The sequence below is a fragment of the Silurus aristotelis genome (assembly GCF_946808225.1).
Source record: "Silurus aristotelis genome assembly, chromosome: 2".
Taxonomy (NCBI): domain Eukaryota; kingdom Metazoa; phylum Chordata; class Actinopteri; order Siluriformes; family Siluridae; genus Silurus; species Silurus aristotelis.
In genome coordinates, this window is record NC_139575.1 from 36,522,295 (window position 1) to 36,586,581 (window position 64,287).

The following is a 64,287-nucleotide window of genomic DNA, read 5'->3' on the forward strand; positions in this document are numbered from 1 at the left end:
CCTCCTTCCCCGACAGCATCTTTCGGTAACGAAAAAAAAAAAATAATAATAAAAAGACTTCGCGACACTTCGAGCTCGAGCGCGCGGGGAGGGGACAAAAAAAAAAAAAAACCGGGGACTGATGTAAGCAGGCGCACCGGAAAGGGTTAAATGGTGTCTAGGCGACAACGAAAACGTCTCTGGGCGTGCCTTCTTATACTGAGCAGCAGGAGGATGAGGATGAGGATGATGATGATGATGATGATGAGGGGGGAATGAGGGTGAGCATTAAAAATATCAAATGGGGAAAAATAAATGAAGAAAACAAACAAAAAAATGTCCCTGGGACCAATTGGTACCTGAACGATTTGGACAGGCGCATGCACTTTTTGGACTTTTCGGTATTCTTTCGGGTTTTTTCCCCTCTCTGCAGGCAAGAGTGGTGGGTGTGGAAGTGTGTGTGTGTGTGTGTGTGTGTGTGTGTGTGTGTGTGTGTGTGTGTGAGAGAGAGAGAGAGAGAGAGAGAGAGAGAGAGAGAGAGAGAGAGAGAGAGAGAGAAATATATGGAAGGAGGGGAAGAGGGGACGGGGGGACGGTCACCTTTCCGAATGACACTCCTCATCAATAAATCAGATTCAGGGCCTAGAAATTCTTATGTAATAACAAATCTCGATAATCAAATCCCAGCACAACCTACACACACACACACACACACACACACACACACACACACACACACACACACACACACACACACACACACACACCAGTCCGAACCCTCATTACACCCCCACCCTAAAAAAAAAAAAAACCAAAACATAGAAATCTGTTTGAAAAATGAGATCAGGAGTGATCAGATTTCATTAATTTAGAGCGTCTATGCATCAGACAATCCGATCCTTTGAAACCTCCATATAGCAAACAGCGCATAATTATAATAATAATAATAATAATAATAATAATAATAATAATAATAATAATAATAACAGTAAAATATAATCACTTATATACAATAATAAGAACAGATCCACCTGCAGTGAATACACGTATAACACAAACATAAACACTGCGATCTGAAGATACTCCTTAAAATCTGATCTGATTATTATTTATTTGTAATCGACCCCCATCCTTCCTGTTATTATGATTCAGATTTGAGGGCAAATCAAACCCCCCCAAACCTCTCATCCAAGACTCTTCGCAAATCCTGCCATTATCCCCGATTGCATTCTTCTTCATCCTTCTCTTCTTGTTTTGTTTTTTTCTAGATGTTTCACCACTGATACATGAAGCCAACACTCACCATGGCGAAGCCTCTCTGTGCGCCTGCAGATTCCCTTCCTCTTCTTTATTTGCTGGATATATTTATTACATTTTAGGATCCACTCGGCTCTGTTTTTCCTTTTCCCTTCAGTGGTCCAAAGCAAAAAGAAAAAAAATAAACCAGAGAAAAGAAATTCTTCTTTCCCCACGCGGTGTGATGGTTTTAATGGCGAGCGGGCGCGCGCCTCTCGTTGATTATCCGGTGAAAACAGCTCGTCGGTCGTCTTTGCCCATGTGTCGCCTATAGGCGCTTCCGGTTGTCGCACGGGCTGCTGTGTGCGCGTGCACCGGTGTACCTTTAAACCTCATCCTTCATCTCAACCCCCCCCCCCCCCCCACCACCACCAGCCTCCTCCTCTTCTTTCTTCTATCTCCCTGTCGACCCCACCCGCGCGCGCAACTCGGGGCAGATTCTGCGTGACATAACCAGGGACGTGGTCATGTTTATTATTATTACTATTACAATTTTGCACGATGGATGGATCTGTTTATACTCATAAAAACAATAGCAAATTATTATTATTATTATTTTGCAGTCAAGGTCTCAACACGGATCAAACTGGACTGTGTGCCAGAAGACGTACAAGGAAAAGGAAACTTCAGATGATCTTCAATGAGCTTTATCTTGTTATACATTTCAGATATTTTTCCATTATGTTAGTCTGTGCCCACTATTTCTTTCCCCAGAAGACTGTCTAACCACCTGCAGTGGGATTTATCGCTCTAATAAAGGGACATAATGCAGCAGCGCTTTAGTCATTTCCAGTTCTCACTGAGCTCAAACAGTTCGGTTTTAATCTTCACGCCAAAACCGCAGTCCTCCATTTGTCCGTTTGATGATTATTGATTCTGGTCTCCATATGTCACGATTGTGTTGCTGTTCAAGTGCTGAAACGGGGGCATTGTCGTTGTAGCACTGATACAACAAAAAAAAAGAAAAAAATGTAACAGCGAATAATGTTCAGGTTTTGCTTTTTGTTAAAAAAAAATGAAAAGTGTACTAATTTGACATTCATTCATTCATTCATTCATTCATTTCATTTATTTTCTCCCACTTATCCGCAATTCGGGTCGCGGGGGTCTAAGCAGGCCCCCGCCTTCGACTGCTGCCCAATCCTCACAGCAGGTGGTGAGCCCACGGGAAGGCGGCCCCACGTCACTTCGACGTCACGGACCTTGATATTTCCCTCGTAAGGGACCCCCGGAGCATAGAGGGTTAAGGGCCTTGCTCAAGGGCCCAAGAGTGGCAGCTTGGCGATACCGGGGCTTGAACCCCAGACCTTCCTCATTTGACATCATGTTAATTAATTATTCAGAACAATAATACGACATACATCAGGCATAACATTATGAGCGGTGAGTGAAGAACACTGATTGATCATCTCTTCATCATGGCTCCTGTTAGTGGGTGGATTTATTTATTAGGCAGCAAGTGAACATTTTGTCCTCACAGTTGATGTTAGAAGCAGGAAAAATGGGCGAGCGTTAAGGATTTGAGCGAGTTTGACAAATTGTGATATCTAGACGTCTGGTTTAGAGCATCTCCAAAACTGCAGCTCTTGTGGTGGTCTGCAGTGGTCAGTGTCTATCAAAAGTGCTCCAAGGAAGGAACAGTGGTGAACCAGCGACAGGGAAATGGGCGGCTGAGGCTCTTGATGCACGTGAGGAGCTACGGCTGGTTCGTGTGGTTCCGATCCAACAGACGAGCTCCTGTAGCTCAAATTGCTGAAGAAGTTAATGCTCTTGATGCTCGACAGGTCAAGAATGCTTTGGCAGCAAAAGGTCAGGAATGTTTTGTTGTGCCTGATTGGTGTTATGAGACCATTGAGAGAGCTGGATAAACTGAAGCACTAAAGACATCAGATTTGCATTTATTTCTCAAATGTGCACCATCTACAGTGAGATATTAAATGCTTCTTAAAAGCATCTGAAACAGCTTACAATCTCTTCACCCATGCATTAAAAATGCACAGTGGCTTTTGAGTATCTCAGGTTTCTAAATCAGTTCAGCAGCACAAGATTGAATCAAAATTGATTCTTGTTGGAGAGCCAAAACTAAAAACGCCATGTCATTGTTGATTGAAGAACAAAATTATGGATGTAGTAATGTAGATGTAGCCTCATGGATCTTTAATGCAGCTTATAACAAAATGTCTACCTTGGACACAAACTGCTAACTTTTCAAAGGATAAAATATATTGAATATACAGTAAAGAGAATTTAATAAGAATTTAGCACCAAACACATGACCAGATGCTTTCATTACAAAGCTTCATGTGTTTTTCTTCAAGTGTTTGTTGTATTTCTGACGAGGAACCTTTCGATCTAAGACCATAAACTTGCAATTTGAACCATTTTTTCCTTTATTGAAGAAATATAAGCATCTTTTGGTTGCCTTCACTAGTGGTGGATGATCTTGAAACTGTACTACATCATCATCACTTGCTAGCTTGGGATAAAATGGATCTGATTGCTCTAGCTGTGTCTAACTTATGCCAATAATCTGCATTATAATTGCAATGTTTCAGTAGCAAGAGACCCTTTTTTTTTTTTTTTTAAAGTGACCAATGTTCTTGTCTCTTTGTTCTCGTTCGGATTTCGACTCATCGTGAAGCCCTACCCCTGGATGGGGCTCTCTTCAATTGGAGAGCACTTTGTGCCGCTGGACTTGGCTGCACCTCAACAGTTTAAAAACTCAAGAAGTTACTAAGCAACTCAAGAACTTTGAGGATGGATTTGGACTGTAATTAATATCACCAGTCTGCTTCAATGTCTCAGGACTGCCGTTTGCATCAATAGCTCTTAATTTAAGCTCCCATCACTGCACACCTCAACAATAATGGACCTGTAATTAATGGACATTTGGTGCCACCCAGATGAGGAGGAAGTTCCCTTTTGAGTCTGGTATCTCTCAAGGTTTCGCGCTCTTTCAGCTCAGGGAGTTTTTCCTTGCCACAGTTGCTCATGTTGGCTCATTCATTAGGAATAAACTTATAAGGAACAAACTAATAGGCACTAAACATAAACATTAAAAATTTATGAGCTCTTTTTATTTCTGTATTGCTGCTTATTGCTCTTCACAATGTGACTTTTAACGTTCATGAGCAGGAACCCTGATTCACTCTGAATGAGCACCATGCTGTCACATAGCCGCACCAAATCACAGGCACAGGTTCACATCTTTGGTTCCTGATTCGAGAGAACTCCCAGGCCTGTAGTGTTTTCCATCTCTAGCACCCTGCAAATGATTAGCCTTACTGCATTAAAGCAAAATACATTGATGTGCAGGAAGTGAGGTTCTCCAGGGCCGGGGATGAGAACCTGCACCATGTTATAATCGCCTGAAGGACAGGAACGCCCTCTGCTGATCCAAAGCAGAAACTGCAGTTTTGAAGATGCTTTGACCCAGTCGTCTAGACGTCACAATTAGTCAAACTTAATGGGACAAAATGTTCACTTGCTGCCATGATGGAGATAATCAGTGTTATTCACTTCACCGCTCACAATGTTACACCTGAACGGTTAATGTCCATATAATATATAGAATTTATTCTAATCTTTCGAAGGATAATCTCAGGAATATAGTGTTTATATAGTGTATGGCAGCACAGCTTGACAAACATTTGTGGACACCTGACTATAAAATTCTTTCTGAACATCCCATTCCACATCTTGTCCCTATTTGCTTTTACAATAACCTCTACTCAACAGGAAGATGTTCCACTAGATTTTGGATTGTGCTGGAGGAGATTTGTGTGAGATTTATTCTGTATGTTAGTAAAGTCAGGTTCTGATGTAGGTGAGATGAGGAGCCCTGGGGTGCAGTCAGCATTCAAATTCATCCCAGAAGTGTTCATAGCAAGCCATTTAAGATCTTTAATTCCAAACCATGAAAAGCATATCTTCATGAAGCTGGCAATTCTTCTCCTGGAGGAAATTTGGGTCTCCTAGTTTGAAAGAAGGTAACATTTAATGCCAGTGCATCCAACGACAATTGTGTCCAACGTGGTGAACAGTCTAAGGAAAAACCTCATACGGCAGGAATAACCATGTGTCCGAATACTTTTGTCCATATAGTGTATAGTATTTTGGCCCTATTTTGTGCAGGCCTGGTTGTGAAATACCCAATCTGGCAACACACATGCACAGCCATGTTGTACTCAGCAGTCAAAAGGGCATAAAACCACTTAAATGTTTCTCAGGATATAAACTCTAAAATCTTTCTATGAGCTCTGTTCTTTTTTTTTCTTCTTCTTTTATTTATTTAAGAGATTTTTGATTTCATGTATCTGCACCTTGGTAGGCAATGACCTGACATTTGCAATTTTCCATTTTACTACTACTACTACAAAAAAAAAAAAATAAAGCCCACACACACACCAAAGTGAAGCTCATTACTGTGTTACAGAGATCATTTTGCCCAAAAGCTCATGCTGCCCCGAGTGTGTCTTGATGCATGACGCATAGACTCGGTTGTGACATCCTGCATGCACTGCTTAAGCGTGTTATCCGCCAGGCCCACACACTCACCGGGAATTCAGTGAACCGCACAGTGAGTGAAGCAGTGAGTCAAGTACAGATTACAAAATGATTCCCCTCACAAACCTAAGCAATTTCAATATTAGGAGTGGCCATTTATTTTTCTACATCCTCCCCTGCTACATTTATACACTCATCCCTGCGCCTGGAACGATTCGGCATAGAAAGATTTATCAGTGCGCCTGAACCCCAGGACAGCCTGCTTCACTTCATCATGACCGGGATGGTCTTCGACGGACGTACGGCATCTTTGAAGCGTTGAGCATCTCATCACTGTACTGTGCTTCTCTAAAAATGTGTGGCTTTTACGCCTTCGTTCACATGAAACTTCAGCACCACTCGCTGTTCCATTGATGCACCATCACTGTTGCCTGCCATCTTTGGACTGGCCCATGACATGTGCGCCACCTATCAGTAATAGCACACACGCCCATCGTATTATTATTAATATTATTATTAATATTAACTACCATTGAGTAAAAGACAGGAGGTGGAGCTGGAGGTAGCAGAGCTGAAGATGTTGAGGTGTTTGTTGGGAGTGATGACGATGGACAGAATAAGAAACTAGTTTATTAGAGGGACAGCGCATGTGGGACGTTTTGGAGACACGGTGAGGGAGGCGAGATTGAGATGGTTTGGACATGTGCAGAGGAGGGACATGCGGTATATCAGTAGGAGAATGCTGAGGATGGAGACACCAGGAAGGAGGAGGAGGTTTATGGATGTGGTGAGGGAAGAGATGCAGGAAGTTGGTTTGAAAGAGGCAGATGTAGAGGACAGGGGGGTATGGAGACGGATGATCCGCTGTGGCGCCCCCTAATGGGAGAAGCCGAAAGAAGAAGAAGAAGGAGAATATTATCTACCAGTGGCCATCCTCTCTTTCAATAGGGGCAGAGCTGAGACAATAAGTACCAACAGTATCACTGTGCCATTAGACGCATTATCAGAATTTCAGAATATGTTCTTAGTTCTTTGGCATCTTTTGTATGTTTAAATACATTTGTATATATAGAATATTTCATTTATTTTTTAATTATATTTCATCAATATTCATTTATTCTTGTAATCTGAAGCAGTCTCGGGAAAAAGAATTTCCTTCGGGATTAATAAATCTTCTCAATGTCAGAATTGAGAAATTGAATTTTTTTTTTAAATACCCTGAAATGTGACAAACTTGTAAGAAAATAAATAAATCTGACACTTGAATATCACATTCAAACATTGACATTTATTCTCATCACCGCTGAAATTGGATAAATCATGCAGCCTTTTTTTATTATGAGAAAATGTGTGAAAGAGCCAATTTTCCAATAACAGCAACGACCCTCAAGAGTTTCATTCCGCACATAGCAACATCCATTACAGCGCCAGTTTGTGGTAATTACAGCAGCTCGGTTGCCCATGAGACAAATGGCGAACAGTAAAAACACTAACTAATTAACTTTATTTTACCCCAAACAAACCCTTTCATGTGTTTAGGGACAAAAGCTAAACTGCAGCTGTGTAACAGATGGGGAGGAGCTTATTTCAGGGCCAGAAAAAATGTACCAAAAAGCAGATGGCGAACATCCTTTTGCCAACCTTTCATACACACACACACACACACACACACACACACACACACACACACATTTTCATTAGGCTTACTGTGCTAAACACCACCCTCAACTCCGTTCACACTTAAATGCACAAAGACACACCTTACACATGTATATAAATATGTTCACAATCTGATTCTCACACACTCACACACACACACACACACACACACTGTATATTTGCTATTTTGAGTTAGTTGGAGGACATAAAGTAAACACCCTACTGTGGAAGCAAAAACCCTGGAAAGACAGGAATTGAGGTCATAATACTGATTTGCACACAAATATGTGCAGCGGAATTTTATTTTCATTTCATTTCCTTTTTGATTCAATGTGTGTGTGTGTGTGTGTGTGTGTGTGTGTGTGTGTGTGTGTGTGTGTGTGTAAGTCTGCAGCAGCTTGATACCTGTATTTTTAAAAAGAGACACAATGGTAACCATTTCAATATCCTGAAGTGCAAAAGTTTACACCCCCCATTTTTTAAAGGGGAAAGGTCTCTGTATTCAATCATTTACCATTAAATGTAACTATAAATAGACAAAAAACAACCATGTGTAAGACTGGACATGATGCTGTGATGTAGGAGGAACATAACAGTTCATGACGTTTGAAAAAATTGACAACTTTGGAGTAATGTACTGTTTCCACACCATCATATTTTTTTGGGTTTTTGACACACACATGCATGTTCCTTTCATTTTTTCTATGCAACAAATGTGATAAAAGGCAGAAAAAAACAAAACAAAAAAACAAGAATTGGACAGTGAATGAGTGGTAGAAAGCCGGGTTTTGGAGCAGGGAAGTTTGGAGACTTAATCCGGAAAGTGAAAGAAATCCTGAACCAACATGGCTCCCATTCCATACTTTAACACCCCGCAATACCATCTGGACTGTTGCTCATCGAAACCTACTTTCCCGTAAGAGATGATGAGCCGAAGCGATGAATACGTGCGAGCTCATGAAACGACCTGCCCAATCACTGCACCGAAATCCTACTGACCTGCTCTGGGATGAACTGGATCACAAGAAAGAACTAATAAAGAACATCTTTCACAAGAGGCACAGGGAAGTATTTCAGCTGAAGGTTTGGAGGAACGAACTCTGTAAAGCTGTTCTTCATGCCAAGAACCATGTTCTTCAACATTGGACATTTATAGACAAGTTTGTTGCATAAAAAAATGCATGTGTCTGTCAAAATCCGCAAAAGACACTATTTTACCACACTTTTAGAGGTGCTGTAACATCAGTAGATATGACTGTCATATACATTATGTCATGGAACGCCTGCTCACACAACCACTGTGTGCACACACACACACACACACACACACACACACACACACACACACACACACGTCTGTGTGATAAGACAGTCAAATTAAGCTGTTCACTAATCTCTTGTGTGACTCGCTGCCACACTCCTGAAGCTTCCATCGTAATCTGGAGCTCGAGCTCAAGCCAGAAACACAGACGCATTACAGCAGCGACGATCAGGGATTCAACAGATGAATTGTGTTACAAACACTGTGTAAATGTGCAAACATCTCGAAAGTTAAACACAATGAATTTTAACAATAGAAGCAACAGCATCCTAACTAACTAACTAACTAACTAACACACCCACACACACACACATACACACTCTTTCCTGGTTATACCTAAATAGTGCTGTTTTTTTTTATTTTGTCACACGACTTGTGAATACACTACTTTGTTCTCTAAATTCAAGCTGTTGCCAAACACACACACACACACACACACACACACACACACACACACACACACACACACACACACACACACACACACACACACACACAGCACTAACCCACACCCACACCCACACACTAATACACTCACAGGAAAGAAAGCTGTTGTTGTCACAGGACTGGGCAGGTCTATAAGGTGCTGTCAGCAAAGCAGATTACCCACCATGCCATTAGCACTCTGTCTCTTCTCTCAAACCCACCCACACCCACACACACTCACTCACTCTTACTTGACTGGAGAAGTCTGAAAGGACAACACACTGAGCAGAGAGGTGAGTGTACAAGCATGCAGCAAACACAGCTTGGGTTTAATGTGTTGTGTGTGTTATAGTTATAATCATGTACTTTAATACAACTAACCTGATTGCAAGTTGGATCTGACTTGTGCGTGGAAACTTTAAGAATTTACGTTATTCCGTATTATTATTATTATTATTATTATTATTATTATTATTATTAATAACTGAATAAATGCTCTTAGACTGTAAACTGATTATACACACCATCCTGTGTGCTCATTGCGTTTATTCAAACAAACAAACAAACAAACAGGTAAACTCATTTACACACCAAGTCTTGATTAATTAGCGCGCGCGCTCAGATTGGCACCAGGTGTTTTGGGGTTGTTGTTTTTTTTCCCCTCACCTCGTGCGCTGTCACCGGTTGAGCGCGTGCGGGGCGTGTGTGTGCGCGCGCGCGCGCGCGGTGGTGTGTGACTGTGGCCGCAAAATAAATGCGCAGCTGTGACATCGCTGACCCACACACACACACACACACACACACACACACACACACACACACACACACACACACACACACACACACACACACACACACACACACACACACACACACACACACACACACACACACACACACACACACACAGAGGCGTGAACTGTTTCTTGCTTTACTACCCTATCACCGTTTTCTCGTGACTTCCTCGGGGGAATTACTGTGACGTCACTTCCGTAGACCGTGGATCACCGCGAGCCGCACCCAGAGCTATTAATAATATTCTCTTTTGATTTGACAGGAAAACCCGAATACACGTTTTGTGTGTGTGTGTGTGTGTGTGTGTGTGTGTGTGTGTGTGTGTGTGTGTGTGTGTGTGTGTGTGTGTGTGCGTGTGCGCGCGCGCGCGCGCGCTTTTAAATAAACAATTACAAATGTATTTGTTTAAATATTTTAATTGTTTTTTTGTTAGATTTTTAAATGAACGTTTTAATACAAATATACGCGTTTGATTTATTGAGAGAGATCATATCCACCCTGTAGCCTTGTTTATATGTAGAATTATTAATTAATTAATATTCCTTATTTTATTATATCAGTGCCCTGAAATCTCTATCAGTATACATACACTGATCAGGTAGAACATTACGAAATCATCATAACATTATGAGCGATGAAGTGACGAACACTGATGATCTCTCCATCATGGCTCCTGTTAGTGTGTGGATGCATTTATTATTCAGCAGGTGAACAATTTGTCCTCAAAGTTGATGTTAGAAGCAGGAAAAATGGGCGAGCGTAAGGATTTGACAAATTGGGACGTCTAGACGTCTGGGTCAGAGCATCTCCAAAACTGCAGCTCTTGTGAGATGTTCCTGGTCTGCAGTGGTGCATCAAAAGTGCTCCAAGGAAGGAACAGTGGTGAAGCGGTGACAGGGTCACGTGCGACCGAGGTACACCGATGTACGTGAGGAGCAAAGGCTGGTCCGTGTGGTTCCGATCCAACAGACGAGCTCCTGTAGCTCAAACTGCTGAAGAAGTTCATGCTGTTCATGCTCCGAAGGGTCACGTCCTGAGGTCTTTATTGTGTCTCACTTGAACCGTAGCATTTACATTCACTGTTGTGTTTTTACTGGGATATTAGGAGGAATGCCTAAATGTACTACATCACGTGCGAAAAATGGGGTCTGCAGCATCTGCTGTGCATAAGGGGGCCACAGGGGTGGGACATTGCTTGTGTGCATTTATTCTTATATTTACCCCTAATTTTTTGGGACGAGGTCACCAACCATGATCTTTCAGACCTCTCAGTGAAAGTACAGTCGTGCCCCTGTAATTCACCCCCCAGTGCTCAGTTCTGTTTGACCCGTGTGAAGGGTCTGAGTCAGACTCAAGATAACTCACATTCCACTGTGTAGTGCTAAAAGATTTCCAGTGAGTCATGCAGCGCTGCCCTGCACTGAAAAATCACCCTTATATAGAGCACTAATGCTGTATTAGAGCTTCAATACCGGCCCTGTGCTTTACGTGTCCCTGTGTCCCAGTCATGTGTGGGAATGAATCCACAAATCTACAGAAACTACATGGACAAAAAAACTGAATATAAGAGAAAGAGTGTGTGTGTGAGCGAGCAACAGAGGCCAGCAAAAGAGAATAAGCGTGTGTGCGCGTGTGAGAAAGAGAGCGAGAGAGATAGAAAGTGAGAAAGAGAATGTGTGTGTGTGTGTGTGTGTGTGTGTGTGTGTGTGTGTGTGTGTGTGTGTGCGCGAGAGAGAGGGAGAAGGTGTGTGTATGCGAGAGAGAAAAAATGTGTTTGTGGGAGAGAGAGATGCAGTGTGTGAGTGTGTGTGTGTGTGTGTGTGTGTGTGTGTGTGAGAGAGAGAGAGAGAGAGAGAGAGAGAGAGAGAGAGAGCGCAAAAAAGCAAAAATTATTGTCAAAGATTGTATGTGTAAGAGAGTGTTTTTGTGTGTAAGTGGGGGGGGGGAGAGAGAGAGAGAGAGAGCGAGCGAGCAACAGTGACAGAGAGTGAGAAAGTGTGTGTGAGAGAGAGAGAGAGAGAGAGGGAGAGGGAGTGTGTGTGGGAGAGCGAGAGAATGTGAGTGAGTTTGTGAATGTGTGCGAGCGAGCGAGTGTTTGAGATGAAGCAGTTTTAGAGGAAACACTCAGTACTGCAGTGGATAAATGAACAAACTCACAAAACAAACTCCAGATGTTCTCAGTGCTGTGATTTTCACTACAGCAGCAGTTCTGTGTTTGTTATCAGCAAATCAGATTTCTGTGAATGTAAATCATTACCATGTTACTCTATTATATAAGAAGAATGTTTATTTTACTTCAGTAGGACGCTGTGGACATTTCAGGACACGTGTCTCCAAACACTGACCCCATTATGGAGCAGGTAGATCTGATAGAAAGGAACCTGACCCTGACCGTCCTGCTGCCTGAGGGACACGAGAGAACAGTTACACTGCATGGCAGGTGAGAATTTGTTCATGAATTCAATAATTAACTAATGTGGAATGCAGATACCATGTGTGTGTGTGTGTGTGTGTGTGTGTGTGTGTGTGTGTGTGTTCCTACAGTAAACCAGTGATGGACGTGCTGGTGATTCTGTGCGCTCGCTACCACCTGAACCCCTCAGATCACGTGTTGGAACTTTTTTCCACGAATCACAACAAGCTGAAATTCAAACCCAGCTCTCTGATTGGCTCGCTGGAAGCCGAGCTCATTATGCTGAAACCTAAACGAAGCGACAGCAAGAAAGTCCCTCACGTTCCTGTGGTAAGCCGAGATTAAACGAAACGTACCGTACGTCTTTTCGTCACGCTTTTTCGTCCGTTCTTTTCATTTCTACCACTCTGCCGACGAATCCTCAATTCTGATTGGCCGACACATTTCATGGAACAATACCAAATGTTTATTTTACATATGCTGCTTGAAATAGCTTATTGTTTCTATAGCAACAACCATTTCACAGAAAATGTCTGTCAGAGTTTCGATGAAAGTGCTTTCTGAGGCGTATTAAACCATTTTCGGAGAAGTCTTTTTTTTAATACGGTTTTTAAGAGAACGTTTAGAGCTGCTTGAAAATAGATCTTGTTCCATAGACGTTCCAAAACATCAGATTAATGGTAGGATTTGTAAAATTCAAAGATTCATCAGTGCATCAAGAAAAAAGTTAATAAATTTGCATATTATTATTATTATTATTATTATTATTATAAAATTATTCATAGATGCGCTATGCTTTTTTTTTGTCCAATAATTGATATCTAGATTGATTTGTCTTCGCTGAACTGTTTCGCGTGTCCTGAGAGTCACATAGAATACAAATAAAGATGGCAGACGTTTGTGAAAGAGGTTAGAACTCAGAAGTCACTTAAGTAAATTGATGATTTGCTCTGTTTCTGAACCGAAGAAATATGGGAACTATCAACACCACATTAAAATTCAGAGCATCGTATTTTTCAATCGAATCGCATTGTGTTGAATCAAATCGAAATTGTATCGTAATAAGGGTGAATCGTATCGCGTTGCGTCGGTAGCTGCTTCACATGTATCTTTAATGTATCGTATCGTTGGCTGAGCTTTAAGATGCGAATCGAATCGGGCTCCGTTATACAGATCCACGTTCCTGATAAGTGCATAAAAAGCCTGGCATTTTGTTTATACTCACTATAAGTACTCTGTTCACTGGACAAATCGCTGTGGAATAACTTTATTTTCTAGTACAGCATGCCCCGTTTGTGTTCGAATTCTCAGCTTATTGTTTGTGAGCTGAACTTGTTCTATTCTAACACCTCGAAACCTGCAGGCCACAGTGCGTCTGATGATTAACTACAGGAAGTCCCACAAGGCCGTGGTGCGAGTCAGTCCACAGGTTCCCCTGGCCGAGTTAATGCCTGCTGTGTGTGAAAAGTGCGAGATGGATCCGAAAAGCACCGTGTTGTTAAGAGACGGCCAATCAGAAGAGCCGCTGGACCTGACTAAAACTCTCAATGACTACGCCATCCGAGACCTGTATGCCAAAGGTAGATGTTTTCCATGGAAATGTTTTAAATGTTCAGAGAGGTAGTCGCTTCGTGGTTAAGGCATTGGACTTTTGGATCCAAAACAGGTCATGAGTTCAAACCCCAGCCACACCAAGCTGCCACTCCAGAGCCCCTGAGCAAAGCCCTTCACCCTCAACCTGCTGAAAGTAGAGAAAATGTGAAGCGGTTTTGGAACTCGGTGAAGGAACTGTTCCCCAACATGCATTGCTAGCTTGAGGTATCGGATGTTAGTAAAGCATTGTTCTGAAGACAGTCATACTGTGAAGCTAGCGTTTATATGCATTTATATTAGTGATTCAGTCACGGATCACTGACAGCGTCAGAGACCTGTATGCGAAAAGGAAGATGTTTCTTGTGAAAAATGTTTGAGAAGTTCTAGATCCAGTGAAGGAACTGTAAGCAAACACTGTTTTAAAGACAATTACTGTGATGCTAGCATTTAAATGCATAACTGTGATTCCGAAAGGCAGATGTTTGTCATGGAAAATGTAGAACATTACTGGAACGTTCTACATTTTCCATGATACATTGCTGCATGCTCCGAGAACCTGTGAAGGAACTGCATATGCATTGCTTGCTTGAAGTATCAAATGCTAGCAAAACATTGATTTGAAGACAGTTAGCTATACAGTGCAGCTTATACGCCTTATTCAAGAGAAACAACTCAGTCCTGGTTTTTCATTCGGAAATGTGCTTCAGGTTTTCTAGTTCCTGTCATTTCAGCTGTGAAAATCAAGATCTTATTGCTAAATCATCTTGTAAATAATTTTTTTCTTTCTCTTTTCACAGCCATTTCAAATTCTCCACCTGACCCAGCAACTCTGACTCATAAAGGTACTGAAGGTACACCATTTAGAACACCCCTGACTTAAACATGACCATCTTCATGTCTGTGTAGAGTTAATGTTAATATCTCTGTAGAGCAGGAGATCTACACCATAGGGACAGAAGTTTGTGGGAATAATGAAAAGGTTTGCTGTTTATAATAAGCTCCACTCTTCTGGGAAGACGTTCCAGTAGATTTTGTGAAAATTCATGTAGCTACAAGGGTTTCAGCAAAGTCAGATACTGATGGAGATAAGATGAGGAGGCGTCTTTAAAGATGAGTTTAAATCTCACCACTACTACGGTGATTTGTTCTTTTTTAGTTGAAGGAAGGCGAAGGGAAAACTGGATCCTACACAATGGTGAGCCTCCATCTTTGTGGTAAAAGTTTGCAAAATAACTTTTTACCACCAAAAAATAAAAATCAGGTGTCCCAATACTTTTGTCTGCATATCGTATTTCTAAAATTTTGTAAAAAAAATTCCCATCATTGCTGCATAAAGGTTTTGAGAGTTCATGCTTTTATACACTGCATGACGGAAACTAAATGTATAATTGTTTATTGACCTGCACGTTTTACTTTCATGCTTTTGTTTCTCTGTCCAGATTGCAAGAAGGAGAAATCGGTTTCACAGGAGAAGGTCCAGGGCGAGAAAGAGAACAGGGGATTACTCGGCTTGTTCAGGAGAAGCAGGAAATCACTGGAAGAGGTCCGAGAGCTTGCTGTCTCAAATTAAAGCTGAACTCGAATGGCGTGAGCTGTAATGAATTACTAATCAGTAATCGGAGTGTCTACAGGAGTCGTGTGTTTTGTCCAGAGCAGATATTTGGTCTGGCAGTTTTCCTGTGTTTTTATGAACCATGAGTTCTATAATCGACTCATTTCAGCAGAATTCGGGGCGTTCCTCCAGGCGCTTCTGTATCTGCTTCAGACATCTAATTAGCCCTTGCTACATCCTGTTTCCTGTTTCGCCCTGTTTTTTTTTTTATCTGCCTTTTTTCGTTCGGCCACAACAGACTGCACCGAACACCACCGCCGTGAACGTCGCCAGCTCTCTGGTGCTGAAAGATCAGCATGGAAATGAGACGAGTCGTCCAGAAGTAAACTCCGCCTCATCCATGACGTCTTGTGAAATGACCAAGAAGAGACGAGCCCCTCAGCCTCCCAGCATGCTCGGCTCCCGGAGCGTCTCTTGTGAACTGAACTCTGGTCAACAAGTCGCACTGCCGCCCACCGATGATGAAAAACAGGTGCGTTATAAAAAATATTGGCATATTTTGGCCTAACCATAAGATTGGTGTGTGCTTCCTTTTAAACATCCCATTTGCTGTTCTAATATCCTCCACTCTTCTGGGAAGATGATACACTAGATTTTAGGCCTGGGGTGCAGCGTTCCAATTAAACCCAAAGGTGTTCAATAGGGTTGGAGCTCGTCCGTTCCTACCCTTGTCAAACAGATCTTCACAGCGCTGGCTTTGTGCACAGGCGCATTGTCGTGCTGGAACAGGTTTGAATAAATCTAGGATCGAACCATGTGATGGATCATATGTGGGTTTGTGGAAGGAAAATAAAACATGGCAATGAGGGGGTGTATTTGATCACAAACATGCTTTGTGTGTGTGTGTGTGTGTGTGTGGTGTGTTCAGGGTGTGCTGAGTCGTGTCTCGTCCGCCGAGTCGTCCCTGAAGAGGCACAAACGTAGAGCCCCACCCCCTCCATGCACGAGTTCCTCCCTTCCAGACCCTTCTGATGATAAAGGTAAATGCTTCGACATTATTATATGTATATTTTTTTATATATACTTATGGAATCACTTGAAAGTATAAGGGAGATGTCAGGAACGCTACATATTCCAAGAACACCACATTGAGTAAGTGCTGGCTTGCCTCTGTGCTTGTGTGCAGACACTGTCCTGCCAGGAGGGGGCGCTTAGGAGACATGGCTCCATCACTGTTGCTTCTGTCTTACTGTCCAGCTCACTGGTGAAGGGCAGATCCTGTCTTCTTTCTACGCCTCTCCTGCCTCTGGGTCTCTTCATGTCTGCTTTGTCACCTTTTTGTCATGTTTGTCTCGGCGTCAGTCATGTTATCGATCCTGTGCTCTCGTCCTTGCCTTGTGTGTGTCTCGGAGAAGCCGATCCAGGATCAGGCCTGCCTGTCCTACTCTACTCGTCATGAATGGACTAAAAAGGCCAGAGATAGATGGAATGTTACCTCTGATGCTGTATGACATGCCTCTAAATGTAAACATTAATCTTGCAGTAAATTGATTGATTAATTTTATATATATATATATATGAGCCAAATAGTAATTTATTACAGATATAATTATAGCCCACATTTGGTCTTAATCATACTTTTCATGTGATTCCGTAAATTTTGTAGGATGACAAAAGCATTCAGTATCTAAAGACGTGATTCGCTTCAAAACCGTTACCCGATAATTGAGGGAAAAAAGAAAAATGCGTTTATTTTTGTCCGTACATCCAGAATATAAAACGAGTCCCTTTGGAAATGCCTCATAAATACCACCATCTTTCTTCAAACGTGACACTCATCAGCTTGCAATTACTGACGTCTCGCTTCAGTAATTAAATATCGATCAATCGGGAAATCTGGTTCGGTTTCACCTCGTCATTATAACCTTTTCTATACTGCGCACTTTTAAAAACAACAAAAAAACAGGACTGTGGTAATAAATGATTATTATTTATCTGCATTTCTGCTTTGTTTGCTTTTGATGTAATATTTCTGTTTCTTTTTTTTTTATATATTTTATATGTTTATATGTATCATGTTGCTCTTGTGTTTAGCGCCGTGTGTTTATTACCCTCATCAATAAAAAGAAACTGTTTGTTTTTAAAGAAAAAGGAAACGATTCTAAATATTTTAGTAACATTTTAGGCTTGAAATTTCCGGATTATACAGTATGCTTTATGTTTTGATTAAAAAAGTGTGTGCGCACTAGGGATGTGCGTCTCCATGTCTGAGGCCGATGCGATTAGTATTTCAATACGTAGCCGACGATCCATAAAAAGCACCTACCAATGTGAAAAAAGTGATTATATGCAGTTTAATATGGTACAGACGGTTCGCTTTTAAACCCCAAAAAGACGAAAACAAGACGTTCTTTTCCTGTTGTGTCTGCAGGAAGTTACAGCTCTACCTCTGCCATGTTAATCTGTATTCTAAGTGACTCTCAGGACACGCCTCTTTCTCTGTCACTTTCTAAATAATAAAAAGTATAGCGCTTCTACAAATAATTCTACGGAAATAGTTTTTCCGACGCAAATATGTTCAAAACGATGCGTCGTGATCCAACTTTGTATCAAAAACTGCGATGCGAATCGCAGAATTTGACCTTCCCTGACCTTCCCTGGTGCGCACACAAGGAGAAAGCGGTAGAACAGCAGGTTGAAGGTCGTAAGCGGTGTGTGTTGTTTCTAATCAGAAAGCTCGTATACAGGAGGCTTTCTAGAGGACGAAGAGGAGAACTGTACTTTCAAGAAACCGGCCTGCTCGTCCGTCCCGATGTCCACTCTGATGAACGAGGTCCTGTCCGAATTTGCTGACCGAATGAAAACCATGGAGCGGAGACACGTCTCGTTTGACGGGTATCACAACACCGTTCCTATTGCTTTTGGCTTCTAGGTGCGATTCTGCATGTAATCTCACACTGCATGTTCTGAGATCCAGAAACTCTTGGAACGACATTTGGAAGATAATTTGCTGTGAAGGAACAAGTCAAAAGCATGTTAAAATACACTTCTAAATGAAATTTTATTGTACATACGCCAAGGTGCAGCTGTTACTTTTTCATGTTTTATGCTTTGCTTTTCATTCATATCTCTCTTTGCTCTCATCATCTCCTCACTTTAGGTCCATCACACATCCACCTCCAGCCTCAAGCCATTCCCTAGTGTCTGGGTCTCTGGATGGTGATCCTGTGGTGCCCCCTGGCTGTAAGCTCCTGAGACACGGCTCTCAGAGAGACGGCCTCACCACCTTCACCGTGGTGCCCCAGAGAAGACCACAAAACACGAGACAGTACGAGTTTCTCATCACGATGGAGACTTCGGAGACTACCAATAAAGATCCAGGAGGAAATCTGGAAGGAAGTGGGTCAGAATCCGGAAAGGCTGAGCAAATGGAGACGTTTGAAAAAGATGATGCTGAATTTGAGAATGAAGTGGAAACTGGTGCGGTGCTGAGTATCAAGGAAGGGTTTGGGAAATTAAATCTGGACGTAAATTCCGAGAAACATCATTCGGAGCACAAAGACGGGACGGCCGATCAAGACGGGAGAGAATGGATGGATAAGTTCAGAACAAGGAGAAGGAGCTTTCTAACAGATGATCATTGGGAGGGAGGAGATTTAAAGACGTCTAGAAAGGTGCTTGATCAAGAAATGGATGATGATTATGATGATTGCTGGGAAGTGGAAGACACTGAGAATTTGGAGGAAACTGAGAGTTTCAGGAAAGAGGAAACTGAGGAACATGAAGCAGGAAATGTTTTCCCTATTCAAAACCCAAATTTATGCGACTCTGACCCTCAGCGTGACCCTACATCTGATGTCTCATATAACAAAGACCCCTACTGGGATGTACAGTGTTCCTCTAACCTTCACACCTCCAATTCTGACACACCTTTCACAAGCTTTTTCCAAACCAACCCTCATAATTACCAACCCAATTCAGTTCAGTCTCTCTCAAAGTCCAAACCTGATCCCAGCACTGAGCATTCCCCTCCAAACTCAACATCTCTCTTTGCTCTGGCTGTCAGCAAAAGAGTTCAGATTCGTGGAAATGTGGATTGTCCTTTAAGTCCTTCTGCAAGAAGAACACCCTCTCCAACTCCGTGCTCTCCAAGTGCCAGTTCTCAGCACACTTCCTCTAAAAAGCTCTATTTCCAGAACCTGATCACAGAAGAGTTTACTGTGAAGATACCATCATCTATAGGTCCCTGGAATGAAGCCCCACCCATTTCTACAGCTCCGCCCCCTGTCGCTTTGACACCTCAGGCAAAAAGGCAAACCTGGAGTTCTTTTTCACGTGCACAGTAAGTCGAGTTTGTCATTTTTCTTTCGCATTTTCTTCAGTAGACTGTAACGATACCCGGTTTGAGTTATCGGTCCGAACACATCGTTTTCAGTTTCAGGGAAAATACGTCTGCACAGACATTTAACAATTCCCAATTGGCATGTTTTAAAAATAAACAAATAATTGAACACTGATAAATTTAGTTAAAAATGACCAGTCAAATTGACCATCGGTTACCACCAGGAGAAAAATGTAGTATCCGAATTCGTTTTTTACATGAACCATGTGAACGCAAGTCTTTTGCGATACCAATGCGATTGTGATGTCATAAAACCAGGCTCACCCAATTGGTTTAACGCAAATCATGGTCTGATATGCAAATGAGAGTTCAATATATTTACTAGAAAGTTGGTTTTCCGACTGCAAGGTGACATAATTACGACTATGTGTTGTTAAATTATGACTGATGACAGACTGGCGGCCAGCATTTGGATTGTTTATGTGGCTAAAAGTATCGAGTAGTTGGAGTAGTAGCCCCAAAAAAAGGTTTGACTTTCAATTTTTCAATCTTACGACGACGATAGTGATACAAAAAATTGGTACAAATATAAACTTTTTCCCACATTTGAATTTTCGCACGATACGTTGGGACTCCTTGTTTGACGCCTTGCTCTCTCCGGTTCGGTTGTCTCCGTGTTACTGTGCAAATTTTTTCGTGTTTTTGGTGTTTCAAATCCCAATTTTAACTCGTCTCCTTTTTATCGCCGTCACCAGACACTGAAACCGAGCGCGTCTGGCCCGGCCCCCCACTCACGAACCGACACTTGTCCACGAACCTGTAAAGCTGTAAACTGCTCCATTTGGCTAAATTATGTACAATAATTTGCTCAATCTTTAACAAATGACTGTGTACTACTCCATACTGATCACTGTTCCTTGGCCATGTCTCCACTTACGATATTTTCAAGTTACTATTTGGTCATCAGAACGCATTGCCATTTAAATTGGGGGGCTACCCGTAGTAACAACTAACACAGGAGATTATTTTGTGTCTTGTTCAACAGTTTGTGTGTGTTTTGTGAAGTAGTACAACATATAGATCGACATGTCGCACTCATAAATGTCTGCTTGACCCCTGCCCTGTGTATACAAGTGGTTTCTTCCTTCCCCGAAGTGTGTTAGTGTGTGTTTATGTGAGAAGGAAGCTCCACCTTTGTGGCAGCTCATATCCTGTACAACTGTATTTAGAGTTAATATCCTGACTGTGTGTGCGCACGTGTGCAAATAACGTGTTGTCATTCCATCATTGTGCTGCAGAGTTTATTTCCGGTCTTCCATGTGCATTGGCTGCGGATATGTAAGAAATTCCACTTGGGAATTGTGCTGTTAAAGGAAAGTGATGTGACCTGACATGCAGCAGAGTTCAGCTCGTGATCAGTCGCTTGATTATATCCCTATAACAGAAAAAAACGCAAAGTGAATGGACACCTGAGCATAAGAGTGGTATGAGCTGCTTTTTGAACATCCCTTTCCACATTTAGTGCCCATTCGCTGTTCTAACAACCTCCACTCTTCCGGGAAGATTTTCTACAAGGTCTTAAAGTGTGCTTGTGGAAATTTGTGTGAGATTCATCAAGCCACGAGGGTGTTACAGTAAAGTCAGATACTGCTGCCTGCGTGAAAAATTCACCCCGAAGCTGTTCGGTAGGATTGAGATCAGAGATCTTTACCAGACTACTCAAGATCTTTCACACACAATTCCAAACCCATGTGAAGCACTTCTTCATGGAGTTTGCTTTGAGCACAAGGGCATGGTCATGCTGGAACAGGTTTGAGTCTCAGAGTTCAAGTGAAGGAAAAATGTCATGCTCCAAAGCATCCAAAGACGTCCAATACAGATGTGTGGCTCCAAGTTTTCGGTTCGTGGAAGAACCACATATGGCTGAAGAAAAAAAAAAAAAGTTGTCCCAATACTTTTGTCCATAAGGATCCATGAAAAGTTAAAACATTGCAGGGTACATTTACTATCTTTCCATTTCTCAGAATGTATGAAAGATCTGATTTTACTGTAATGGAAAGTTAGGAGTCAAAGTTTATAACTCTGATGCTTCTGCATAAATTATGATGCAATTAAATTCTTGACATCAAATCATTATGATTTGAGTTGGAGGTTGACCGATTCATCGTTATGGCCGATTAATCGGCGCTGATAGTCGATTGCTGGAACAAATCAGCTATCAGCAAAAATCCATACAGATACTGGCTTCCGGTCCACTGTCATTACGAGAGCGGCCTCTAGTGGCAAATCTCTGACACAACGTGCTGTTTTATTATTACACGCGAGACTGTGTGCTGCACGGAGAGAGCAATTTTATATTTATATTTATTCATTTTTAAATTGGATTTAATATTAAAATGTATTTTTAAAGGTCGACCTTTAATTAGATAATTAGATTAATTAAATAATATAATGTGACATAATTGACCATAACTGTTTTTTTGTGTCCACAGAATGAAGAATTTGGAGCAAATATGATGTTCAGATGACGCTTTACATTTTTTTTTTTTATTAAAATCTAAAGTTTTAGTTTGATTCTGATTGTTATTTTTCTTTATATTGAACTCTATTCTTATATAATTTGTATAATCATGGTCAATGAAAAAATGTGTGAACAATGGAATAGAAAATCTGTTCTGAAAATTGTTTTGTTTTGTTTTTATGTAAATAAATGTTGCAAGCATGCGATTTGGCGTCGTTTTTTGTATTCATTTTTTTTTTTTTACTTGTATGCAATAAAACAGCTACACACACATATTCACGTGCAGGCTTCAGTCCAATTTCCACTCTCTACTATGGATCTGCTTTATAAAAATAGCCCAGAGGACACACTCAGATGGAGCCCCTGTGCTATATTTGAAATTTAAATGAAAATCATGGAAGTTGAGTTGAATTTACACAGCCAGGGGGGTGGGTGGGTGTGTGTGTGTGTGTATGTGTGTGTGTGTGTGTGTGTGTGTTTGTTCCTCTAAGCGAGATTCAGTAATGCTTGGTTTCAACATGTTTTCTCTCCAAACGGCCCCCAGACACAAACCCTTCATGTTTCAGAAATACAATACAGTAAGCTCAGGTCACTAATAATGGAAGTGAGCAAACCTCCATATGAATAAACCAAACCCAAGGCCAGAGATCTGTTCATATAGTGTATAAACTGTACTTACTTTCAAATTCATAACTTTTTTTCGGTTTTATTGCTTCTGTACTGAGGGTGAAAGAAAATATCGATACACGTGCGTATCGCGGTATTTGGTTTTTGGAAACACGAAACTCGACTGTCAGAAAACGCAGTATCGATATTATAAAAATCCATACAAGATTCAGAGCAATTGTATTGTTTTGACTTTATATCTTCTTATCTCTGAACCTGCACTTGCCCTCATCTTATAACCAGATGAAACTCAATTTGTGGCTTAAAGAACAGTGCTATATACAGTACACAAACCTAAGATGTCCACTATCTTTGTAGTTAAAAAATTGTTTTCTTGCCTCCCATAGGATTGTAGTTTTCAGATGTAAAACTGTAGTTAGCATATAGATCATTATTCTACTACTAATCTAATAATACTAATACTAATAATACATCAATCCCACTTCTTTAACGATGAGGTGCATATGCTAATTTATTTATTTTTTAATAACCATGTTTGGTATTAACTGTTTTCATGTATAGCAATACACTAATGTCACTGAGGAGCGATACGGGTATGAGCTGGCACAGGGTTTCATGGTACAGTATGTGTAGTAAGGTGTTCAGGTTGGCAGCTTTTCTAAAATTATATTCAAATGACGGCTTTTCTAAAATGGTATCCCATTTCAAAAAACAAGAAATATCCTAGTATATCGTGATACTCATCCCATCACCAGTTTCTTGCCGATGCACAGCCTATCATTAATAACAGCATAATATTAATCTTATCCACTTTTATTACATTAATAATAATTAATTAATCTTCCATAGCATGAGTGTGTGTGTGTGTGTGTGTGTGTGTGTGTGTGTGTGTGTGTGTGTGTGTGTGTGTGTGTGTGTGTGTGTAGCTTTTATTTCTACTGAAGCCCCTTCTTAAAAAAACTATAAAGTATGTTGTTGTTTTTTTCAGACCACTAGGTGTCACTGTTTCTCCACCATCGACACAAACCCCTGCGGCCTACTGGTGCAAATTCAAAATTACGTTTCACCTGTAATTCATTCTTATAAACTCCAGGACTATACATCCTCAGTTCGCATTGCCTTCTGGGTAAATCCTGCAGTGCATTTTGCCCTTAAAGGTGTGACAAAGAAAGTAAACCTGAAGATGAATAAAGCGGAAGAGCGAGGCCGTTGCTGAGGTGACATGCTAACATTGATTTGAGTCATGTACAAAACAATTCCCACACACACACACACACACACACACACACACACAGGTTCATGTCACAATACACAACGTCTGTCCAGAGCGCGCTTTCCGTGTAGCGATTCGTGTCCCACTTTTTGTTCGCTGTTGTATACAAACGGTTTGATTTTTTCTCCTGCTTTTTCCCTCTCGCACCGTCGAGAATAGAAAACGCATCCCGTCTCAGGATAACGCGAAACATATTCATGGAGCAAAGTGTAAAAAAAAAAAAAAAAAAAAGAAGGAAAAGACGATCGATAAATGACCTCAAGCACAGCGAGAGAAAGAGAGAAAGAGAGACAAGGATCTGACATTGCCAGAGGACTTGTACAAAATCATGAATCAATGCAGGAGCGACCTTTTTATCCTTAGCTGAAATTCTTCACCATATCCAGTTATTAATATATTTGTAAACTTGTGTATATGTGTGTGTGTGTGTGTGTGTGTGTGTGTGTGTGTGTGTGTGTGTGTGTTGTATTTTAGCACTAGTGTCATCAAGACATCGTCTGAGCAACGTCTTGTGTGTTAAATAAATTCGCCAGACCTTCAGACACACGTGACCTTCCTGTGACATTTACACACGTGCTTATTAGAGGCTTCACGTATTATGATTCACACGTTTTTCTTTTTCTTTTTTATTTAAACGTGATTTTTTTACACATGATTTGTTTATTTTGATGATTTTTCTTTGACATATTTTTTATTGTTCTGGTCTGGTTCTGGTATTAAACCGGTCTCGATTTCAGATGGAGGACAATAGAACGGTGTTTTTCCGAGACATACATCAAAATCTTGCACAGCGTATATACATAAGTTTGTGGATTCCTGACCATAACAGTGGTATGTCCTCCTTTTTGAACCTCCTATTCCACATCAATGCCCTTATCCTTAAATCTTCGGGGAAGATGTTTCACTCGATTTTATGGAGATTTGTGTGAGATTTATTCAGTGACAAGTGTGTTAGTGAGGTCAAGTACTGATATCGGTGAGGTGAAAAGGCCTGGGATACAGTCAGCACAAAGAATTCATCCTAAAAGTGAGCAATAGGGTTTAAGTTCTACAGCAGGAGATTTTCCTCCAAATCCAAACCAGATAAAGCATATCTTTATGGAGCTGCACAGGGAAATGGAACAGATTTGGGTCTCCCAGTTCAAGTGAAAATCTCATGCTACAGCATCCAAAGTACAATTGTGTGCATTTATATTTGTGGTAACATTTCGCGGAAGAAGCACAAAAAATCAGGTGTCCCAATACTTGTGCATGTCTATTATCTCAGGTTCCTTTTACTACTTACTGTATGTTATCATTTATTATAATACGGTTTAATCTTCCTGTAAAATGACTCGAATCTCAAAGACACACCTGGGATAAAAACAGAGGTTTCACCAGAGTGATCTGGTAATAAATCCGGTTTAAGATGGAACATCAAGAAGCCGTGAAGATTTTGGATGAGAACCGAGAACGGCTTGCTCACAAGGACCCGCCGACGCGCCGTGACCTAATGTGTGTCGCTCAGGGAAAAAAACAAAACAATGGCTTATGAGTTATACAATTAACTGACAGGATCCCATCTGCTGCTATGCACAATTTGTAAACCTCCTCAGCTCAGAAAGGGACCATCCCAGGACCAATACGGAGCAGATCTTTATACGGTGGTGGCTCGTTTCTCTTCACAGCAGTGGATCTGGAACAATCTAACAACTAAAATAATCTACAGACTCACAGGGGTGAAGGTTTTTTTTTTTTTTTTTTTGGGGGGGGGGGGGGGGTGGATATAATAAACCTATTAAATATTACATAAGGAGAATGTGATCAGAATCATTTTTATTGTCAAGTATCATGGGTTAGATAAAGACATTTTATCTAATGGAAATGGAAAGATAAAGACATTAACTATAGTTAGCGTATAGCTATTATATGTTAGGTGTTCCTAAAAAAATGGCAACTTTCTACATACTGTAGAAACGTTTGAACACGGTTTCTTGCAAAAAAATATTCAACCCTGATGCAGATAAGACCCTTTAATCCCTTCTTTTTATAAATTCAACATTCGCTTTTGATCTGTCCATCCTCACTGCTCTTTTCCTCGCTCTCCTGAACACGTCCACACACACACACACACACACAGACACACACACACACACACACACGCACACACGAGACGTCCAAAACCACACTGAAGATGTTGTAAAATCCGTCTGCATTTAAAACAAGAGACTCTCTGACCCAGTGTGCATATTTATGGCGGTGTGATGCAGTGAACTGCGAGGTGTCTGGAATCGCAACCTACCGCGGAATAAACGCGTTAAAGATGCAGTGTGGCGTTGATTTTTTAAATTTCAAAACATTTCCTAAGAGTGATAAAAATACATTGCATGCGGCGATGCGCCTCGTACTTTTTAACGCTGTTGGCAGCCGTACATGACACGGCGCTGTCAAAAAAGAGAGGAAGTAAAAAAAAAAAAAAGAAAGAAAAGAAAGAAATACAGGAAACGAGATGCGGTGGGAGAGAGGAAGCAGGAAAGTGCTAGATGGGGGAGATAATGAAGAATGAAAATGGCAGACTACCTTTTATTGGAGGGAAAGTACAGGGGTGGGTTTGTAGATTCTTGCACTACTTTGTTAAAAGGAGAGACGGACAAGGACAAGCAAACAGGTTCTCAGATATGGGTCGGCAGACAGACAGACAGACAGACAGACAGACAGTCTCTCAAATACAGACAGACCAAATCAGATACAATGTCAGCATACAGACAGACAGATCGAACCAGGGAGAGACAGAATGAGACATAGAGAGGGGGAGAGACAGACAGGGACAAACAAAGACACAAGACAGAAAGAAGGCCTTGAAAATACAAAGATATTAAACCAGAGAGAAGGGGAGAAAAACAGAGAGTGAGAGAAAGAAAGAGAGAGAGAGAGAGAGACAGAGAGAGAGAGAGAGAGAGAGAGAGAGAGAGAGAGAGAGAGACAGATAGACAAGGATGAACAGACAGACAGACAGATAAACAGACAAAGGCAAACAAACAGGCCCTCAGATACGGGTGAGCAAACAGACAGACCAACAGACAGTCCCTGAAATGGGGGGGGGGGGTATACAGATACAGATAGACAAAGAAAAAAGACAAACCGATCTTCAAATACAGAGCAAGAGAGAGAGAGAGAGAGAGAGAGAGAGAGAAAGACAAACAAACAGGCCCTCAGATACGGGTCAGCATACAGACAGAAAGACAGAAAGACAGTCCCTCAAATTCAGACAGACCGAACAAGAGATAAAAGAGCGAGAAAGAGCGAGAGAGAGAGAGAGAAAGAGAGAGAGAGAGAGATGAGCTGACATGCTCGTGTTTTATATGCTTCTTGTGGTCAGTGTTGTGAGACGGCGGCGGTGGCGGTGGTTTCAGTCGGAGAGGGAAACGGCTGACTTCCTCCTGGCGGACCGGTGGCTTCTTCACCCCGCGCTCATCAGTATTCCGCAGCGGTGGCCTCATGCTCCTTCCTGGCGGCCAATGCAGCCATATCAGCCTCAACGTTCCTTCTCTCTCCTTCTCTCTCTCTCTCTCTCTCTCTCGCTCTCTCTCTCTCTCGCCACACGACACCTAGCGGCACTCACGTGCGTCCGGCATGAACGGAACGACGCGCCTCACGAGGCTGCTGAATACCACCGCGGCCTCTAATTAACAATCCGAATCCGAGGCTCATTTGCATGGAGGCATTGAGACGAAGCTGTCAGGCGGAAATCTGCTCTTTTTTTATTATCCGCATCTGTTTTTTAATACATTTGAAAAATACGATGGCGGGCCATCAGTCAATTAGCATGAGCAAAAAAACGCCAAACATACAAACGACAGGTGAATTAACCACATTACCTCCTCCAACAACGCTCTTATTCCCGAACTATGGAGTCAGATATGTTTTTGGTGACAGTAGCAGGTTTACACACTCAACACCTACCCGGCCTTTCCAACATCCCAAAAATGTCAGCGACTCTTTTTTGGCCTCTCTTTAACATCGCCTGCACGAGCGCCTGACATTTCCTCTGATGCTAACCTGAGGGTGGAGGTGGCGGAAGTAAGGCGTGCCTCTTGTCATGTACACACTGCTGTGTTGTTCGTTCAGTAACGACAAGAAATCTGGCTGATGATTACCAGGGAAAAGCTCAAGCCTTTGAAATGTTTTGATTTTTATCTTAATCGGAGTCACACATATCCAGAGAGTATGATGGAAACGCTGGACGTGAGTCAGAAATACACCCTCAGAGGCGAAACCCTACATTGGTTAAGGTGTTTGCAAACTCATGGTTGGCGCCCCCTCCCTTTCCCAGAAAAGAGGGGTAAATACGAGCACCAACCCCCATGTGAGGCTCCTCTATGCACAGTATAAATAGCATACTCCATTCTCGAGCCTCCGTAACCCCTGGATGAATAACATTCACAACTATGGCAGTCGCAAAAACCTCCGTAGGTTATGTACAGGAAACAAAATTGAGTAGTTCATCTCATGAGTCCTCTGGTCCGAGTCGTAGTGTCATGTGACTCCTATATATGATGTTATACATTAATAATTAATTGGAACTATAGACAAAATCCGTGTATGTAGACGTCCTGGGGACCTGCTCATTGAAAATGTAAAATTATAATTTTTGATTAAAGGAATGAAATGAACTAAATGGCAAAAACATTTATGAGATTCCAAAAACCAGGTTGTGACCAGGTCACTAAAATGATCGATCTTCCCAACACTACTAACCTGCTATACAATACAATGCTATTGCATAATGCAAAGTCTTCATTTAGCATTCATTTCTTCGCGTCACATGTATGCGACAATCCCAACACAATACCGCAGCAGACGACGCACGATGCTAGCAAGCGACGCAACGATTCTTTTTTGTTTGTAATTATGGCTCAGTCAGAGTTTGGCTCTTTGTACACTTTGTAAAATATTCGTGCGGTTGGCGTAAGTCATGTCGTACGGATACGAGGGCGAGCGATGATTTGTTTCGTCACGTTTCGTGCTTTAAAGTCTTGGGGGATTTCGGCGTGTAATCGTGTTTGGTTCGGTTTTGATGGCTGGTGAAAAGTGAGTGTCAAGAGAAACACAAAACACACACACGAAAGAGTAATTCACATGTTAGACACAAGAGAGGGAAAGAGTGAGAACAATAACAACTGGGTTGTGCATTTGCGAGTGTGTAGACTATAGTCTATTTCCAGAACACATTCAATCACACACACAAACACACAATTTTTTTTTAAATTTAGAGACCACGATCTTTTCCCACGATCAAAACGAAGGATATTGTTCATTGCTTTCTAACAACCACTTGGTCTTTTGCTCCAGTTGCCCAGTTTTGGTGGCACAGTGGTGTCAAGTATTTGAGTAAATGTACTTCGTTACTGTACTTAAGTCTTTTTTTGGCTACTTTTTAGTTTACTAGTTTAGTATCAAAGATAGAAGCGACTTTTACTCTCAACTCAACTACATTTATGATTCAGTAGATGTGCTTTTTACTCCACTACACTTGAATCTACATTGAATGTTACCAATTACATTTTGCACCTCTGTTGAAGATTCATTAACACTCAACACTCCCCAACCAACATCTGCTCTCTGTGATTTTTTTTTTTTATTACCACTGTCCTCATTTTTAGTCGGAAAAAAACTCAAATAAATTCCAAACACTTGGAGAAGCAGCTTTTGTTGAAGCTGAAGTCAAATCCTGGCCCTCTCTGAGACTGAGCCGCATCCAAATCCAATCGGCTCTGAATATTTAGGTTTTCAAATTATTTACTGAAATTTAATTTTTTTAAACGAATGGCTCCTCGAATTTTTTACACGATTCTGTCATTTTTTTTGTTCACTGAAAATCCCTTTTTAAAAAATTGCTTTACAACTTTGTCTTTTTTTCTCTGTCGTGTTGTGTTGATGTTGATTTGTGATAGAAGAGTATCTGCAAGAATGAAAGGGAAAGTTTATAGGACTGTGGTGAGACCTGCGATGTTGTATGGATTAGAGACAGTGGCATTGAGTAAAAGACAGGAGGTGGAGCTGGAGGTAGCAGAGCTGAAGATGTTGAGGTTTTCGTTGGGAGTGACGAGGATGGACAGGATTAGAAATGAGTTTATTAGAGGGACAGCACATGTAGGATGTTTTGGTGACAAGGTGAGGGAGGCGAGATTGAGATGGTTTGGACATGTGCAGAGAAGGGACACGAATTATATTGGTAGAAAAATGCTGAAGATGGAGCCACCAGGTAGGAGGAAAAGAGGAAGGCCAAGAAGGAGGTTCATGGATGTGGTGAGGGAAGACATGCAGGTAGTTGGTGTGAAAGAGGCAGATGTAGAGGAAAGGGTGGTATGGAGACGGATGATCCGCTGTGGCGACCCCTAATGGGAGCAGCCGAAAGAAGAAGAAGAAGTGTTGTGTTGATGTTTAATGCGGTTGAGGTGTACAATTCCATTTGTGTTTTGGGAAATTAAAAACTCACAAATCAACTGGTTTTGGCTTCTCACTAACGTCTTGGTGTCGAGGACTAGTGCATCTTAGTGGCTACGCTCAATATGAGTCAAAAACAATAAAAATGCTGTTTAAATCAGAGACTCGAAGCCTTTTACTCAAGTCATATTGGAATTGCTGACTTTTTTTGCAGTAAAGTATCTTAACTTTTACTTAAGTATGATTTTCAGCTACTCTTTACACCTTAAGTTTTTCTGCTCATCACAGTTATATTTTGACTTAGTGAAGTCCATCTCATTAAACTTGAATCAGTCTGTCTTCTTTCATTAGCAAGGTGTTCCCTCATCTTCTTCTTCTTCTTCTGGCTGCTCCCATTAGGGGGCGCCACAGGGGATCATCCGTCTCCATACCCCCCTGTCCTCTACATCTGCCTCTTTCACCCCAACTACCTGCATGTCTTCCCTCACCACATCCATAAACCTCCTCCCTGGCCTTCATCTTTTCCTCCTTCCTTGTGGTTCCATCCTCAGCATTCTCCTACTGATATACTCCATGTCCCTCCTCTGCTCATGTCCAAACCATCTCAATCTCACCTCCCTCACCTTGTCTCCAAAACGTCCTACATGCGCTGTCCCTCTAATAAACTCATTTCTAATCCTGTCAATCGTAATCACTCCCAATGAACATCTCAACAGCTTCAGCTCTGCTACCTCCAGCTCCACTTAACAATAATATATATATATATATATAAAAGTAGAAAGTACAGATATTTGTGTCGAATATTTAATAAATAAAAGTTATAAAAAAATAGTGCAGTTCTGATACCAGAAAAATCCTCTTAAGTACAGTAACGAAGTATTTGTACTTCATGACTTCCCTCCTCTGACACAAACTATCCCATGTGGAACAAACAATCGGGTCACTGAGAAAAATAGGGGAATAATATGTGCATGATTGCATGCATTGTGCTGATGTCATATGATTAAATAGCTGCAGGAATGTTCTGGTGTGCAGGTGTTCCTAATAAAGTGGCCACCGAGATTCATGTAATTATCAGTTTTACCTCTGCTTCACGAGAGATGATGAATTGCTACCGAGTATGATGATGTGTTGGGAGGTGAGGTGTGTGTGTGTGTGTGTGTGTGTGTGTGTGTGTGTGTGTGTGTGTGTGTGTGTGTGTGTGCGTGCACAGAGAGTAGGAGGATTTGTATCATAATTGTCTCTCTTAATGGCTGCATTATACTGTTTCACTAATCACATTTCATTTAGCTTTTCTCTGTGTGTGTGTGTGTGTGTGTGTGTGTGTGTGTGTGTGTGTGTGTGTGTGTGTGTGTGTGTGTGTGTGTGTGTGAGACTAGAGATTATGATTATCATTTAAGACTCCTTTCACATCACACAATGCTCAAATCGCCTGTTCTGTACAAACCTGCACTAAAGTATAGGCCTGTATTTAACATCACGTGTTGTTACTGAAGATCACGGTGTGGAAACAAAATCGAATGAAATCTCAAATAAAATCACCAAGATTCATTAACCAGAGCTGTTTTTTTTTATTTTTTTTATGTTCTCTACAATTCATGATGCTTTATTATTCATATCAAATGCATCATTAGTTTTGGACTCATGACTTTGTGCTCCTTATAACACGATTTTCAAATATTTGAGCAGATTTGAGTTGCTTCCTGAATTAGAAACAAGATGTATAGCAATTATATGAAATCATTTAGAACCCTTCACCTTCCCACTAAACCAAACATTCACTCCTTTTATGCTCATTTACTTTCACAAGATATTCAACTTTTTGTTCCAGCAGTAGGCAGGACTCATGTCAGGACCAGAAATCTGTAAGCAGAAGCTTGAAACTGATTGACACATTGTGGAAAACGATAAATGAATCATATGTAAATCAGATTTTTATACATGTTTATTAGACTGGGGGAAAAAAATTCTATATATATATATATATATATATATATATATATATATATATATATATATATATATATATATATATATATATCATTTTTATTTTTATTATTTTATATAATTTTTTATTTATTATTATTATTATTATCGCAGTCTAATAAACATGTATAAAAATCTGATTTACATACGATTCATATATCGTTTTCCACAATGTGTGGAGTTATTTGAGTTACGAGTTATTTATATCTATATTTTGATTTAATTAAATATTTCTAAAACTGTAGAAGTAGCCGATAGTATGTATTTCTTCCTGTATATTCTATATAAAACCATTCTGAAATATTGAATCATTAGCCGTAACAGTAAGAGTCTATTTGAAGGTTCTTTTAGCAGTAAGAGTCTATTTGAAGTCAGTATATGTTGAAGTTAAAGATGAGGCTGTTAGGAAGAAGAAATTTGTGCAGGTACACTGATATCTGATTATTGTAAAGGCGAATATGATATTTTCACATATTTATTAGTATGGACCCGACTTTAAACTTCGCCAACAGCATCTTTAACGTTTGTAACCTTACACGCTATTAAACAGTGTATTAGATGATTATTGGTCAGTTTGTTTTGTAAACAGATAAATATAGTTTAGTTTGACTTGAAATATTTTAGAAGAAGGTTTATGTTTCTGCAGATTCTATATAACATCCACCATGAACTATTAACAGTAACAGTCTATTTTAGGTCAGTATACTTTAATTTTATATATATATATATATATATATATATATATATATACAGTGGGTACGGAAAGTATTTAGACCCCCTTAAATTTTTCACTCTTTTTTATTTTGCAGCCATTTGCTAAAATCATTTAAGTTCATTTATTTTCCTCATTAATGTACACATAGCACCCTATATTGACCGAAAAACATTGTTGACACTGTTGCAGATTTATTAAAAAAGAAAAACTGAAATATCACATGGTCCTAAGTATTCAGACCCTTTGCTCAGTATTTAGTAGAAGCCCCCTTTTGATCTAATACAGCCAGGAGTCTTTTTGGGAAAGATGCAACAAGTCTTTCACACCTGGATTTGGGGATCCTCTGCCATTCCTCCTTGCAGATCCTCTCCAGTTCTGTCAGGTTGGACGGTAAACGTTGGTGGACAGCTATTTTTAGGTCTCTCCAGAGATGCTCAATTGGGTTTAAGTCAGGGCTCTGGCTGGGCCATTCAAGAACAGTCACGGAGTTGTTGGGAAGCCACTCCATCGTTATTTTAGCTGTGTGCTTAGGGTCATTGTCTTGTTGGAAGGTAAACCTTCAGCCCAGTCTGAGGTCCAAAGCACTCTGGAGAAGGTTTTCGTCCAGGATATCCCTGTGCTTGGCCGCATTCATCTTTCCCTTGATTGCAACCAGTCGTCCTGTCCCTGCAGCTGAAAAACACCCCTACAGCATGATGCTGCCACCACCATGCTTCATTGTTGAGACTGTACTGGACAGGTGATGAGCAGTGCCTGGTTTTCTCCACACATACCGCTTAGAATTAAGGCCAAAAAGTTCTATCTTGGTCTCATCAGACCAGAGAATCTTATTTCTCACCATCTTGGAGAACTCCATGCGGGCTTTCATGTGTCTTACACTGAGGAGAGGCTTCCGTCGGGCCACTCTGCCATAAAGCCCCGACTGGTGGAGGGCTGCAGTGATGGTTGACTTTCTACAACTTTCTCCCATCTCCCGACTGCATCTCTGGAGCTCAGCCACAGTGATCTTTGGGTTCTTCTTTACCTCTCTCACCAAGGCTCTTCTCCCCCGATAGCTCAGTTTGGCCGGTCGGCCAGCTCTAGGAATGGTTCTGGTCGTCCCAAACGTCTTCCATTTGAGGATTATGGAGGCCACTGTGCTCTTAGGAACCTTAAATGCAGCAAAAATTTTTTTGGAACCTTGGCCAGATCTGTGCCTTGCCACAATTCTGTCTCTGAGCTCTTCAGGCAGTTCCTTTGACCTTAATGATTCTCATTTGCTCTGACATGCATTGTGATCTGTAAGGTCTTATATAAACAGGTGTGTGGCTTTCCTAATCAAGTCCAATCAGTATAATCAAAAATTTCTGGACTCAAATGAAGGTGTAGAACCATCTCAAGGATGATCAGAAGAAATGGAGAGCACCTGAGTTAAATATATGAGTGTCACAGCAAAGGGTCTGAATACTTAGGACCATGTGATATTTCAGTTTTTCTTTTTTAATAAATCTGCAAAAAGGTCAACAATTCTGTGTTTTTCTGTCAGTATGGGGTGCTATGTGTACATTCATGAGGAAGAAGAATGAACTTAAATGATTTTAGCAAATGGCTGCAATATAACAAAAAGTGAAAAATTTAAGGGGGTCTGAATACTTTCCGTACCCACTGTATATATATATATAGATGAAGCTATCGGTTGTCACTATGTGAAAATGTATTAATGTAAAGGCAAACGTGACATATTTATTTGTCTGGGGAAAAAAAACACCTTTAAACTTTAGAAACTGCCTTTTTAATGCTGACAACCTTCTATATAATATATATATATATATATATATATATATATATATATATATATATATATATATATATATATATATATATATATAAAACATCAATATTGAAATATAAGTATAAACTATTAGATGATGGTAACATACATTTGCGCATGTACACATTTTCACATATTAATTACTATGGAAACCTTTAAACTTTACCGACTGCATCTTAAATGCCGGAAACTTTATACTCTATTAATCAGTGCAAATTTTTTTTTATTAGAGAAAATATTCTCAAATTTATATTCATAATCATGAATATCCTGTACAACATCCACTAGGAATATTTCATCATTTGCCGTAACAGTAACAACCTTTTTTAGGTCAGTATATGATCACATTTTTGTAAATATAAAGAGGTGACTATATACTTGTTCCATTACTAAGTAAATCATCATATCAAAGATGTTTTATTTTTAATGAAATTAAAATAAATCTAGATAAAGAACTAAAGGCATGTTGAGGGTTTGATACAGATGTGGTACTAATGATTTATTTGGGCTCCTAAAACCTTGAAGAAATAAAGCAGTTTATACATTTATTAATGATATACAGTAGATAAAGGAACACGTTAAGAGCTTACAATAAAAAAAAATAAAGCCTATAATAAAAACATTTTTCCTCCTAATGATGAAATACAAAACATCTGGAATTGGTGATGATGATGATGTGGATGATGATGAGGGTGGTGGTGATGATGGTGATGATGAAATGACAGCCTCGAGGACTCGCCTAGGGATGCATCGAGCAAGAAATCCGATCAGCCTCAAGAGCCATCTCGGACACGAGTTGGCCTGTCCGGCAGAAGCGCATGCGCAATGCGCGCCTCGCTGCTTTCCTTTTCAGCAGCCGCTCGGAAGAGCCGGAATTCCAACATGGCAGTGTCGGTGGTGGTGGTGGTGGTGGTGGTGGTCAGTCTCACCCGCAATAACTTGGAGCGGCTCCAGAACACCAGCGTCTGAGACTGGGACTGGTCGGAGCGGAAGTCCTGCGCGCTTCCCGACGAGCACCGACGGTCGCCAAAAAATAGAAAAAAAACAAAAAAGAAAAGGAAAAAAGAAAAGCGCGTAACAGCGTGACCGCATATGAACAGGTAAGAGTTTAGTGTTTTAGATGATACATCTGGAGCTTATTGTGTCCGTTTCGTGTGTGTGTGTGTGTGTGTGTGTGTGTGTGTCGGAGGGAGAAAGGGGCCATGACAGCGCACGGACAGCGGCGCCGCTCGCGCGGACAAGAGCGGACACTGGAGATCCGATCCGCCATGAGATCCGACACACACACACACACACACACACACACACACACACACACACAAACACACAAAGGCGGTTCCGTTCATCTAATCGCTAATGTTCGGGAGTTCGTCAAACAAAGTCGGATTTCTTTTCTTTTTTTTCTCTAATGTTCATTTGAATAGTCTGGTGTCCTGTTCTGCGGTCAACACACACCACCGACCGACACAGGAAACCACAATCGAGCCTGAAATATAATTAAATAAATATAAATTAAAATATAATCATCAGCTCCTTATCTAAATGATCAGTGTGTGACCTCCAGAAAACATTTTCTCACCAGGATCTAATGGTTTTAATGGAGAAACGCAGCACTTCACCATGTCGGGTTTGTTTATTACCTCTTTAGAAATAAAGGTGCCTTTTGTGTCTTCAGCATCTATCTATCTATCTATCTATCTATCTATCTATCTATCTATCTATCTATCTATCTATCTATCTATCTATCTATCTATCTATCTATCTATCTATCTATCTATCTGATCACCTTATGCAACAATTTAAGATACACAATTACACCTTAATAACCACAGATTTCTACAAGGAACCTATGGAAGCACCCTTGATGATCATCTTGTGACCCAAAAAAAGTTCACGACTGAACCTGTGCTTGCGAACGGTTTTATCATTTTCACTTGGAAAAGATTTTTACAGCAGATCATATAATAAAACTGTATCCGGGTTTCCTCGGGCATTAATTCACAAACAAACAGGCGAGATCTCGATCTTCAAGGTTGCTTATGGCAGCTTTAATGCATGGAGAGTGAGCGGAAGCAGCTCCAGGTTACAGTAACGGCTTTCCATTGTACATTTTAAGTATCACACAGAAACCTATTGAAATGAGGGGAGAACAAAACGAGGGGATGAGTTTGGAGTGGGCAACTTTTTGGTTTTGTTATAAATAGGTTTGTGCAACAGGAGAACAAAAAAGCTACAAAAAATGCTCCTCTCTCTCTCTCTCTCTCTCTCTCTCTCTCTCTCTCTCTCTCTCTCTCTCTCTCTCTCTCGTGTGTGTGTGTCTCTCTCTCTCTCTCTCTCTCTCTCTCTCTCTCTTCCTCCCTCTTTCTCTCTCTCTCTCTCTCTCTCTCTCTCTCTCTCTCTCTCTCTCCTCCCTCTTTCTCTCTCTCTCTCTCTCTCTCTCTCTCTTCCTCCCTCTTTCTCTCTCTCTCTCTCTCTCTCTCTCTCTCTCTCTCTCTCTTCCTCTCTGTCTCTCTCTCTCTCTCTCTCTCTCAGTCTCTCTCTTCCTCTCTCCCTCTCTCTCTCTCTCTTCCTCCCTCACTCTCTCTCTCTCTCTCTCTCTCTGTCTCTCTGTCTCTCTTCCTCTCTCTCTCTTCCCCTCTCTCTCTCTCTCTCTCCCTCTCTCTCTCTTTTCTCTTTCTCTTCCTTCCTCTCTCTCTCTCTCTCTCTCTCTCTCTCTCTCTTCCTCTCTCAGTCTGTCTCTCTCTCTCTCTCTCTCTCTCTCTCTCTCTCTCTCTCTCTCTCTCTTCTCTCACCCTCTCTTCCCCCCTTGTTTCATTTTACACAGAGGTTAATGAGTGCCCGTCTGTCCTGCTTTACTTTCTTCCCAACTTAAAAATGGTCTGATCTCTGATTTCCTGTCTCCCCCCTTTCTCTCTTTCTCTTTCTCTCTCTCTCTCTCTCTCTCTCTCTCTCTCTCTCTCTCTCTCTCTCTCTCTCTCTCTCTCTTCTCTCTCTCTCTCTCTCTCTCTCCCCCTCTCTCTCTCCTTCCATCATCTCTTCTACCCTAGCGACATGATGAGCAGTGTATATGGTAGGTGTGTTTTTTCCTTTCTTATCTTGTCATTTCATATTTTTGTTCCTCTGTTTATCTATTTTTCTTTTTTCCTCCCACTGCCCACACGTTTCTACATTTCCACCCTCAAACGTTGTCAACAAAAAAAAATGCTTCATTTCATGATTACACTTCTGATCTAAATGCAGTGGAGTTAGTTTTGCATTGCAATTGAGCATGTGAGGTTCAAAGTTGTGTGTGTGTGTGTGTGTGTGTGTGTGTGTGTGTGTGTGTGTGTGTGTGTGTGTGTGTGTGTGTGTGTGTGTGTGTGTGTGTATGGCTTTATATGTACAAAACATTTATGCCATGAGAGAATCCCATCACGGACGCATGAGGACTTTACCTGCCGAGGTTTTTTTTCCCCCCATGCACTCACTCACTTTCTCATGCTTGAGAGTTTTCTCTCTCTCTCTCTCTCTCTCTCTCTCTCCTCTCTCTCTCTCTCTCTCTCTCTCCCGTCCAATCTCCGTTCTCTTGTTCTCCGGAATATTTTATTCATAGCCGCTGTTTGTGTGGCAGATTGATTTTCGGTGCTATGATAGCATTTTTTCTGGAGGGAGGAAGAGAGTTGATGATGGGAGGTTACCGAACACAATCATGTCGCGCAATATCCCCGTGCGTTCGCACCAGGCGTAATAAAAAAAATAAATAAAAAAAAGGAGCTCGAGGACGGCATTGTGGAGCTCACAGTTGTCTCGCGCTGGAGACACGCTCTTAGTAATTTGGACCGAGATGATAACATGCGATTCTCCAATATTTCAATCTCTCTCTTTTTCATGTTTTTCTCCAAAACTTGAATACATTTCAAAGTACACGGTATGAATGAATGCCGAGCTGTCAGGGATTTGATATTTCACTTCATATCGTACACCAGAATTGATCTGTGTTTTCGTATAAATGCTGCTTTAAACCTTTTTAGCCTTCAAACCCTAGGATTTGTGAGTTACGCTGATTTTCTTCGCATTCACTCGTGTTGATTGATGCCAGTCCGCCTTAAATAACAGAGCACCAGCTTCAGGACACGTTTAACATTTTAGCCACGCCCACAACGTCCATAAAAGGCGACAGTTGAAAAAGACTAAATGACAACTACATGGCTCAAGAGTGCAATGCAGTAATGCAGCTCAGCCACTGCAGCGCATCAGTGCACCATAGACACTCGCTATCATTTAACGTGTGTATGGGGTGCCATTACTTTCGTCTTAATTTGTTTTAAAAATTATAAATATTTCTTTGACAAAATGTCTGGGGTGAAGGTAAACCTTGATGGTGCAATCTGTAACTCATCGCCAGATTTGTATCACTCTTTTCATTATTACTTTACAATATTTATGTTTATTATGTTATATATATATATATATATGCATGAGTGCAGGTATCTATTTATTGAGCTACAGACAGACAGACAGACAGACAGACAGACAGACAGACAGATAGACAGACAGACAGACAGACAGACAGACATAGATAGATAGATAGATAGATAGATAGATAGATAGATAGATAGATAGATAGATAGATAGATAGATAGATAGATAGATAGATAGATAGATAGATAGATAGATAGACACATACAGACAGATATCGCAATGTTGCGATAATGTTTGACTTATATACTGTGAGCCTTTCTCTCCTTTCTCTCTCTCCTTTCTTTCTCTCCTTTCTTTTGCAATGTCCTCTTCTTCCTCTCCTTGCCTTTTCTAAAGAGTCAGAAATGTAAGCACTTGCGTTAAAATCGAGGGGGAAAAAATAGAAAGGAAAAAAGTGCAAGGTGCAAATGTGCGAGAAGAACAAAAAAAAAAAAAGGAAAGTCCACACATTTGTAAATGAAAAGTTGAGAATATGTAAATCAGGTTTGCACAAAATGATCCTCGACGTGTAAAAGAGAAAAAGTTCCCGAAGTGTGACAGGAGAAGTTCATGCGCTTGCTCGTGCTTTGTGAGAACTCTTTTTTTTTTTTGCATCAAAATCTAGTAACCGACCGAGCGCGAGTCCGATCGGTTTATTCTGTCTAGCCGGAAACGAGCATCCGGCTAGCTGTCTGAGCACGGCTTTTAATTATACAACGATTCACGCGCACCGAGAACGTGTGTGAAAATTCGTTTTACATGGCTCCAAACCTTTTTGACTCCTTTTCAAATCTTCCTCTCGTTTTTTTTCCCTTCTCCATCTCTCTTTCCTCTGAGTGTGTGTGTGTGATATATGCAGAGCAGATTGCTTTGCTCGGTCGTGTTTAGCTGTGAGCGTGGGGTTGGAGTCTCGCAGATGGTGTTGCGGGCAAATTGCAAATCCTTCCAGCACTGGTTCATTATGGCAGCGAGACAGCAGAAAAACCTCGACATTTACACGGACTCTGGGAAAAGCGAAATGAAAAGATTGGCGTGGGATATGTTTGGGCATGATGATCGGTTATACAATGTGTAACGAAAAAAAACCCCACAAAAAACATGCGATCCGACTCGACCAGATGCGAAACGCCATTGACGCCACTTCCCGAAGTGTTTTATTCCGTTTGTACCACAGTGGAGCTGCGATGACGTACATTTCAGCAGCTGCAAACAATCCTCTCGTTCTTTCTTTTTCAAGACGAAAAAGCAGTTCTGCCATGTTTCTTTGTAATTATTTTTTTTTCAAAGCACTTAAACTGGAGACTCCTTCCATTATTGCAAAATGAGCATCACCTTTCGGAAAAAAAACTCCCCCGTCTCCATACCCCCCTGTCCTCTACATCTGCCTCTTTCAACCCAACTACCTGCATGTCTTCCCTCACCACATCCATAAACTTCCTCCTGCTATACCCCATGTCCCTCCTCTGCACATGTCCAAACCATCTCAATCGGGCTTTTCTTACTTTGTCCCCAAAACGTCCTACATGCGCTGTCCCTCTAATAAATTCATTTCTAAAAACATAATAAAAATAGAATAGTATATAAAAAAAAGATGAAATAAACCCAGACGTTCTTTTCCTGTTGTGTCTGCAGGAAGTTACAGCTCTACCTCTGCCATGTTAATCTGTATTCTATGTGACTCTCAGGACACGCCTCTTTAACTAAGAAAATGCATTCTCAGTTAAACGTGGTATAAATTGTGATACTGAACACACGTGTGTGTATTTGTGTGTATTAGAAACGATTTTAGATGTTCGCCCTGACGATCAGGTTTAAAATACTTTTTGTTAAAAAAGTGCTGGGTGCATTTCCATCTGCATTCCCACGGGAAACCCTGTCCGGATATAATCCTGATGCTCAAAATGCATGAGGTGTCCAGGTGTAAATGGAGTCTTATACATGTGTAAATGTATCTGTTTCTTCAGGCCACTTCTGACAGCTTAAAAAAAAACGCACCACTCATGGGCCACTGAATGCCTTTCAGAAAAAAAAAGCGTCGCGAAATTGTATTTTTAACACAAGAAGCAAAACATGCGAGTGTTTGTCATGCGTTATGTGTTCATTTGAAGCGAATACACGTGTGAATGTGGATCAAATCAGGACCACGATACCAGACGAATGCGTTTAGACGCAATCCGAGACCTCCTGAAGTGTTTTGATCGGATTTGAAATCTGTTTTGAACGCAGGAATACAGTGCGACATGCTGATACAAATACATTTACGAGGGAAAAAACAGCTTCACAGGGCGTCTGATTGAGGATCTTGACATGGATCCCCATGCTGTGGGAACGCCGTTCATGTGATCGCGTTCTCGTCCGTTGACAATCTCTCTCGCTTGTAAAGACGATGACCACTCTGGATTACAATGATTAGTTCTATAGCTACACAAAAATATTCACAAGGATGAAAAACTCTTTCGCGGCTTTCGAACAACACCACGGAAAGGCCACAGAAAGCGGTCAGTTTAACCGATCTTGGAGCTCTGTTTTTGCTTTTGAGCTCATTTTTCAGTCCCACGTCCACACTGTGGTTTTTTCATACATTTCATTTTATTTATAATAGAATTTTTATATACTTTTTTCTAAAATATAGATATAGATATAGCCACATTTTAGAATATTTTAATTGCAAAAGTATGAAATGGTGCTTTTAAAAGATTTTTAACTAGACTTGATTTTTAACTAAACAAAAAATCATATCTTGTCTTTAAATTTTTGTTCACAATATTCTAAAAATGTGTTGCCAGTATCATAAATCCAACTAAAACATGAAAAAAGTGGATCATCACACCCTTAATTCTTAGTAACTGCCACAAAAAGCGATAGCATGAAATTTTACCTTCACTACAAACTACAAACCCGAACCTGTTCCAGCATGACAATGATCCTGCGCACAAAGCCAGCGAGAAGATCTGCTTTACATGGTTTGGAGTGAAAAATCTTCTGCTGTAGAACTCAAACCCTGTTGAACACCTGGGATGAATTGTGGAATGGGAATCTTCAAAAAGAAGCACATGACAATCTTATGGTTAGGTGTCCACACACTTTTGTCCCGTATAAACCTTAGATAAGATCACTCATGAAGCACATACATTTTGGTGTATAAAGATACCTTGTTCTTTCTAGACACATGGTGTGTGTGTGTGTGTGTGTGTGTGTGTGTGTGTGTGTGTGTATACGTTGTGGGCAGCTATGAATGATAAGTGGTCACTTTTATGAAATCCTTCGATAATGGAGAGAAGAACAGAATCGGTTTAGTGATTCAGGACACGCCATGTGTCCCGTGTCATTTTCTCCCTCACGCCCTCACTCCATCCCTCCATCTCTCAAAATCTCTTTTTCCTCCACCTCCTCCTCCTCCTCCTCCTCCCATCTCTTTGTGCATTTTCAGCTATTCGTTTTTCCTATCGTTCCTCCTCTTTTCTCCACCTCTCTTCCTCTGTTAGAATCATGAGACACTTTTTTCCTCTCCTCTCAGCCTATTCGCTGAAATATACACCTATATTTATCACCGTATGCATAATTCAGGGAACATTGGAGTGTTTTTCCGACATTCTCTCTGGACTTCCTGTGTGTAATGGAAGTGACCAAAAGAACCGCTCAACTCCCAAATGCATATTTTTGGGTCATAAACAATATATATATTTATATGATGTCTGGAAAGTCTGTAAAATATCCGATTTTCTGTAATGGGTTTGTAATTTATACAGTCATATGCACGTAGATCTTTTGCACGTCCATAGAACAAATAGAGGAAAACAGGAAATTTGACTTTATACAGACAGGAGACTGATTTTTAAATCAACATCATTGATTTAGATGCATAAATTTGTGTTTCTTTTGTATCCTCGAAACAGCTAATTGCTCTGTGCTTTTCTGTTTATTTGGATTTGTCTTGATTTCGTTTTATTACAAGAAAAACATTTTAAAGGTGAAAATTTTGAAAGGTAAATTTTTTTCAAAAAAAAAAACTAAAGGCGTACAAACTTCTGCACATTGAACAACCTGCCTCTCACGTGTAAATTCTTAAAGACACTCCAATTTTTTCTTATAATACAGAAAACGAATATATGAAAATGAGAAATTAATGTTTAAAGCAGTTCTGTGAAAAATTAAAAGATGCCAAATCAGAATATCAATATGCATAATATGCAAAAAAAAAAAAAAAAAAGAGAGAAATTTGCATATTTGAACATGATTGGCTTTTATATTTTATGACGCGACACCACACGACTGTGACATCACTCAGGCCATGTCCACACCAATATGTTTTTGTTTGCAAACGCATATTTTTCTCTCCGTTTTTGGCCTCCTGTTCCGACTCCGACGGCGTGTTCAGTCAACGAAAACATAGCGTTTTGAAAACCCATTTCGAAGTGGATACGTTTGATAATGGTGTTTATCTGGATTAGTATGAACGTAGCCTCATTCTCAGGATTATGGTTTCCTTTAAAGAAATGCAGCGTAACTGACGTAACAATGTGTGGAATTAAATACGTTTGTCATAATGTGAGCCGTAATGTGAGGGAGTGTTTATTCGAATTTCTTCCGCCCGTCACTTCCACATAAATAAAATCCTACCGAATATCAGCCAAACCATGTCCATGTGATCCGTGATTTAGATTCTGCACACTTTTATACAAATACCTATTCAGGCTATAATATTATACCCCCCCTCCATTCTTTTTAATCCCCCGTCTCTGGAATATATGAGCACACGACTGCCAGTCCTGATTGAGACGTTTAACATGCTAACGACCTATTAAAGGCGCGTGTCCCCGGCAGGCTACAGCCGTCCAATCCTCACGCCCCCCGCCGTGTTCTCCCCTTTGTGCCCGTAAATTAACATGCCACTCTTCTAATTAAGCAAGCGAAATGGCGCTCAGAGCCCAATTGGTCATCGGCATGCGAGGCGCTCGTCTCTCGATTAAAGAGCCCAGAAAGTGATTTAAGCCCCGACTGCGTATTTCAGACAGATTCTGAATAATGTGTGTTCTGGAGAAGGAGGGGTGACATGGAGAAGGTGCGGGGGGGGGGGGGGGGGGGGGAGGCATCCAGCGGAAAAGAGTGGGCCTTTCTTCTTACCTCGAGTTTATTAGTAAATGCGTTTGCGCGGAATTGTTTTTTCTCGGATTTAATTGGATTGAAGCGTATTTAGAGCTGCAATATAAAATTCGGCAGTGTCGCGCGGCCGAACGAAATGAGACGCGGAAATGGAAACTATTCCCGAAGCAAATCGTGTTTACACGTGTTATTGAAGGGTTTTTTTTTTATCCTGTAATCTACCACATACAGAACCTAAACCGCATTTCTCGATCATGTTTGTGCATTTTGCAGCTTTAAAAATGCCCATCAGATTCAAGTTGACAGTGTTTATTTACTTTCTAGTGTGAATTTTAATATCTTTCTCATTTTCTCCCCAATTCGATCACTTGCAAATTCCCAGCCACCAGCCAGAACTTTCCCATCATCTCTACAAACCAGGCAATGCGAAACTTGACCTGCTCGCACATCACAGGGTTGTGGATCACACTCAGAGAAAAGCGCAAACATGACCTTATGGACACCAGGGAAGAGGTTCTATGCCCCACCCACCGAGACAGCATGGGCAGTTTTGTCTCTTAGCTCCGCAACCACAGATTTATATTTACATCATTGGGCAGATGCCTTTATCCAGAGAGATTTACAGTTTATACATTTATACAACTGAGTAGCTAAGGGGTTAAGAGCCTTGTTTAAGGGCCCAACAATGGCAGTGGGATTTGAAGTCACAACCTTCCGATCGTAAATCCTACATCTTAACCACTGAGCTACTTCTTCCAAAAAATAGCCAATCATAACAAGTGCTCTTCTGTTAGCAAATAATCATAACTTCACTAATGTAAAGTCTAAATCTTAATAATAACCTTTAGAAATAACCAATAAATCTGTAACATTTGCTGACTGACCTTCCACTCCACAATATTCTAAAAATGAAAAGAATGATGTTTTAGCTCTGTCATTTTACCCTCAGAACAAAATGAAAAAAACAAGGAAATAGTAGACTATGTGGACAAAATATTGGTACCCCTGACTTGCCCACCCTTATGTGCTTTTTTCCTAATGGGAGAAGCTGAAAGAAGAAGAAGAAGAAGAAGAAGAAGATGTGCTTCTTTCCTAAATTGTTACCAAACTTTGGAGGCACACAATTGTATTGAAAGTCTTTGGATGCTGTAGAAGAAAATTGTTTCCCCTTCCTTTGAACTTTGGAGACCCAAACCTGTTCCAGCATGACAATACCCTGTGCCGGCTCAAAGGCAGCTCCATGAAAATCTGCTTTCCATGGGTTGGATTTAGTGGAAGATCTCCTGCTATAGAGCTCCAATCCTATTGAACACCTTTGGAATAATTTGGAACACTGACTACATCCCAGGCCTCCTCACCTTCTCACCTACATCAGCACCTGACTTTCACTCTTGTGGCTGAAAGAATCTCCACTCTAGTAAAGCACCTTCCCAGATAAGTGGAGGATATTAGAACAACAAATAGGGATTGAATTGAAATGGGATGATCAGAAAACACCAATCATGGTCAGTTGTCCAAAAATCTTTTTTTTTAACATCTCAAAATGTAGTGTACTATGTAGATTTTTAGTGTCAGAGATGTTCCTTTAAAATCACAAGTAACAAAAATGCCCAAATTGTGTATTAATATTAAAATATTGTTTTAAATGGTTGTGAATTTAATATTTAAAAATTTTTGTCAAATTAATTGTAAACATTAATGTTTTAATAGTTTTTCTATAATATAATATATACACATTACATTATAATAGTAACTCTCTAATAACAACGTACATTTGCATACTGAAAAATGATTGGCTGTAATATTTTATGACACAATAACTCTTTCATCTAAAGTCTGGAATATATTTTGGGTTTGAAAATCCACCGGTTGGCGTATTCGATGATATTTATTCAGTGTTTTCCTTCGACTTGTGTTGACGAATTTAGTCTACAAGTCCTCGTGTAAACGTGCTACAGAAATTCTATGCATTCGAACAAGCGATTTTATTTAAATCCATGATTCGCCTACAAAACTATCGGAATCGGGAATCCAACAGCACTGTGGTGTTGGGAAAACATGGCACTAAATAAACGATTTCATATAAAGAAAAACCTGTGGTAAAAATGTAACGACGTTCGGAGCTCAGGTGGTTATTCTGACACAGGAACGTATCATCGCCTAGCGATAGCAAGTGTTTTCCATCACGTGCGACGTGACACTTGCTCTCTACTCCGTAACGTTCCCTTTTTTCTCTTTCTCTCACGGAGAGAGGGCACTGACTCCCTCAATGGCTCATTCATATTAAAGCAGAATTAAAGGGTTGGCCACTCGGCAGTTCTGACAAAACCCTTTACAACAGGGAGACTGTTCACGCCAGCTTTTATTCTCTCTCACACACACACACACACACACACACACAATGCAATCCACTGAATGCATATGTAGGCTTGTAAAAGTTCTCGTTCAAAAGCACTTTTGTCGTTTTGTGGGTGCTCGGATGGAACGATACCGAACTGAGCTGCTCAGATTTCTGTGTATTGTTTCGATGACACTTTATCAGCAAAAGACTCTAGAAAGATTATTAGCTACTATTCGATGTGTGATATGTAATACACCATGTTATAAACCACGTTATACCAGAAACAGCTCGTTTTTAACCATTCATTTCTGGTCTAAAATTGAAATTTAGTATCACGTTGAAATCATATTTCACATTATCATTTCGGTTCCGCTACAGCACTTTCCAGTACCGTTGACCCGGAAATGGCAACGAATCAGACCCAAGTAAATGAATCGACATTAATATGCTTTGATATTTTGCTCGGCAAATGTTTTTAGTGTAATCTGTTGCCTGAAGAATCATAGGAAAGTTTTTCCTCCCAGGCGCACACTTTGCGCTTTTTATAGTCCTTTCGCGATTGTTGCTTATCAGACTGTACGAACATGATCCCCATGTCCCACTGTAGGGCCTCAGTTTGTCATAATGTCAGAAAACGTCTGGAAGTTTTACCACATCTTTTCGTGACTCGTTCAGACATGCGTTCTCTCTTTAACTCTTAGGACGGAGAGTTAAATAGAATACAGATTAACATGGCAGAGGTAGAGCTGTAACTTCCTGCAGACACAACAGGAAAAGAAAGTCTGGTATTATTTAATGGTGTTTGTTCTTGTCTTTTTTGCACTACAAAGACGTGTTTGTGAAAGCGCGGTAACATAGAAGTTTCCTGCAGCTTCTGGAATCCTGAGTGAATTGTTTCACTTTAGTCAGGTGTGCAGGACGTGGCATATTCGAGACAGGAAGTCTTTTTTGGAGTAAAGCTGATATGTTCTTGTAATGACACTGGATAAGTAAAATTATTAGCTTTTTTAAAAGAAACTAAAAAAACCCCAACACATTTGTTCTGTAACAGTTGAATGAATTTGTTTGTATATGGAAGTAACGATGAATTTTGAAGAACGAATTTCAGGCAGCGAGAAGATAATTTTTTAAATTGTATTATCTTTAATGCTATTAAGATTGAATGTAGAAAATTGTGGGAGATTTTTTTAGCTTGAATGCTGTCTTTTAGTGTTTGGGTTTTTTTTTTTTTTTTTTTTTGTTTACTGATCTGAGCCAAGATTCCAGTTTTGGTACAAGACCACCTCACGTTTCTTTTTTTTTAATTATTATTTATGCACTTGTAAGAAAAAAAAAAGAAAGAAAAAAAAGGAGATATATATATATATATATATATATATATATATATATATATATATATATATATATATATATATATATATATATATATTAGTTAGGATAATCGAGAAGATAAGTAATACAGATGTGACCCTTGGAAAGGAGAGCTCGTCCTTCTTGTGTGCATTTCCACTGTTCGAGAAGATTAAGTATTGTTTGATGTCTTTGTGCTGTGTGTGTGTGTGTGTGTGTGTGTGTAATGTGTTCAGATCCTCCTGTTAAAGGCTTTATCTGATTTACCGTTGCGCCGCCAGCGACAGTAATGGGTGTTTAATTACTCAATAAAAGCATTTTATAGATTCAGCAGGCTGTGTGTGTGTGTGTGTGTGTGTGTGTGTGTGTGTGTGTGTGTGTGTGTGTGTGTGTAGTATTGATTTTGCTGGTATAGGAACCAGAGATTTTTTTACAGGGAAGAGAATCTGCCCGTCTGTTGATGTGAGGCTGGTCGGTCTCTCTCTCTCTCTCTCTCTCTCTCTCTCTCTCTCTCTCTCTCTCTCTTCTTTTTCTACTCACTCACACACACACACACACACACACACACACACACACACACACACACTAAATGCTTATGATATTATGTGCCCCTGAGCTGAGTAAAACAAACTGAATCGTGTGAGTTAAAAGAATAACAAGCTCGAAAAATAACTTTCAGTTCCTTCGCTCTTAAAATGGATAATAAAATGTGTTCCTCTAGAGGAGCTGGAGCGTTGTTTCAGGAAATGGGGGTGGTGTGTGTGTGTGTGTGTGTGTGTGTGTGTGTGTGTGTGTGTGTGTGTGTGTGTGTGTGTGTGTGTGTGTGTGAAAGAGAGAGAGAGAGAGAGAGAGAGAGAGAGAGAGAGAGAGAGAGAGAGAGAGAGAGAGAGAGAGATGAGCCTTCCCCAGAGGACAGGAGGTTAGGGGCTATATTGGAACAACTGAAAGGCATTCTCTTCTGCACCCACACAACACACACACATATATACACACACATACACACACACACACCCTAGGTCAGCAGGTTTGGAGATAATGGGATTGTCACGGCTGTTGTGTAGAACAGAAAGTTCGAGATTGAGAACTTCGGCTCGGCAGCGAATTTCAGCAACAAGCAGAAAATTCCACGAATGACTGCTTAAAGGGACAGTACAGGGGAGCAAAAACTTATGTACACACTTCCTCTCACTGGCTCGCGTTTCGACAAACTGACATTAGACATTAGCTAATTAAAAAAATGTTCTGGAAATATTCCGATGGTAGTTTTTTTTGACAAGGGTTTTATTCAGGATAAGGCTAATACAAGGCTAACACTCACGCTCCTATGGCAAGTTCTCTAAAAACACTCCCTATGATAACATTAGACCTAGCTTATCTAAAGTGAACGCTCTAATAATAAAGTGAATCGACATTAATATAAGGATAGACAGCTAGCACAGATTAATACAAGGCTAACACCTTCAAATATAAAGCTAGCACTCACTAATATCAGGCTTACCTCAGGTCAAGGCAATTCCGACTCAGTATTCCAGAATGCATTGTGGCCTACAAACATGGCCGCCCATGACTAGACTTCTTAACACAGATGAATTTTGTCACAGCCACCTGATTCATGAATCAAGCTTGCTTCCTATCATCGATCACCTGACTCATGTCATTAATCACCTATCATCTGTCATCAGTCACCTGTTGCCACTCAATTGTCATTAGTCGACTTATCATTAATCACTTGTTATCAATCACGTCATCAATCACCTGTAATCAGTCACCTGCCATTAATCCCCTGTCACTTGACATAACTCACTTGTTATCAATCACCTGCTGTCTGTCACGTGTCATAAATCACCTGCCATTAATCATCTGTCTTCAATCACTTGTTATAAATCACCTGCCATTGATCACGTGATAAATATATCACCTGCCATTATTTTCTTGTCATCTGTCGTCTTCAATTACTTGCTGTTAATCACCTGTCATAAAGCACTTGTCATTAATCACCTGCCATCAGTCACTTTTCATCCGTCAAAAATCACCAGCCATAAATCACTTGTTGTAAATATACATTTAGTGCCATATAGAAAATTAAGTGTGTCGTTACCTGAGTTTATGTTTATTCAGTGTTTTGACATTTGGATTTTGGTTTCCTGTTGACATCTTCACCTCACAGCTTTTATCTGTCCGACAATTTTTCAGAACCGAGCTAATATAAGGCTAGCTCTGAATAAAAAATAAAGCTAGATCTTGCTAATAGAGGGGTACCTCTGACTTAAATAAAGATGTAGCTTGATAATATCAGGCTAGCTCTGACTAAAATAAAACTAAGCCATGCTAATATAGGGCTAGCTCTCTCTAATACATGGCTAGTCCACACTAATAAAAGGCTGTCTCCCACTCATATCAAGCTAAATCTAGTTTATGTCAAGCTGAGCCTCGCTAATACACGGCTAGTCTGCGGTGATACAGGGATAACAGTTGCTAGTAAATGTATAAGGCTGATTTGCATTTAGGCTCAAAGCCACATAAATGATAGAATTATTTTTCAGTCATTATTTGAGGATATTGTTTGTGCTTCATACCTCGGAGTTTTTTATTCTGAAAGTGAGACTTTATTTTAAAACTCTCATTCTCTCTCTCTCTCTCTCTCTCTCTCTCTCTCTCTCTCTCTCTTTCTCTCTGCCTGACTGTCTCTCTCTATCTATCTATCTATCTATCTATCTATCTATCTATCTATCTATCTATCTATCTATCTATCTATCTATCTATCTATCTATCTATCTATCTATCTATCTATCTATCTATCGTTCTCTCTCGCTCTCTCCTGTGTGGACGTGATGTTTCTCACACTCTACGTCTCCACTGCTGCCCTTCACTTTCTTTCATGCCTCATTTACAGGTTTTGCAAAATTAATTACTGTTATCTTCTCGTTTTTTTTTTTTAGCATGGACGAAAAAAAAAAAGTGTTTTCATCAAACTACTGAGGAGTCCTGTCTTTTTCTCTCTTTCTTTTCACATTTATAACTTTTGAATATGATCTCAGCGTGTGAGTGTGAATACACATCTGACCACTAGTGTCTCATTTAGAACAGAGTTCCTTTGGGAGTGTAACGTGACCTCGGGTTGTGTGTGCGCGCGTTTGTGTGTTTGTGTGTGTGTGTGTGTGTGTGTGTGTGTGTGTGTGTGTGTGTGTGTGTGTGTGTGTGTGTGTGTGTGTGTGTGTGTATGTATCGATCAGAGGGATTAGTGGCTTGATAGAAGCGAATGTAATTAGTCAGGCTTATTTTTGATTGCAGTAGATAGTGGATGTAAATGCAGCTCCTTCCAATCAAGTCCGTTATTATCTGCTGTAAAAGTAATTTTACTGACAAAAAAAGAGTGTTTTGACCTCTAAATGAAGTAACAAACATGAAAAATGGAAACTGAGTTTTTCATTTTGTTTTAAAAACACATTTTGAGATTTATCTTAAAATCGTGTTTGAGGGCATTGGAGACTCCTTCCAAAAATAATATGTATGTGCTTCTTTTTTCAACATCCCATTCCACATTAGTCCACATTTCATGTTCTAAGAACCTCCACTCTTCTGGGAAGATGTTTCACTAGATTTTGTGGAGAGTTGTGGAGATTGATTCATTAATAAGGATGTTATTAAAGTCAGGTACTGATGCAGTTTTAAATGCATAGAACTTCTGTAGTACGCTTGCACAAAGACTGTACACAAAGACTTATGCTTTGTTATTACCGTAATTTCCAGTAACCTGTCTGTGCTTATATGATTTCTGTTGTAACTGGAGTTAGCGAGCTCTCCCTTCACCCAGACTCAACGCGTTACAACGGCTTGTATCTAAACAGTAGCCGACCAAGAAAGTCATTGTTCACTGTCTTCCTCCTTCCTTTCACAACTATTTCTCTCTGGAGTTTATCTTTTGGCACGTCGTGCGTTTAAAAAAACGTTTTTTTCTCCCGAAGCCGTGCAGCTCAGAACACAGGTGAGGTGCGTTTTTTCGTTTCCGTTCGGAAATTTAATTGGTCTAATGTTATGTCGCTCAGTTTTTTGGCTTGAAGTTTGTGAATCCGGGAAAAACCCAGGAAAAATTCATAAATAAGCCGCTTCGTTGTTTAAGTCGCTGGGTTCAAAACGTGGGAAAAAAGTAGCGGCTTATAGTCCGAAAAATACGGTAGTTTGCGGTAGACGTTTGTGTGTGATATTTGGTTGCATAAAAAATTTTTAGAATTTTTTAGAAAAATTAGAAAAATAATTTATATATAAAAAAAAAAAAAAATATATCGAATTCAGAACCATTTAAATGAAGATGTTCCTTTAGGTTTTGTGGAGGTTTGTGGACATTTATTCAGTAAAGTCTGCTAGTTTGAGTTTCAAATGGACTGGTATATCAGAACACCTTTTAAAAGAAAACACTGAATAAATTCCATGTATTACGCACACCGGTTGATTTTCAAACTCAATGTATATCCCAGACTTTGGGCGAAAAATTTATTGTGTCATAAATTATTACAGCCAATCATTTTTCAGTATGCAAATGTGCTTTGTTATTAGAATAAGTTGCAAAAAGAATGTTGTGTGTGAGACTTTTCTAAATAAAGAATTTCAACCATTAAATTTGACAAATGATTGGAAAATATTTTAATTAAATTCAAAACCCTTCGAGCCAATATCTTAAAAAATTAAAAAAAATTGCATTTTTGCTATAAACTTGTAATAATGAAGGAACATCTCTGGTTCCCAGCACTAAACATCTTGAATTACACTATATAGACAAATGTTTGTGGACACCTGACCAAGATCAGATTTAGTTCCCATTTGCTGTTCCTCCACTCTTCTGTGAAGATGTTCTACTATATGTTGTGTCAATGTGTGTGGGATATATATGTATTCAAGTCAAGTATATTGAAGGGTGTTGAAGGTGAGATGAGGAGGCGTGAAGTGCAGTCAGTGTGAAAAATTCACTTCAAAAGTGTTCAGTAGGGTTGGAGATACATTGAAGATGATCTTTCAACCCATGTAAAGCATATCTTCATGGAGCTGGCTTTGTGCACAGGGGCATTGTCATGCTGGAACAGGTTTAGGTCTTGTTAAGTTCAGCATCCAAAGACTTTCTATACAATTGTATGATAACAATTCAGGGAAAAAAATCACACATGGCTGGAAAAGTCAGGTGTCCTAATGTTTGTCCATATAGTGTACATGTGTTATAAGATCTTTCTCATCCTTGAGCTTATTTCTATAACAAACACATGACGTATATTATTTGTTGTAATAATATATACATGTAAATGCATGTTGTATCTCTGCTGCTATTACTGTCCTGTCCATGGCGGGATGAAATGACAGCACCATGAATACTAGAGTGCTTTAATAATGAAAAGAAACTCTAGTAGAATGCGCACTACACAACAAACACATCTCATTTTCATCCGGAAATGCTGTGTGTGTCGGTAGAGGATGTGGGTAGGTCAGTCTCTGTTCTCCCGCCGGGTAGAACCTGGATGTGTCCGAAACCGCACAACCTACTCCGTATATAGGTCATCCGTCATCTCCGAACAGCCCAGTGCATTGTGGGGATTCTGTGTCTGCCGTGAAACAACATTTGGACACGATTTCTCTGCGTCGTATTTTTCCCCCGGACAAAATGGAGCACACTTCTCAAAATAGTGCAGTACACACAGGGTCTGGGTTTCTACATAACTCGTAGCTCTGTGTGTACATGTGTGTGTTCGTGTGCGTGGCCTTTATGTGCCATGGTGTGGTCCAATAACGCTCCCATGACTGATATAATTGGTCGAAATGGCTTGATGAAAAAAAGGAAATCTGTTCTGTGCACTCGATCTCTCCCTCTTTCCCTCGCCCCCATATGGTGAGTCGTATAAAAGCCCATTGTATTCACAATATAAAATCTTTTTATTCAATGTTAGGGTGTGTGTGTGTGTGTGTGTAAGCAGAAAATGGTTGAGACACATTATGTTCTGGGGACCGGGGGGACAGCTGTCATCGGCTACAGTTGCTAATGCAGAGAGCGACGTTATTGATTGTTCATTATTACAGTACGCTGAAATATGATGTTCCCTTCTGGTGTGTATTTGCATGTATGCGTGGGTGTGAGTGTGTGTGTGTGTGTTTGTGTAATAGGAGATTTCTTGATTACATTAAAGAGCTTTCATTTGATCCACTTGAGATGAAGCCTTCTGCCATATCTGTGTATCAAACTTCAGTGATATCATCCACTACACTGTTTTTCTTCCTCGCCATGTGTGTGTGTGTGTGTTTGTGAGTTTCCTTTATCTATTAGTGATATTGGGTAAAAAAATTCATATTAACGTATTACTATTTTCAATAAAGTCAAGTCAAGTTTATTTCTATAGCTCTTTTCAAAACAGACATTGTCTCAAAGCAGCTTATAGTATTTACAATTTGTACATTTATTTATAAATAAAAAATATATATATATAATTTTTGTGTAGGATTTAAATTAAAACATTTTTTTTTACATAGTTTCTGTGCTGCTTAAATGTAAAAACGTAAACACTCGTGTGTGTTTTTCCTTTCTCTCTCATAGGCGTGACAATGCAGTGGGCCCCTGAGCAGCCGCAGTGGGCAGAGCAGCATTATGACATCACATCCACCACACGCTCACCAGCACGCAAGTTTGAACATTTCCGCGGTCAAAGGTTAACCAGTTTATCTTCGGCCGGCGCGTACCACCATTCCTGGGCCAACGATGACATCTCGGCGTTGACCGCCTCCAACCTGCTAAAAAGATACGCGGAACGTTACTCGACCATTTTGGACCTCCCCTGCGATAATGGACTTGTCGGATACCCAGACCCTAGCATTTCTGCCAGTGTGAATGGACCTAGCGTTGTCAACAGAGCGCCGCCTTTGCTTAGCGGGCGGAAACTCGAGGCAGAGCCTTGGCTTGAGAGCGTATACCCACCACTGGGTTGTGTCCCAGAACTGGTCCCTAAGGCACCATTGAGTGTCTCGGAAATGCCCACGAGTGTCGGTACCCCTCCCGGTGTCGGAGCGGGTAGCTTGCCAGAGCCCAGTTTCTCCAGTAGTAACTGTGGTAGCCAAACAAGTGCACAAGAGTACAGCAGCACCCTCTATAGTGCCCCTTACTTGCACTCTGTGGGTTCCTATAATGGACCACTTCTCCACCCGGTTGCCTCCCATCCCAACTTAGTGCCAACTTACGGAGCTAACGCCTCACCCAGCCTTCCGACATATGGTTACCCAAGCACTGGATACCCCTATAGTCCTCCATCCCCTTCTGCTGCCTGTCTTTCAACCAGCATTGCACCAGCTACACCTTTACCAGCATCCAGCATTAGTGGCTACTCTTACCCAGCTCCCAGTCTGGCTCCATTACCCGCTAGCATTGCAGATAATGGTTCCCCAAGTTCGGACAGCCTCGGCAAACCCTATTACTCAGTTGGACCTGGTGACATAAGAGCATTTGAGGAGTTCAGTTTTGGTGGTACTTCTAATTCAGACAGTCCTTCAGCAAGCAGTCCGCTCTACAGGCCAGCAGGAGGAAACGAGGGACATAAGGGAAACGGATACGAGCAGGCGAGCGATGCCACAACTCTACTCTTTAAACCTACCAATCCCAGTGACTCTCTCCGTAACCTTGAGTCGCTCACTCAAGGAAGCGCTGCATCTGGACAGTGCTTTGCAGCGACTTCGTGCTCAGCCACTTCGTCAAATCTGTACTCGTCTGCCTCGTTGCACACACACCTCTGCCTTGACACACACACACCCTGCTGAACTTTCACCCTCTGAAGGAGCATTCAAAGGGATTTTTGTGTTGGTGTTTTGGCTCTGACGATGTGCACTGGCACCCCCTGGTGCTCTGGTGGGGTATATTACTTGAGCACAGCTATAGGAGGTTGTTCAATCCATGGAAGTGTACTCCTTACACATACTTACAAATGTTGGCTTAAAGTTCGTACTTGCGATGGGCTGTCCAGAGAGACTGCACTGAGTAAGACGTAGAACTGGGCTCTGTTTGGAGGTGCTGAATAAAGGACGCATAAGGGACCACTGGCTGGAGGCACGATGTGTGACACTAAATGCAGTACCTTAAGAAACTCTGAGCTCCTCTGAGCTCCTTATGAGGACAAAGACATGAACGGACAAACATAACGATGTTGATTAGTAGGAATTTGGATTAGATCCTGAGGAACAAGATTTATGAATGTACCATGTAAGTGTGAGTGATGAATACACAGTATACTGTAGTGTCAATGGAAGCTCAAAGGCAGGATTACCCATCATTAGGCTTGAAGCTTCTCCATGTCAGTTTTGTCAGACATTTTTTCCTTTCTTAAATGCACAGTTTGGCAAGAAATCTGATGTGCCCAATTTCCCACTTACACCAAATGTATTCGGAAAGTCAACGCCAATATAGTTCACCAGATCGACAAGGCTCAATTGTAAGCCTAGCTTTATAAGACATGAAGAACTTAGGTTTCATCATGCTATGTTACATATTACTAAAGCGCCTAAATGGAATTGGAATAACCAAAGAAAACAGCAAATCGGGGAAGTTTTCCTTTAACCTTTACTCTGTGTTCACGCTAGCAAGTGGCAATTTTCAGTGTATGTGCCCACAAAGCCACCAGAAAACAAATCAACCAACCTACAACAGTTGCACAAGACGGAAAAACGATTGTCACCAATTCTTACAAGGGCGAACACTTTGGAGTTACTAGTTCGGATTCATTTAAAACTTTGATTGATTTCAGATACACATAATGTTTTTATATAGAATGCTACACAGAATGGAAGAAGAACCAACACACTGGATTGCCGTTAATCATGCGTACCTTTGGCTTGTCACTAAAGGTCGACCGATTGAATGGCCGGCCGATTTTTGGCTTTTATAAAATTAATATGCGAGCACATCAGCTAGTAGCTAAATACATGCCAGCAGGTGGCAGTAGTCTATATTCCGCGTCCAAGAATGTGAGTTTCTTTTTTGATAACTGTATTGTTAGAGAGTCTTCAGCTAGCTGTAGTTTAGGCAACATGTAGACTAGGGTACCAAACTTGATAACAAATGCACTGTTGGAGAGGCTTGTGTCGTTCCGTATCACTTCTTATTACTTAACTGTTCGATTTAATGAGATAAAGGAAGGAAAAATTAAAGTTGGTCAAACATAGTGGCCAAAAACAAAATCGGCATCATATATCGAACCATCAGCTGCCTTGATTTCTAATTATCGGCTTCGGGGAACAGAAAAACCTATATCGGTCGACCTTTAATTGACATTGTTTTTTCATTCTCTATGTCCAGGTGTTCATTTTCAAAAGATAAACAGCAAATAGAAGTACTTTTGCACCTTTTTTGCCACTCTCACATCAAGCCGCCATGTTTTTGAGCTAGCTCTGGTTTGTATTTGCATAAGAAAATTTAACTCTTGAATGGAAAAATACCAAATTCTGGTAAAGATCTAGTCTAGTTTTCTTGATTTTGCATAGATTTAGAATAGGGATTGTGGGTGACGAAGTCTTCTAGAAGTAAGCAACATTTCCTCCATTTTACAACTGAAGAGGAAAAGAAGCAGATTGTCTGCATTTGATTTCCCACCGTGTCGTCACTTTAACTAGTTTCAACTGCGATTTTCAGAATTCAAATTTTACAATCATTTCCGCCAGTGTTTTAGGACCCAAAATGTGTCCAGTGCCTCTGATCGTCACGTCAAGGGTTTGTCCACGGATTAATGATATCAAATCCAGTGTGTTATTCCAGATGTGGTTGAACTTGCAGCGTCTCCCAGATGTTAAGTTGAACTTAAAGCATTTGTGATCATGCTCTGAACTTGTAGAGTTCCAGGACTACCCTGTGTGTGGGTGTGTATATGTGTGTGTATTTCATTAATCAGATTCACACTTGCCACAAAACACAAGATGTCTTCTAGCCATTCAAAGACCTACAATATTCCACAGATTGTGTATGTGTGTAAGAGCTAATGTTTGTGTGTGTGTGTGTGTGTGTGTGTGTGTGTGTGTGTGTGTGTGTGTGTGTGTGTGTGTGTGTGTGTGTGTGTTTGTGTGTGTGTGTGTGTGTGAAATTGAGCAGGAGAGATCCTCAGGAAAGAATTTGTAAAGTTGTACAGTTCCTCAGATGGTTGTGTTGAGGGTTTGTGCACTAGTGTTTTGTTAAGGCTTTGTGTATATCTTAAAAATAGTGCCACGTTTATGTCTCTCCAAGCAAGTAGTGCAAACGGAGCTGTTTCGCTGAATGTACAAAGACATTATACAAAGTTGCTACAAAAACCTATCGATGAGTGTGTTTTCTTTATTCATCTGATGTCTGTTCAAGTGTTTTTACTAAGCAGAATTCAAGAATAGAAACTTTTGTACATTCTATTTCATTGAACTAAAAAATACTTTAGTAAAGTACCACTGGTATTCCACCACCATGCTTCACTCTATGGTTGGTTATTATGGGAGCTCCATAATAACAGGCCTCAATATTTATTCAGTGGAATTTTAAAAACTTACATAATTAGACATACTGTTTGGAAATAATACATTTTATCCACCTTCTGAATCAGAAATTCAACACAAATATTTCAATGAAATATATAATGAAATACACACATTCTTGGCATTGCAAATGAGGAAAGTTCACCCGAATTCAAGCTCAGTAGGAGCCCAGAGGATCCACTGACAGAAAATAGACTTGCAAATTCAAATTATTTGGTTTGTAATACAGATTTTCTCTTAGGTCATTATCTGACTCTGAGTATGTGCTTGTACAGGGTGTGCGGTCCAAGAATAATTTTAAATCCACCGTAGCAAACTGTAGTTAAAACACCGAAAAATCATTTCCGAAACACGATTCTGAGAGTTAAAATCTATCCAAGATCTCCTTGACTGAAAACAGAATCCAATCTAAAAGGTCATAAACATGCACTGCGGGCTAGACGGGGCTCCGAAACCCATACAAACAATCAATATCTGGTAATGTGGGCTAACCTTACAAAAAACAGGGCAAACAGACAATGGTCGAAATAATAGGAAACAGAAAACGGCGTAACCGAAGCTCTGGACCGCGGCTTGATAGCGAGATGCTTCACGAACTGCGGAGAATTGTTGAGGCAGGAAGTTCGGAACAGGAAACAGGGCGAAAGCGACCAGACGGAGAGAGTAAGCAGGGCTGCTTCTTATTTGCTGAAATGTGAATTCTTGCTTTTGTGTTCTCACTTTTTGGTTCCACATTTTGAAATACTGAAAACCCAAAAAAACACAATATAAATGGTGCACTAAAGCGTGACATGTTTAACTGCTGAAAAGATCTAATACTGGATTTGTTGTTCATTTTGTGTGGTCGATCTTGGTCATTTTTTATTATTATTATTTTGTGGGGCACCAATACTTCTAGATTATTAAAGTACAAAAAAAATATATATACATTTCTACTTTCCCAACTTGAAATGGCAAACAGATGAAACTGTCTCCTAGTAACCTCTGCTGTAATTCAGTCGTTTACCATAAATCATAAGTACGACACCCACACGGACAACTCTCCATTACTTCACGTTCATTAAATAGAATCACGATGCAATCACACACACACACACACAAACACACACACAAACATTGTGCTTGTTTACAAAAAAAAAACTGACTTTTGCGTTCAATCTGCTTCATACTTTTGTTTTTTTCAAAAATTATTTAAAGTGAGACAGTAAAAGAAATCTCTCTCTCTCTCTCTCTCTCTCTCTCTCTCTCTCTTCCCTTTTCACTCTGTGCACAACAATTAAAGTACTAAAGTGTGCTAATCCTCAGTAAGTGCCCTTAAATGGACAGCATATGTAAATGCCAGTTTAAAGCATCGAGCTGGTACAGGAAGTGAAGGAAGAGGAATAAATTATGCAAATGACAGGATTTGACCATCTGAAAGCCTAATGCCTCTGTAACAAGCACGATGTGTTGCTTTATTCCGCCATGCAGTTATTAGTGACAGCTGCATATGTTTGTGTGTGTGTGTGTGTGTGTGTGTGTGTGTGTGTGTGTGTGTGTGTGTGTGTGTGTCATACATGTTGATTGCTTTGACACAGGGTGAATGCTTTGCTGGACATTACTACGTATGCAGAGTCATCATGTGCTGGACACTATAGGAATGCTGTTTAATTAAAGTCTTTACAGGAGTGTGTGTGTGTGGGTGTGGGTGTGGGTAAGCGTAAGAATATAAATGAAGAATCGATAGATTGCACCGTGTTGCTTTAAATCGGCTGCAGCTTAGCAAAGGCTGCATATAAACTACAGGGATACAGATACACCCATCACACACACACACACACACACACACACACACACACACACACACACACACACACACCACAGCATCCAACTGGCCATTAGTTGCCACCATTCAGCAAATTCTCCGTAATTGGAATCAACATGTTTTGTATTTTGTGTGTGACCTCCTGCTTGTTTTCTTCCTCGTGTCTTTAAAAGCTGCTCGGAACAAATCTGAAATGTCTGCCTCTGACCCAAAACCTGGAACAGGGGGATGAAAAAAAAGGCACATCCACATCACATCAGAGCAAAAACACAGACCGAACTGCATCCATCCATCTTTCTCTCTCTCTCTCTTTCCGCCTGCCTCTGACCTCTCCATGGAGACCGCCAACTAAAAATATGCCCATTCATCTCAGACGTACGTTAAAGCATGATGATGTACTGAATATAGACTGCCAGTCACACGTTATACGTCTTAATCATTCCTAAAGCGTATCGAAGGGTTGATTTCCTTCAAATTACAGACAAAACAGCACAAGGAACGATTTCACATGAGTGGCCACTGTTCTTATTGCTTTTGTGCACACACACACACACACACACACACACACACACACACACACACACACACACACACACACACACACAATATGAAGCGCGTTGTCTGCAGCAAGAACATCTACTAATTTCTAGCCATATATACACTTCTTTCCCAACTGTTCCCACAAAATTCCTAAGTGCGCACAATTCTTTAGGGCGTCTTTGGACGATGTATGACAATCCCCCTGTGCACTAAACCAGCTCTATGAAGATATGCTTTACATGGCTTGGAGTAGAAGATCTCCTGCTATAAACCCTATTGAACACCTCTGGGATGAACTGGAACGCTGACTGCACCCCCGAGACCTCCCTAAACTCCTCTTATTCTCAATGTCCTTATAATACATCAGTACCTGAAATTACTAACACACATGTGGCTGAATGAGTCTCCACAAATCTCCACAAGGGCATTCAAAAATCTAGTGGAACATCTTCCCAGAAGCGTGGAGGTTATTCTAACAGCAAATGTGGATATGATATCAATCTTATGCTCAGTGTCCTTAAACCTTTGTTCCTATATTTTAATTGTTTATGTAACATCTATAGATGGAGTCTCCAGTTTCAGTGATTTGATGATCCCACAAATTTCTGACACTCATGACGCTGCTGTAATGCTTTGCAGACATTATCATCTCCCAACATTAAATGTAATAGTAAATCAATAAAATAAGACATGCGTCGGTAAAAGTTGCAGAAAAATTTGCTGTGGTATAAAAGAGGAAAAAAGACAACACATGATGTTATTGGAAAGTAATTAGCGATCGCTGTTTTCTAAGTGATGCTGCTGAATATTTTTCTATAACGGAAGTGTGTTTTCGCTTCGTGTACAGCACATGTTTGGGTGTGTGTTTTTGAAAGTGCCTAAGCAATTGTGAAGAACATAAACTATAATATAAAACTGCAGCATCTGTGAAAAAACCCAATTTAATTGAACTTGTATATAATGGAGACACCTGATTGGTTTGGTTTTTTGCCAAGTGCAGAGCCAACGTTTGGATGTCAGAGAATGTCACGGGATTTGGTATAACATCAGGCTTTTTTAATCCAATTTTTGTAAAATTATACATTTTTCCTTCTCCCACTACTTTATTCTTTTAACAGGTCCATTATTAGTTTTTCTAAAACGTTCCTTTTGTGCTATGAGATTGCGTCTGATTTGAAACTATCTCTTCTTCCTGTCTCTCTGTCTGTCTCGTTTTTCTTTTCTTTTCAGGTTCTGGCCTGAAACAAGAAGCAGCTATCCGTCTACAAGTTGACTGTGAAATTTGAAGTAAAAAATAAAATCAGGCGAAGATGTCAGCAGAGGTGAAGAGACCGAATTTACCTCAGGAAAAAAATGCGTAGTGTTTATAGATTCAGAAATCACGATGCTCGTGTATTAATGAATTAATTCCCAGTTCATCAAAGCTAACTCAAATCACACACTGATTCCATCTCATTATGGGTGGAAAATTAGTTCCTTTTTCAACAACAATCCAATGCAATGCAGAAAAACATTGAGCTCCAACTCTTCATAATCTCTGCCTACTCGCTAGCATCAAAATGATGCTAATCGCTAGTCATCCCAATACAAATTGCAATGAGGTAAAGGGTGACGTAGGGAAATGGGAATTTTTTGAACTAGGAGTTGGCGAACCTGGGACATCAGGAATTCTCTGAACCAGTGTGAGTGTTCTCTGTTATCAGAATCGTGATAGCGTGAATGCTGTTCAGATGTACATTTTGGCATCATTACCACTGGGACGTCATGATCGTGTCCCGTATGCTTGTACAATTACATAATAGTTGTATCATTTCAAAGTAACAGCTCAACACAGCGATGTTTGAACAGCCTCGATATTCCCCGGTGTGTGAGCCATTTAATATCTTCTTCTTCTTCTGCTTTCGTTAGGGGTCGCCTAAATCATGCAACTGTCGCTAATTCATACAACATCTCAGGTCTCACCACAGTCCTATAAACTTTCCCTTTCACTCTCACAGATATTCTTCTATCACAAATCACTCCTGCTATCACTCTTCTCCACCCACTCCACCCTGCCTGCACTCTTTTCTTCACTTCTCTAACACACTCTCCATTACTTTGCACTCTTGACCCCAGGTACCTGAACTCCTCCAACTTCTCCACCTCTTCTTCCTGCAACCGCACCCCTCCACTGCCCTCCCTCTCATTCATACACATGTACTCTGTCTTACTTCTATTGACTTTCATTCCCCTTCTCTCCAGCGTGTACCTCCACCTCTCCAGGCTCTTCTCAACCTGTTTCCTACTCTCAACACAAATCACAATATCATCTGCAAACATCATAGTCCAGGGAGACTCCTGTCTGACCTCGTCCGTCAACCTGTCCATCACCACAAATCCAAAATTTCCCCTTTTCCTGCACCACTCTGTAAAATAGCGTATGTCCTATCAGACAGAGTACACTGATGATTCTACAGTAACATGACAAATTTGAAGTTGTCCAGTGCTAAAAAAACGTCCCCTTTTGGTTTTCCGAAACTGCGACTGCAGACTTTCAAAATGCAGTCAGTAAAAGTTAAAAGAAGATCGAGATTAAGGTGCAGAACGAATGTAATTAATATCGTACTCGTCATGCTGTTAAACACACATGTGATCGGGTTTTAGCGTGAGCCAGGACGTCTAGCCACTTTCGCTGGATTTATGCCTGGAGTCTGGCATCTGCTGGGAAATCATTTGTCTCTTCTGTGTCTATTAGCTTTGCTTCTTTTCCGCCGTGCTGTACATTAATCATCGTTGGCTTAGCGCGTGTGGCAGCGGCGTATTGATTACCTGCTCGCCGTTCGGCCCTTAAACCGTTATAAATCCTGACCGAAATTAGCGCGAATCCGCGATTATCGATTTCTTTTTCATTTAGGTAGTGTAAAAGAAAGAAAGAAAAAAAAAAAAAACAGATCTAATGTCTGAGGTTTTTGTGTGTGTGT

General features: G+C 40.5%; 3 protein-coding genes across 12 annotated transcripts in view; 2 read left to right on the forward strand and 1 right to left on the reverse strand.

Moving 5' to 3' along the window:
* The window catches only part of scn1lab (sodium channel, voltage-gated, type I like, alpha b), a 46,531-nt gene extending 44,853 nt beyond the window's left edge, over positions 1–1,678 (reverse strand). For all 4 annotated transcript variants that reach the window (XM_083524295.1, XM_083524293.1, XM_083524294.1 and 1 more), the window contains exon 1: positions 1,283–1,678. The gene's annotated coding sequence lies outside the window, so the exon portion shown is untranslated. The remainder of the gene's footprint in view (positions 1–1,282) is intronic.
* A 7,638-nt stretch (positions 1,679–9,316) lies between these two features.
* Positions 9,317–22,605, forward strand: cobll1a (cordon-bleu WH2 repeat protein-like 1a). Of its 6 annotated transcripts, none has more exons than XM_083524562.1 (11): positions 9,317–9,480; positions 12,286–12,422; positions 12,527–12,725; positions 13,759–13,975; positions 14,786–14,830; positions 15,428–15,531; positions 15,836–16,072; positions 16,469–16,580; positions 18,273–18,435; positions 18,701–19,882; positions 22,375–22,605. In XM_083524562.1, the coding sequence occupies exons 2-11, from the start codon at positions 12,334–12,336 to the stop codon at positions 22,397–22,399; spliced, it is 2,373 nt and encodes a 790-aa protein (XP_083380688.1). In that variant the 5' UTR covers positions 9,317–9,480; positions 12,286–12,333; the 3' UTR covers positions 22,400–22,605. The 6 variants fall into 6 exon arrangements, with proteins under 6 accessions (XP_083380688.1, XP_083380687.1, XP_083380691.1 ...); XM_083524561.1 differs by having other exon boundaries at positions 9,318–9,480; positions 12,283–12,422; XM_083524565.1 differs by having other exon boundaries at positions 9,318–9,480; positions 12,283–12,422; positions 18,288–18,435.
* A 13,152-nt stretch (positions 22,606–35,757) lies between these two features.
* On the forward strand, positions 35,758–58,770 carry LOC310717024 (fidgetin). Of its 2 annotated transcripts, XM_083524670.1 has the most exons (3): positions 35,758–36,340; positions 38,288–38,310; positions 55,046–58,770. In XM_083524670.1, the coding sequence occupies exons 1-3, from the start codon at positions 36,333–36,335 to the stop codon at positions 56,254–56,256; spliced, it is 1,242 nt and encodes a 413-aa protein (XP_083380796.1). In that variant the 5' UTR covers positions 35,758–36,332; the 3' UTR covers positions 56,257–58,770. The 2 variants fall into 2 exon arrangements, with proteins under 2 accessions (XP_083380796.1, XP_083380797.1); XM_083524671.1 differs by lacking the exon at positions 38,288–38,310 and having other exon boundaries at positions 35,759–36,340.
* The last annotated feature ends 5,517 nt before the right edge of the window (positions 58,771–64,287 follow it).

Excerpts from the sequence above, each read along its gene's own strand:
- cobll1a (XM_083524562.1), top strand. The coding sequence starts at position 12,334 with ATGGAGCAGGTAGATCTGATAGAAAGGAACCTGACCCTGACCGTCCTG. Across the intron at positions 16,581-18,272 it reads AGACCCTTCTGATGATAAAG|AAAGCTCGTATACAGGAGGC; the intron begins GTAAATGCTTCG and ends GTTTCTAATCAG. Across the intron at positions 19,883-22,374 it reads AGTTCTTTTTCACGTGCACA|AATGAAGAATTTGGAGCAAA; the intron begins GTAAGTCGAGTT and ends TTGTGTCCACAG.
- LOC310717024 (XM_083524670.1), top strand. Across the intron at positions 38,311-55,045 it reads CATGATGAGCAGTGTATATG|GCGTGACAATGCAGTGGGCC; the intron begins GTAGGTGTGTTT and ends TCTCTCTCATAG.